The 72089-nt window shown below is 34.5% G+C and overlaps 7 protein-coding genes across 7 annotated transcripts in view; 2 read left to right on the top strand and 5 right to left on the bottom strand.

Annotated features, from left to right (window-relative positions):
* LOC122609721 (auxilin-related protein 1-like) overlaps nucleotides 1-1745 on the bottom strand; it is a 6325-nt gene extending 4580 nt beyond the window's left edge. The window contains exons 1-2 of the mRNA XM_043782671.1: nucleotides 1224-1745; nucleotides 1-161 (exon numbers count right to left, since the gene is read on the bottom strand). The exon at nucleotides 1-161 is cut by the window's left edge and continues 2615 nt beyond it. Of these exons, the coding sequence (XP_043638606.1) occupies nucleotides 1-161; nucleotides 1224-1561 (499 nt within the window). The 5' untranslated portion in view covers nucleotides 1562-1745. The remainder of the gene's footprint in view (nucleotides 162-1223) is intronic.
* Nucleotides 1746-42597: 40852 nt separating this feature from the next.
* LOC122611213 (gamma carbonic anhydrase 2, mitochondrial-like) lies at nucleotides 42598-47491 on the bottom strand. Its single transcript, XM_043784196.1, has 5 exons — nucleotides 47237-47491; nucleotides 45949-46092; nucleotides 44505-44630; nucleotides 44242-44393; nucleotides 42598-43137 (listed from the first exon to the last, which is right to left on the bottom strand). The coding sequence occupies exons 1-5, from the start codon at nucleotides 47349-47351 to the stop codon at nucleotides 42856-42858; spliced, it is 819 nt and encodes a 272-aa protein (XP_043640131.1). The 5' UTR covers nucleotides 47352-47491; the 3' UTR covers nucleotides 42598-42855.
* Nucleotides 47492-51148: 3657 nt separating this feature from the next.
* On the bottom strand, nucleotides 51149-52673 carry LOC122611246 (delta(12) fatty acid desaturase DES8.11-like). The gene has a single exon (XM_043784234.1). It carries the CDS (start codon nucleotides 52547-52549, stop codon nucleotides 51413-51415), a length of 1137 nt encoding a protein of 378 aa, XP_043640169.1. The 5' UTR covers nucleotides 52550-52673; the 3' UTR covers nucleotides 51149-51412.
* A 3114-nt stretch (nucleotides 52674-55787) lies between these two features.
* Nucleotides 55788-57232, top strand: LOC122578764 (delta(12) fatty acid desaturase DES8.11-like). The gene has a single exon (XM_043750796.1). The coding sequence runs from the start codon at nucleotides 55930-55932 to the stop codon at nucleotides 57064-57066; it is 1137 nt and encodes a 378-aa protein (XP_043606731.1). The 5' UTR covers nucleotides 55788-55929; the 3' UTR covers nucleotides 57067-57232.
* A 4019-nt stretch (nucleotides 57233-61251) lies between these two features.
* Nucleotides 61252-62411, top strand: LOC122580583 (syntaxin-112). The gene has a single exon (XM_043752853.1). The coding sequence runs from the start codon at nucleotides 61252-61254 to the stop codon at nucleotides 62146-62148; it is 897 nt and encodes a 298-aa protein (XP_043608788.1). The 3' UTR covers nucleotides 62149-62411.
* A 525-nt stretch (nucleotides 62412-62936) lies between these two features.
* LOC122578202 (putative glucose-6-phosphate 1-epimerase) lies at nucleotides 62937-67106 on the bottom strand. The gene is made up of 10 exons (XM_043750110.1): nucleotides 66960-67106; nucleotides 66626-66745; nucleotides 65591-65701; nucleotides 65286-65337; nucleotides 64980-65117; nucleotides 64512-64610; nucleotides 64334-64431; nucleotides 64046-64153; nucleotides 63714-63795; nucleotides 62937-63126 (listed from the first exon to the last, which is right to left on the bottom strand). The coding sequence occupies exons 1-10, from the start codon at nucleotides 67034-67036 to the stop codon at nucleotides 63061-63063; spliced, it is 951 nt and encodes a 316-aa protein (XP_043606045.1). The 5' UTR covers nucleotides 67037-67106; the 3' UTR covers nucleotides 62937-63060.
* Nucleotides 67107-67814: 708 nt separating this feature from the next.
* Nucleotides 67815-70723, bottom strand: LOC122578304 (laccase-11-like). Its single transcript, XM_043750237.1, has 6 exons — nucleotides 70569-70723; nucleotides 70312-70463; nucleotides 69764-70008; nucleotides 69535-69663; nucleotides 68514-69437; nucleotides 67815-68175 (listed from the first exon to the last, which is right to left on the bottom strand). The coding sequence occupies exons 1-6, from the start codon at nucleotides 70683-70685 to the stop codon at nucleotides 68045-68047; spliced, it is 1698 nt and encodes a 565-aa protein (XP_043606172.1). The 5' UTR covers nucleotides 70686-70723; the 3' UTR covers nucleotides 67815-68044.
* Between the last annotated feature and the right edge of the window lie 1366 nt (nucleotides 70724-72089).

Genomic DNA, 72089 nt, shown 5'->3' with positions numbered 1-72089 from the left:
TATTCCCACTCAACACATCTTTCTCTACTTCCATTTTAGGCTCGTTCTGAAATTTCACACCAGATCGCTCGTTGACTTCTGCAGCGGACGCTTGCTGATTAATTTCCAGAGAAACGTTAGGATCAGATTCATCTGACAGTGATTCACTTTGAGCTGGAGTCCTACAACAAACGAAACATATAGCAGTTTGCACTTTTAGGATTATTTTCAGCTTATATAAAACAAGACTGACCTCTTTATAACCTCTATAGATTCATAGAGCACCCAAAACATAAACGTAAGACAACTGAAAGGACATTAACAAACTTTTGACAAGAACTAACTGTTATTTATGGATACAACAAACTGGATATTCAACTATCCACACACATACAAACAAATTCAACTATTGTTTTACTGAGACACATCAATTATATGAATAGTTCGTTAATATGTGGATTCCGTTTCCGAATCTTCCGATCTGTTTTTTTCAAGATTAAATTCACAACAAATATAACCTTAAACATAAAACGGGTACACATACAGCCTAAACTAAAAGAACAGATACACTAAAATTGTTCATGTTTTGTGGTTAATAGCCAACTTAAGCTTGAATAAAGCTGCAAATATGACAAATCATAAAAGAGGTCTTAAATTCCAAAATGTGCATATCATTGTTAAACCATTAAAAAGCGAATCCAATGAACATCACGTTACTCGTCACTTTGTCAAACAACAGACCTTTAAAGCCAACTAGGCCCCTACCCCTGCCCCGACCACCAGAAATCAACTTGATAGCCCCTCCCCTCCCCCGCTCCTTCCCTTAATAATCTCTTTATTAGAACAAATAACTAACACTATCACCTAAAGACTATTTCCTAGCAAACATAGAATTACAAAAACCGGTCCAAAGCAACAATGCTCAACTGTCACTTTCATTTCTTTATCAAAATCTCCCTTCCTAGTGAAGCATACATTTAGATAAGTCAAATTAAGAACTTATATTACTAAGCAAATATAAATGTTAGATATGTATATATATATATATATATATATATATATATATATATATAAACACACTTTTTTTAACAGTCAAAAAATTATTTCAAAATAAGAATAACTCAAAATAAACTATTAAGCACATACACATATATATATAAAAAAATTATACATATATATACAAAAACTGAAATTGATAAATATTTATATATAAATAAATGTATATATATAAAAACTATATTTACCAAGCATCATCAGAAGAATCATCTTCTGAAACTTTCAAGCCACCAATCAACTGTTCATAAGAAAGAGCAAAATCAAAACCATTAAAACCTCCAAAAACCTCACGGTAGTCAAGCTTAGAGCTCCGAGCATCAAACCAAACGTCGCCGGAGTCATCCGCCGGCGCCGGAAGATCTAAAACCGGAATTGAAGTGCCTCGGGAAACGTGAAAGCCTTGAAATATCTCAGTGTAGTCTTCGAGGCGCGGCGGAAGCGTCGTAGCTCCAAACTTCGGCGGTCCGCCAAATACGTCGTCGTATACCGTCGTACTCCGCCCGCCATTGTCTCTATAACCTTTCATAAAACCTCACAATATATATAGATATTTATTGTATCTATATATATATATATATTATATACAACTTTCTAGGGTTTTAGTTACACAGTGTAATGTGTGTGTGTGGTCTCACGCTGTAAAAGGTGCGGTAACACTTTTTGTGCTTTTCAGTGTGAAAGAGAAAAAGCAATGTGATTTGTGTGTATTTGTTTCAGTTAGTTTAGAGGAGGGAGACAATGTTTGTTTGAGGGGTAAAATGGGAACTTTAGGAATATATGTAATTTATTTATTTTTTCTATTGTGGACAAATTTTATAGAGCTTGAGCCCCTCAAATAATTAAACAATTAATAAATTAAATTAAAAATAAAGAAATTTTCAGTAAATGAAAAATAAAAATAAAGTGTTGGAATGATGGAAAAAAGAGAATTTTTTTATAAGGTTAAGAACAGGGGGAACGGAATGGGTTGTCACCACATCATATATAAGATTCTGCATAATCTTCGTGTTTTTTGACTTTGTTTTCACTTTTATTTGCTTAGGGTCCACACTTCTGAAGATAATTAAGAATCACGTTAGTATAATAATTATAATTTTTCGGTGTAATATAAAATTTTGGGAACGGACTTCATCGATCATATATGGTAAATATCGAGAATGATAATAAACGATATGTATTAGCTAATTATATTTAGTCCTTACCATTAGCTCAATGGTTGAAATACCATTCTTTTATCCATGAGGTCTTGAGTTCAAGCCTTGGGGAGGACATTAAGAAATCCTTTTATGAGGGTTTGGCTTGGGTATTCCATGTTCAAGTCTGAGGGGCAGGATTTACCCTTATTGATCGTCGTGCCTTCGGACGGATTAGTAGAGGGGGTTTTCCCCCATCGGGTATTTGAAATAGACATTTCTACTTCAAGGGAGCTCTCTAGCGCGAACCCAGTTTAGACAACGTATGCTAGATCTTCCGATGTCGAATCGCGACACGAAGTTTCCAGCGAAATTCACCTTTCAGAAAAAAAAAAAAAAAAGCTAATTATATTTGATGGTTAAATTTTAGTTTTTTATTTATAAATTATAAGGTTCTTTGATTTATAAGTAAATTACATTTTTCATCCCTGAAGTTGGCACGTTTTTCACATTTCGTCCCTTAAGTGAAAAAATTACAATTTTGACCTTAAAGTTGACATATTTTTTCAATCATCGTCCCTTACCAAACGTCGTTAAGTTTCAGCCGTTAAGTCGGACACGTGCAACACACGTGAGGGACTGAAACTGCAAAAAATGACAAGTTCATGGGACGAAAACTGAAATTTACTTTTCTGTTGTCATCATCTTCATCTTCTCTGGCTGACTTTCGTCGAAAAATTCACCGGAAAAACTTAAAATGCCGATACCTCACTCGTTTATTCGAATTAGACCACGAAACCACCACCGAACTTCTCAAAATTAATTTCCGCACGAATCCTAACAAAACAAAATCTTAAAATGTAGATATTTCATGAAATGTAAATGAAAAGCATCGTAAATGAAATTGTAATCAAGACCCAGTTGACCAAAAAAAGCAACAAACTAGCATGGAACTTGTACGAACTGGCAACTTTAAGTGCGAGTAACTTATAATCGAAACGAGATCCATGGAACTTGTTGCTTTTTTTGGTCAACTTTGTCTTGGTTACATTTCATTTACGATGCTTTTCATTTACATTTGATAAAATATCGACATTTTAAGATTTTTTGATTAGGATTCGTGAAGGAAATTAATTTGAGAAGTTTGGTGGTGGTTTCGTGGTCTAATTCGAAGAAACGAGTGAGATATCGACATTTTAAGTTTTCTGGTAAATTTTCCGAAGTCAGCCGGAGAAGATGAAGATGATGACAACAGAAAAGTAAATTTCAGTTTTCGTTCCTGAACTTGTCATTTTTTGCAATTTCAGTCCCTCACGTGTATTGCACGTGTCCGACTTAACGGCTGAAACTTAACGACGTTTGACGAGGGACGATGATTGAAGAAATCTGTCAACTTTAAGGTCAAAATTGTAATTTTTTCACTTAAGGGACGAAAAGTGAAAAACGTACCAACTTCAGAGACGAAAAATGTAATTTACTCTTAATTTAATTTCATGTTTAGGGACAAAATAATTATCTTATTCTATTTATATTTTTCAAACTTTAAAACACTTGTACTAATGTTTTATGATGTAGCTATCTAATCTGATGCTATAGTCTGAAATATGGATTTTTACATATATTTTTATTTCAATAAATATCATCAAAAGTTGCAAAGTAGTTGAAAAAAAAAACTAAAATGATTAATCCTCATAATATAATAATCTAAATATTCTCTTAACTTTTAAACGAGAACATATAAAAAAATCAGGAAGTGAGATTAGGAAATAGAATTAATAGTATCCGCATGTCACCATTTAAAGATATTAGAAAGATTTTTACGCTAATTTTTTAAGAGGATAAATCATTTTCCTTCTTACTTTTATGATTAGTTCTACGTTTAAACTATTCTTATAATTAGATCATTAAATTGGCTCGAATATATTGTTAAAGCTTAGCCCGAAGCCAACTAGGGGTCAAACATCAAAGTTCAAACTTATTTTAACCACATTACCTTATAAAAGATCCATTTGAAATCATCAATCTTTTAAAAAAAAAAATTAGAACAGTAATACTTGAACAATTTTTCTCTCTTCTTTGAATGAGCACACGTAGAATTTATTTATATAGAATATTTCATTGAAGTAACCCTTAATTCAAAAAAAAATTATAGCTAGTGGTTTGTGCTCAGATTCAACAAAATTAAATAGCATTGGTGATCGGGAAGAAATGTCTTCAAGCAATGAAAGATGGCTAACTTGTCCTCGATCAGTAGGAGCACGGGAACTAGAGTTTGTGTAACATCTTTCTTGGACGTTGGTGATAGATGAGTTGGAGACAGTAAGCAATGCATATTTTGACGATATGAAACCATTGATCGATCCAGACTCGAAGATTGTAGTCTTATAGATTTATAGATCACCATTCCAAAGGGAAAGACTCAGACCATATTTTTTTTATATATATCTAAGTTTCAGGGGGAATTTATTAATTTATTTTCTCACTGGATAAATTTTTCTGAAAAATGTTTCTAGTACCTTGTAAATGTGTCCCTCTCATTAATACTGGACAAGTTGATGTGCATGTTTGAAGTAACTTCAGTTGCTTTGTAAATGTGTCCCTCTCATTTGTTTATATTAGTTGATGTGCGTGTTTGAGCATTACCAGAATGGTCAAATCTGGGTATTTGCTGGAGTGTCCCTTCAGTATACCATTAATGCATGTTCTACTGGCCTAATCCACCAGTGAAACTGGAGTGACTAGTCATCCTCCAGATGTATTAAATTGAGTCATGGTTCGCCAGTCATAACAATTATAATACTTGGTCTTTGTGATGCCACGTAAGCAACATTTTTTTTTTGTGGGAAACTATCTTTATCCTACGTGGCATAGATATTATTCAAATGAAATGATGGTTTGTTACCTTGGGAAGTTAAAAAGTTGAAAAATGAGTTTTATGGGCTGTCAAATGTCACTGTTGATGGATGAATTTAATGCGGATCTCAAAAGCCGATGAAAAACCGTTTTGTATAAATTCAAAATAACCTTTTGAAATCCAACGGTTATTTTTCTCTTTCATCTATAAATACCCCAATCCTCTCACTTTTTACATTTACTTCGAAAATCTTAACTCCCAAAATCTTACAATTCCTTCATTTACTTCTTCCTTCAATTCCAATCATCAATCTCTTTCTTATTTACTGCAAATTCCTATCATCAATTCTTTCATAAATTCCTCATTTTCTTCAAAACCCTAAATTCCTTTCACTTTCAATTTCAATTTCAATATCCAAATGGCTCCTAGACAAGCAAGCACAGAAAGAAACCTCTTAACTAATACATACAATCCTCCTGAACGTGTTGAATAAGCCCCTGGCATTATTATTGATACTGATAAAATGAGAATCAATATGCATAATTGGATGGCAAAGTTGGCCAGAACTCATGACCCCCAATCGCTCATTGGCCGACTTAATGTATTCTTTCTCAGTTCTCCTCTTTATGGAGCTCTAACCATAAATCCTGGCAAAATGTATCATGGTTATCTCTGTGAGTTTTTACTGGACTAGCTCCAGACTTGAAGACTGGAGTAATCCTGAAGATTTGTCCAGAAATTATGGAAGTCCAGTAAGCATCTACTTGTACAGGAAATCTGGAGTCTTTCAGATTTGCTTATTGAACTTCACTCCAGTCCAGATCTACTCTACTGAAGAACATTCTCACTGAAGACAAAGTCTGAAGTTTGAAGAAGAATACTGACATGTGGCGGAGCCCACTGGCAGACTTACCAGATCAACAACTGGAGTCCTTGTCAGTGTTCTAGACCTTACAAGTCTGAACACTGATTACGAGGAATTGACTTTATGCCTTTACACGCTTTTACCCGGATATCTCTTTTGTCCCTTGTAAAGGTTTTACACGCGTGTAAAGGTGGTTGGCTAAAAGGTGACAAGTCACTATGTAAAATGCAATATTAATGTGACCACCTTTACACGCGTAAAATGCAATATTAATGTGGTTCTTTTGTCACTATTTTATTTATCAATGTGACCATATGAGCCTTAATGAACAACCACCTAGACAAACAATAGTGGATTCAAAAGCCAATCCACCCACGAAATAGACTTCTTCTTCGACCGATTAAAGAACCACAGGTGCGAATGAGCTATGATATTATCAACGAGATAATCTTTACCATTATTAGAACCATTGAACACCTTCTCGTTACGGTAATTCCAAATGGACCACCAAGTGCAATACACAACCGCCTCAATAATATCTTTTTTTTTCCAACGTAACTTTAAGATTATCAACCAGGTCCATTAAAACTGATGGTTGAAAGGAAGAGGGGAAGTCAAGTTGTAGCCACCTGAATATTGACTGCCAAACACGACTGGCCATAGAACACGAACCAAAAACATGAAGGATATTTTCCAAGGCGTCGTCACACAACGGGCAAAGCATTGAAGGGATGTCAATACCTTTATTCACCAGATTGACCGAGTTGGTAGTCTATCCAGTTTAACACGTCACGCATGTATGTTCACTTTATGAGGCACGAGTTTATTCCATCTGGTTGCAATAATGTTATTAGGGAGAACCTTGTTATCAATCAAACATCGAACCCCTTTGACTGAAATTTCCTTCAAGAAAGGAGTAGCGAAACTCCACCGATCCTGTCCAGATCCAAAAGTAGCAGATTTAAGAAAGTTAACCATATTATTGAATTCACACTCCTGAGCGCCACCTTTAGGGTTGCATCTCTAAGAAGACCAGAAGCGGCCCACCCTCCATTTGTCACGGACTATAGCAAACCTCTGTAATTCGAGACTATAGAGACGAGGGAAATAACCAGCTAAAGGGGCGCCCCCAACCAAATGCATGAAGATCTGGTATAGCTGCTGCCATATCCAGATCACCTGATTTACATGCATTTTTCTGGGCATCAATGGTTTTAGAAAATGCATCATAGTTCTAGATCATTTTCTTTGTCATAATCGCTCACCTTTTTCAGAATGATGTCCACCCATCTACCAGAAATGCCATCATCTTTCACCACATGTTGTTGGTCTTCCAAATCCATGAAACACACATCCCTTATCTCCTCTTCATAATCAGATGAGTCATCAGAGAATTCTCATTTTTCTTCAGTCTTTGCCATCATACTCTTGCTCTTATCTTTTTCTTTTTCAAGAGATAGAAGAGCAATTTGGGCCTTAAGTTGTTTGTATTTAGCTTTATATTTATACAGGCCGATTATAATTAGGGACTGGGGGACCAGTTTGGTTGTTCATCTGACTAGATCTGCATTCCTTCATGAAATGGCCCTTCTTACCACACTTATAGCATGTAAGATTGGCCTTGTCCAGAGAGTTGGAGCTGGAAGCATTGTTGGAACCATTAAATCTATTAGATTTATGCTTAAACCTGTTAAAGGTTTTAGCAATCATGGCTACCAGATCATCATCGTTAGTTTCATCACAACCATCACCGATTTCAGTGGTTAGGCTAGAGTTCAAAAAAACTGTTTAACATCTCCTTCATAGAATGTGGCTGGACATTCTCAGCAGACATTAAGGCAGCACAAGGTTGACCAGTAAGACTAGCAATCTTGGAACTTTGGGAATGGTTCAAAGCATCCTGCTCAGCCACCAGTCTAGCAGCATTATTATCTTCAGTAAATCTGAAGGCTCCATAGAGCGACGCTAGAGTGTGACTTTGTAGGGTCTTACCTTGTCTTAGGACAAGAACCATGTTTTCCCATTTGGAAGGAAGAATATCACAAAACCTCTCAAGAAGAATATTCTTATCCTTCTCAACACCCAAGCCTCTTAATTTATTGATGAGGCTAGTAAATCTGGTGTAAGCACCAGTTAGACTTTCATTGGGTAGTGCAAAGAAGGATTCATACTTCTTGTTCTGGGCAACCTTTTTGGTGACAATGGTGTCATCACCTCCCTCAAACTGAATGACTAGCTCTTCCCACATGTATCAAGGTCAACCAGTCTGCGATCCTCATCGACAAATGTTCTTCGAGCTTTTCTCTAGAACCTCTTCTTCCAGTTGGATCAAGAAGAGGACTTACCCCAGAGGACATGGGTATATAGGGTCCATCCTTAAGGATTTTCAGCATATACCTCTCTATCCCGCCAAAATGCAAGAGCATCCTGGCCTTCCATGTACCAAAAGTTTCACCATTCTCATCAAATTTGGAAACAGGAGTATTGGAATAATGTACATGGACGTGGTTCGGGCAGTAGGAGGAAGAGGAGGGTTGGTGTTAATATTCTGAACTAAAGGAGTACCATGAGGAGTATTAGGAGGATTATTAACATTTTCAGGTTGAGGACCAGAACCATTCTCACCTTCAGTAGTAGAGATCTAAGCAGATCTAGGCAAGTATTTTAGCCTTTTACTTTGATACCACTTGTAAGTCCCAACTCAAGAGATGGTACTAACTGAAGGTACCTCTATGTCGATGGTGAGATACTTTGCAATACACACTCTGTATTTGGACGTGACCAGTTGCAGTGTGTAGTATACCAGGTAATCTGGAAGTTACTTATTAAGGTGACAATGTAAATAAGTAAATACAATGCAATAAAGTAAAGTACGTGTAAAGTAAATTGGTGAGACAATATGTAATTTTCAAGTGTATTTTATTTATTGACTTTAAATAAAATACAAGGTTGTTGCAGAACCAAGATAGTACATGAATGTAAATATCCTAACAACCTATGAAATACAATTGATCTAATACTTGGAAATTCTCTTAACAATTGAAACACTTAAAGTAGTGAAATATTCCTTTTTACGATTGAAAGAATATTGCACAAGTTCACCAAGAATATTGCAAAGTCTGAATATGCAAAGTAGTTTCTTGGTTGTGCAAAGACCTTTATTTATAGGCAAAGTTGGTATTGGGATTCCAACTTTGCCGCCTGAATATGGTTACTAGCATTTAAGGATTCAATTTGAAATCCTTTGTAAATGCTGGATAAAGTAAAGACATAGAGTCACTTTATCAACCTACTTTATGCACTTTTGTACTTTAATCGAAGACAATTGATAATGTCAGGATAAAGGTGCATAAAGTAAAAAGGTCTTCCTTGTAATCAGTGTAAAGCTTTGTTAGTACTTTACACTGATACTCTCCAATCTTGATCTGGGTAGAAAGTCAACTAGGCTTCGCTGCCATTGACATTCTCCTACTTCCACTTGATGTCTTCGACTTCAACTGGAATGTCTTCAAATGCATTGGTCAGATCTTTAACTGGAGGAAGTCGTCAGTTGCATAACCTGTACATTGCAATTGGACTTCTATATTTCTAGACAAATCTTCTGGTCTCCAGATGTAACTGAAGACTGGCCAGTTTTCACCAAAACTGGTCCTAACAGTTTTCTTTCAACCAATCTGCCAAAACTAAAACATCGTCAGCATAAATAAGATGAGACATGGACATATTACCAACCTTGAGACCGTGTATCAATCCTTCATCTTTAAGATCGTCTACAGCCACATTCAGATCTTCCATAGCAAGAATGAATAGGAAAGGGGCCATCGGATCACCCTGTCTAAGACCTTTTTCAATGGAAAACTCTTCAGTAGGACTTCCGTTAACAAGAATAGAGGTACGAGCCGAGGATAGACACCCCAAAATCCAGCTTATCCATCTTCTACCGAACCCCATGTAATGCATCACTGTACAAAGAAAGTCCCAATTGAGAGACTAGTAAGCTTTAGCTATATCTAACTTCAGAAATAAACATTTTTTCTTCTGCTTCTTGTAGTAATCGACAATCTCGTTGAAAATTAAAGGACCATCAAAAATATTATGACCTTTAATAAATGTCGATTGAGTAGGACTTACCACCGTATCCAAAACCCCAACAAGTCTCGTGGCTAAGATTTTATAAATAACTTTGTATTGCAAACTGATAAGACTAATTGGTCGAAAATCGTCAACCACAATAAGATTTGCGACTTTAGGGATAAGTGTGATGAACGAAGAATTGCAACCAGAAGGAATACATCCAGTTTGGAAAAACCAATTCACAAAGCTAAAGACATCTCCTTTCAAAACATCCTAATGCTCCTTAAGAAAGCCAAAGGTAAAACCGTCCGGCCCCAGAGATTTGTCACTGCCACAATCCCAATTAGCATTCTTAATTTCGATTTCAGTTACAGGCCTCTCATGGTTAACATTCTGCTCAAACGATAAAGCATTAAACCGATGACTTCGAGTCGCCAACTTGACATAAGGCCTTCTTTTGAACTTTCTAGAAAAGAAATTAAAAAAAAAGTCTCTTTAACAGCACGCTCGGTTAGCCAAACCCCATCCACTTTGATGCCTTGAATCGTCAAATTACGCCTAAACTTGTTGATGTAAGCGTGAAACAACTTGGAGTTGTCATCTTCCTCAATACACTACTTGAGCTTAGACTTTTGGTGAGTATCCATCGCCAACAATTTTTCAGCTTCAAGAAGATTATGCATAAGATCAATTCGTGTGGAGCCACCAACATTTAAGCCATTGTCAATTTGTTTATCCAATGAAATCAATTGCTCTTTAAGAACTAAAGATTCTGAAGACCCTTTTAAACCAACTCGCTATTCATTGATTTCGGATTTTAACTCTTTAAGTCTATTTCAAAACTTTCAATAACCAAATCTCTAAAACCAGGCAAACGCCCCCACGAGTTATATACTTTAAATGGGACTGGACCAAAATCATTACATGTTGATGAAAAAGAATGGCGTGATGATCTGACACGTTCCTGTCCAAAACAAGTGCTCTAGCGTTTGCAACGTTACTCATAATCGTCTGGGAAACGAAAAATCTATCCAGTTTTGCCCCACAAGAACACCCCAGGTCCCAACGAGTAAACTTATAATTTCCCATAGGAATATCAACCAACTCCAGGTCAATGATAAAATCATTAAAGTAACTTGCAATATTAGAATTAAAAGCCGACCCAAATCTTTCCTGTGCACTCCAGACCGCATTAAAGTCTCCAAATATGAAGACATTATCGCCTTGATTGTGAACGAAGGATTATGAAATCCCAAAGTTGTCTTTTAGCCATGTCATCCTGTGGAGCATAAACATTAAGCATAAAACAGTGAATGTCCAAGGAAAGCCAGATACCTTCCATGATGAGAACATTAGAGAATACACTGAAAGATGGACAGGTTCTAAATAGAAAGAATACCACCAGAATAGTCCCTAGTAGAGGAGAAGGCGAACTCAAATCGACCATTACCCCAAAGCTTACAATCTTAAAGAGATCAACTGATGTCATAAACGTTTCTTGAATACCACATAAATTGACACAATGCTTTGCCAATGTAGAGGAGACCTTAGAAAGTTTATTAGGGTCTCTCCCCCCTAAACCCCGAATATTTAATGAAAGGATATTCATTAAGAATATCCAACACACGTATCATTGAGATTCATTCTCACTGAATTGACCTCACTGGAAAGATGAAGACCAAAAGTATTACCCACCCCCTGTAACCTTATTAAACTAGCCGGTGGAGATTCAAGAATACTCCTACCACGATTACAACCACCTCCAAATTGAGAACCAGCATTAGACAAACTTACATTAGAACGAGACTTATAAGCGCTAATGTTGTTTGTTTTTGGTGCCCCTTTGAATCCCGGAGTAGTAGAAACTTTAGAGGACACATTTTCCTTAGCAACCAATTCATCATCCCGATTACCAATGCCATTATGAGTGTCGTGTTTACCATCCACATGATTATCCTGCTGATCATTAATGATAATATTTGGATCACCATCCTCCAAGTCATCGTCAGAAGATGCATTTGATGCTTGATTTTTCTGATCTTCAATCTCCTTGTTAGGAATAGCCGTATCACTATCCATCCCACCCGTCTCAAGGCCATCCATTAACCGAACAGTCGAGAAAGTTTCGGAGTCCGACTTATCCCATTCCCCTTATTCTTTGGAAGACTCTTCATGAACCAAACCATTCTCATCTAAACCGAAAACGTTGTCACTATGAGCATGAGAAGAGTTATCGGATTCTAAACCCATGAAAATTATATCCTTCATGTTGAAAGTTAAGAAAAATGGGACACACGAATTAACCAAAATACTCTTAATAAATTAAATCGTCACTAAGTCACCAACCCTTAATATAAAATTGCACCAACAGTCCCTTATATTATAAAATATTTATACTACCCCTATAAATCAAGCACATTTACATCAATTATCTACATCATTTGACACCGCCACCACCGCCACACCGCTGTCATCGTCGCCGCATTACACGAGTGTCGTATGAGTATTACTATATAAAAGTTAGATGTTTAGAATATGTGAAGTGACCATTTGTATCCTTAATGATTTAAATTACATCATGAGTCATTTATTTTCTAAAATATTTTTACTGACCTCTTTTGATCAATTACACCAGTTGCCGTCGACACCACCAGTCATTGTTATCACTATGTCGCCACCATCATCGCATTGCACGAGTATCCCCGCTATATATAATAATAATAAAAGATATAACAAAATTATGAAATGTTTACGCGTGATAGACGAAGCTCTCAAATATATAAATATGAAGTGTATGTAAACCATATTTAATTATATTTTGTTCGCACTAACCATGATCATAGAGGCATTTGTATTTCGATAATGAAATGATGAAACCAAATAAAACTAAATAAAATATCATTAGAACATTCCTTGATTAGCAATCTTTATTATTTGCGTAAGAATCACTCTTTGACACCTCTTAGATAATTATCGTTTGAATAGATTAATAGTAGTATGTATCTTTTCATTACAACTAAATGTAATAATGCATTATTAGATAAATATCTAAGAAATGCAAAAGAGAGGATCATAGGAATTTATAATTACAACTACAAGTATATAATTACTTCAGGAGATTTAACTTCGATCAAGTACATAACTACTCTAATAATATCCCAAAAAAAAATCCATTAGGGTGGTGTCTAGAGATCGTAAATCATGATTTAAGCTTTGTATACTAACTGTGTAAGGTCACGAAACTGGTAAAAAAAAAAAGAAAAGGAGAGAGTATATAATTACTCTAAGACTAAGAGATTTACACGCAAGAATTAACAGATTCTCTCTTTACGTTTGTTAAAAGTTTTTTTGGAAATTGAAAAGGGAAATTGGAAAACAAAAATATATTTATATGTTTTTTAGAGATAAAACCCATTCTATGTTTTAGAAAATTTAAAATTTGAAAATTAGAAAATATTCAACCTAACTAAAACGTCTCTTAACTTTTTCGATTTCTTTGAAAAAGGTTGAATATTGATGGTTGTCATTTGGAGTGATAATTTTTTCCATATATATCTTTTATTTTTGAACTTGAAAAACGTAGTTGGAAATCTTTGAATCACCTATATATCCTTGCTTTTGTATTTTTATAAAGAATCTCATTAAATTTTTTTATTCACAAATACATAAGACTAAATCAAAATGTCAAATTTGCAAGTTCCTCATTGTGATTCTACAACTCTTACTTGCAAATCTACAAAATCTTATGATGGTAGTTGGAGCTTACAAATCTATTTGAGTGGTGAGACTCTTTACTCAAGATGCGAATAGCAAGAACAAAGTTAAAAGTAACTTCATAAAAATGTAATAATAGAGGATATTTTTAACCATTTATCTTTATCTATATTTTTTTATATCATGTCAACTTCATATTTCTTATCACCATCACCAATCTCTTTTTTCCCTAATCATTCACCTTCAAATTTAATAACTCGTTATAATAATACACTCCCACAATATCTTACAGTATCCCATCAAAATAAAACAAAACAATATATAATAAAACTAGCATGGTATTCCCCCAACGCGAAGGTGGTCATGGCGGCGACGGTGTAGTGATAGGGGTGATTGTTGGTGGTTGTGGCGGCATTGTGTGGTGTAGATAATTAATATAAAAATGATTGATGTAAAGGGTTAATAAAAATATTTTAACATATAAAGTACCGATTTTGTGATATAATCATTAAGAGTATTTTAGACCATTCCTCATGTAACTTTCAAAATAAAAAGCTATGTTTTATAATATAATATAGAAGTATATAGATAAAAAGATGGATCCTACTATGACAAATAAAGAGAATTTATCATATTTTTTTTTGGGTAATGACCAATCCTCCTAAGTTATTAGCCTATAAATCCTCCTAATTAATATGATTGTGACAAATGGAAAATTAGAGGGTGAGATTAAAAAAGAGAATTAGTAGATTACATGTGTTAACAAGTAAATATATTAGGAGAATTTTTAAGATGATTAATCAGGAGAATTTATCATTTTCTTTTTCTTATTACTAACTCCTTTCATTTGCATCTTTTAACCATTCATATCCTTCGTATTAACTTCACCCGCCTTTAATGATAAGGTGAAGGCAATAGTTGACTTGGTGGGGTCAAAGAATCTCTAATAACAACAAAATTCTATGACTTTTCAAATCTCATCCCATCTTCCACGGGTCATATTACAACTACAATCTTGCACGTTAAATGGGTCATATTACAACTACAATCTTGCACGTTAAAGTTCATCCAATACACCTACCCGCTCCGTCCCAATTTAAATGTCCTATTTTGACTTTTGGAGTCTTTCTTTCAAAACGTTAACCGCAAATTATTTCATGTGTGTTATACAATAATTGATGTAAAATGTATGGGTAGATTGAGCTTTAGATGTATTTTTCAATGATATAACTTTCATTAGATTTTACCATATACAAACAAAAATACGTACAGTCAAAGTTAGAAAAGATTGACTCAACAAGTCAAACGTGGACATTTAAATTGGGACGGAGGGTACTTTTTTAGTAGGCTCTTCACTATTATTCTTTCTAAAGACCTTAAAAATGCGTTTGGTTTACTTAATAATTAGAATATTGTCCCGCATAATCCACGAGATAAACATATTAAGTTTTTATGTTAACATAATTAGTAAAAACATGATATAAATATTTAAATAATGTTTTGTACTAAAGTTGGCTATATATATCTTTGTATAATTGTTAGTTCGAAAAACGACCAAGTATAATTTGTTCAGAAATATTTGAGTTTCAGAGAAAATACTTGTACAGAAATTCTGAAGCCTTTCAGAAATAATTCTCTGAAGCTCAGCCCAAACTGAATACATTCACTCTGAAGTCGAAAACTGAAGACTGAAGAAAGAGAATCATCTCAGAAGCAGAGCTCAGAAGCAGTGCTCAGAGAAGATTCTATCTGATTGAAGACTGAAGCATCACTGTGTAAAAGTACTTACAACACTTTACACTGATTACGAGGAAGCCTTTTTTACTTTACCATGCTTTATCCAGATAATAACATTGTTTCTGAAAAGGTTTTTGGTTAAGTTAAATGGTTGGGAATAAAGTGTGAAATGTCACATCAAATGACTTAAAATCCACACTTGTACTTCTTGAAAACTCTAAATTAATGTGGGAGGAACTAATGACACAGTTTGAAGGTAAAAAGGAAACAGTTGTCACAAGAAAAGTTGCTTTGAATAAAAAATATGAATCTTTTTTTGCTTACCCAAATGAAACTTTAACTCAGACTAACATCATATTTACAAATCTGGTAAACCAATTGAAAGCTTTGGGTGTTGAAAAAGACAAAGAAATTTTGTTAGAAAAGTTCTGTGATATTTTACCTTCTAAATGGGAACATTTGATCTTAGTTTTGAGACAAGGAAAAACCTTGCACAGTCACACTCTTGCTTCCTTATATGGAGCCTTCAGATACACTGAAGAAAATAAAGCTGAGAGAGCTGTGGCTGAGCAAGATGCAAAAAATCATGCTTCTACTAATTCGGGAGTGGTTCAGTATTTTGAACCACATGGCACAGCTTTACTATCTTCTGAGACTGAGAATTCTGACTCAGCGAAGAAGTTAGTGATAGATTTGATGAAAACTAGTATATATGATTATGCAACTCATGAGTGTGATGAAGATGACAATGATGATCTGGTTGCCATGCTGGCTAAAACGTTTAATCGTTTTAAGGCTAAATCTAACAAATTTAGCAAAAATGCTTCCAGTGCTTCAATTGATAAATCCAATCTTGAATGCTTTAAATGCGGAAAGAACGAACATTTTATGAAGGAATGCATATCTAGTCAGCCCTCATAATCACACTCTATCCCTAACCATTCAATTTTTCAGAAATCTGATGATGTCTATAAGGCCAAATACAAGAAATTGAAGGCCCATATAGCTTTCATGTCACAAGAAGAATCAAACAAGAATAGCTGCATGGTGGCAGACTCAGAAAAATGGGAAGATTCTGATGTGTCTTCTGATGATGAAGAAGAAGTGAGGGACATGTGTTTCATGGCTTGTGAAGATCAAGGTCATGTTGTCAAGTCTAATGTCGAATCTGGTCGTTGGGTGGATATAATCATGAAAAAGGTTAATACTTTTGGTTTTGAAAGTAATGAGGAACCAAAACTGGATCTTTTAGTTCTGATTGAAGCCGACATTTCATATGTTGAAACTGTGCGTTCAGAAAGTTTAAAAATGTTTGAAATTAATGCTTCTAAATTGAACGCCAGTCAGGCCAGGCTAAAGGAACTAAAAGATGTTCAGTTGGCATTGAAAAGTTATCAGTCTTTAGTAACCAAACTGGAAGTTGAAAAAGAAGAATTGAAAATGATTCTTGAAGAAGAACAAAAAATAATCAAATCATGGATGAAATCTCCAAACCCAAATGCTGCAATTAAAAACACTTTTGCAAATCAAAGAGCAGCATATGAGTCTGGTGATCTTCATCTAGCATCTATAATCACTGATTTGGATGCTCTTCCAAAACAAATGCAACCAGAAATAATCTTTAAAGAAATTGGCAAAAAGAAGACTGTGACTGAACAGGCTCAGGAACAATCTGAGGGTAAATCTGAAGTACGTCAGTCCAATGCTTCAGAAAAGAAGGCTAAGTTGAAAAAGTCATCCCCTCAGTCTTCATCTAAGGTTCCAAAAGGCAAGAAGAAGAAGAAAAATGTCTCCCCCACTAAGCCATCTACCTCAGATTCTGGTAGGGCTCAGGTGTCTAAAGAAGAATCTATTTTGTTAAGGTTGGAAAGCCAATTTCAGTTGTTGGCTAGACAAGTGCAAAGCTGTAATGCACGTTTAAAAAATGTTGAAAGCACTCCCATACAACCCAAACAAAATGCTAAACCATTTTCCAAACAAATCAAGCAAAAATCTGAAAAGAAAAAGGTTGAAACTCCCATCAAACAAACTGTTTTTGTGTCATCAGAAGTGATGACTGAAATCCCTTTTGATCCTTCTGTTCCTCTTGAACCAAAGAAATCTGAGACTGCTAAGGGAGAGTCCAGTGAACCCATCAAAAGATGGCTTCCCAAAAAGAACTAATTTTTGTGTGTGTACAGGGAGACCGAAAGAAGTATATATGGTATCTGGACAGTGCTACTGGCAGAACCATGACTGGTAATAAAACCCTGCTGGAGGAATATAGGGTGCAAGAGGGGCCCTCAATAACATTTGGGAAATGATGGAAGTGGACAAACTGAGGGATATGGTGTTCTGAATAATGGTCAAGTCAAATTCACAAAAGTTGCATATGTGAATGGTTTGAAATATAACCTGATCAGTGTTAGTCAACTTTGTGATGATGGTTTCAAGGTTTTATTTGATGTTTCTCAAGGCACCATATTCAACAGAGATTGGAAGGTAGTGTTGGTTTCAAGTTCACCCAGTGAACAATGTTTCTATACAAAGGCAGATGAGGACACAAACTGGTTGTGGCACAAGAGATTATCCCATCTGAACTTCAAAAACACTAATAAGTTGTCAAGAAAACAACTTGCTGATGGAATCCCTCCATTATCTTTCAATAAAGATAAGCCATGCTCAGGTTGTGAAATGGGAAAAAAGAAGAGAGCATCTTTCAAAACCAAGCAACATTTTAGTAATACTGAACCTCTTCATATGCTTCACATGGATCTCTTTGGTCCTATGAATGTTCATACCAGAGCAGGAAAGAAGTACACCCTTGTAGTCGATGAATATTCAAGATATTGTTGGGTGATCTTCCTCAGATCCAAAAGTGAAGCTGCTGCTGAAATTATTGCCCTCATCAAACAAATTGAACTCAAACACAGGCGAAAAGTTTGTCAACTCAGAAGTGACAACGACACTGAATTCAGAAATGCCACCTTGGAGTCCTTCTGCACTGAAACCGGCATATCTCAGAACTTCTCCTCAGCTCATACACCAGAGCAGAATGGTGTTGTTGAAAAAAAGAATCGTACGCTGATAGAAGCTGCTAGAAGTATGCTTAATGAATCTGGTCTTCCCAAGAGTTTCTGGGCTGAAGCTGTGGCAACTGCTTGCTATACTCAGAACAAATCTGTGTATATTAAAAGACACAAGAAGACTGTCTATGAAGTCCTCGGAAATAGAAAGCCCAACATTGGATATTTTCATGTATTTGGATGTCCAGTGTACATTCTGAATGATTCCAGTCAGCTTGGAAAATTTGATGCAAAAGCTGATGAGGGTTACTTCTTAGGGTATTCAACCATTCGCAAGGCCTTTAGAGTCTACAACAAAAGACTTGACAAGGTTGATGAGTCAATTCATGTTACCTTTGATGAACCAAATTCTGCAATTTTCAATAAACCAATCTCTACACCACCCTCAGAAAATCTAATCAGTTTTGGTGAATCTGATCTAGCAGTTCAATCTGATCAATCAACAGAACATGTTTCTGAACATCAGAGTTCAGAACCAGTTAAAATTGCACCAAGCAACATTCCATTTTATCCTTCAGTTAGTTTTAAACTACCTTCTGAATTAACTATTGAATCAGATGTACGTGCTGCTTCTCCTCAGATATCAAACTCCACTGAAGTACCCCAGAATGAAGAATTTCATGATGCAAATCATGATTTGCAAAATGATGATAATGAGACTAAAATAGTCTTTTCTGAAGCTCCCCCTGAAGTAAATCAGAGGAATTCTTGCACTGGTATCATTGTTCATCCTGGTCATTACTCTAGATGGACACAATCACATCCAATTAAACAAATTAATGGTGATCCAAGTAAAGGGGTTCAGACCAGAAGAGCCACAAGCGATCAATGCTTAAATGTCAGCTTCCTATCACTGATAGAACTGAAGAAGATTGATGAGACCCAAGCTGGGTTGAAGCCATGCAAGATGAGCTTAACTAGTTTGAAAGGAACAATGTTTGGGAGCTTGTTCCATGTCCCAGTAATTTAAAGAAAGAACCAATTGGGACAAGATGGGTCTTCAGATATAAGATGGATGAAGATGGGCATGTAGTTCAAAACAAGGCAAGACTAGTTGCCAAGGGTTATTCTCAAGAAGAAGGTGTTGATTTTAACGAGACTTTTGCACCAGTTTCTAGACTTGAAGCTATCAGAATATTCTTAGCTTTTGCAGCTCATCATGAGTTCAAGGTCTATCAGATGGATGTCAAAAAGTGCATTTCTGAAGTGAGAATTGGAAGAAGTTGTCTATGTTTATCAACCATCAGGATTCATAAATGAAGAAAAACCTTACTGGGTGTATAGACTGAAGAAAGCTTTATATGGTCTGAGACAAGCACCTAGAGCCTCGTATGATACTCTAACTAGACATCTTTTAGATAATGGTTTTAAAAGGGGTGCAATAGATAACACTTTATTCATTCTTCATGAGATGGGTGTGAAATGAGTATGATGGGTGAACTGACATATTTCTTGGGTCTTCAAGTTAAACAAACCAAAGATGGTGTTTTTATAAATCAAGAAAAATATGTCAGAGATTTATTAATGAAATATCAATTTGATTCAGTCTCATCAAAAGATACTCCTATTTCTGCACCATTGACTTTGGACTCAGATCCCAATGGAAAACAAGTGGATCCTCCTAAATACCGTGGTATGGTGGGGTCCCTCATGTACTTAACTGCTAGTAGACCTGACATAATGTTTGCAACGTGCCTTTGTGCAAGATTTCAGTCTGATCCTAGGGAAGCACATCGGAATGCTGTGAAAAGGATCTTTAGATACCTTAAAGGTGTCCCCATACTTGGTCATTGGTATCCCAAAGGCTCAAGTCTAGATCTAATGGACTATTCAGATTTTGATCATGCAGGTTGTAAGATAGATAGGATAAGTACCACAGGTGGTTGTCATTTCCTTGGTGGCAAATTAGTTAGTTGGACGAGCAAGAAGCAGACTACAGTATCTCTTTCCATAGCTGAAGTTGAATACATTTCTGCAGCAAGTTGTTGTGCTCAGATTTTATGGATGAAGAACCACTGACTGATTATGGTGTTAAGTACACAAGAACTCCAATATTTTGTGATAACACTAGTGCCATTGCCATTTCTCACAATCCTGTGATGCACTCCAAAACCAAGCACATCGACCTCAGATATCATTTCATTCGAGATCACATTATTAAAGGTGATATTGAACTTCATTTCATTCCCACTGATAAACAACTTGCTGATGTTTTTACAAAACCTTTGGATGTCAAAACCTTTAAACATCTCATTAGTGAGTTAGGAATGCTAAATCCTGTGTAGCATTTAAGGGGGAAGTGTCAAAATTATTTTTGGACTTAAAAGAATTTTTCTCTAAGGGGGAATTTTACTTTCAGAAAAATGTTTTGGCTGAAATGTTTCAAAAACTCCGAGAGACTTCAGAATAATTTACTAAATGAGATGGTTCAGATTGCACCAACTGATCATCCACAGATTTTATTGAGTCAAATTCTGAAGTCACTCGACCTTGCAATGTCCTTTGTATACTTGGTTGCTTGTGTGGACACGTGATGTTACTGTATAACAACACTTTTTGCTGACGTGCCATACAAGTGGCGCCGTAAATGGAATAGTAATAATCATTTTTTATTGAAAAATGGAAAAAGCTTTTGAAGAAGTGGGGTCCCTAACTGTTTTACATTAAATGCGGACGTATACCACAAAATTATTTCGGATTTCAAACCCGATCAAAAACTACTTTTATTAAAATATTATTTTATTTTATTGGGTTTGAATTTCAAAATCATTTTTATTTCATTTATCGTGGAAAACCTTCTGTATTCCACCATAAATATAAATATCTTCCTTCGAAAATAATTCCATTCATTTACTTCATTTTTCATTTACTTCCCAATCATCATTCTCTCTCTTTCATTCTATCTTCACTTCTCTTCTTCATTCCATATTTCCAAAACCCTAATTTATCTTTTCATCTTCATCATCAAGTACCCACATTGCCTTCCCTAGATTTCTGAGCGTCTACTTCATCAATATACTGGGAGAGGCGTATGTAGATGAGATTGAGGAGTGTTCAGCCACAGAGTTCTGCAAGGATCTTTCCAAGGCATCTACTTTTGATGTGGAACCTGAACTGTCCGCTGCAATGCTTCGGGTACTTAACAAAACTGAAACAGCACGACCACCTTACTTAGAAAGATCACTGGGTGGATCTAGTGGCAAAATGTTGCACTTGTTCAAACCTAAAACAAGTGCTTCCACCCCGCCACCTCCCTCTTCCACTGACCAGCCTGAGGATCTCCCAAAAGACTCCTCAGGATCTCCAAAGGGCTTGCTTAAACATCAAAAGTATAGACCATCCTCACAGCCCAAGGATGATAGTACCCAAGCTCAGCATTCTGGATCTTCCCAACAAGATCCAGAAGATAGTCAAAAGGGAAACCTACAAGCAACCATCTCCAAAGTTTCTTTAGGAGGAAATGGTGAAGAAAATGTAAGTGTGCCAGCCCAACACACATTAGAGTTTGAGTCTACACGTGCACTTCCTGTAACTTCACATATCTTACACTCTTCTATTGCACAAACTGTTGATACTTCTCAGGTGACGCGTGGAAAAGTTGAAGTTTCAAACTTTGCGGCCGATGAAGAGGATCTTGATGATGGCACAAGAATCACTGAGGCAACCCAGTGTCCGCTGTCGCTAGTGAAAAAGCTCTAGCTGAGCCAATTTCTGAAGCTGGTGACGATGCATCTGCAGCTGCAGTTGTTGAATCAGTAGCAGGTTCAGGTACTAGTGATCTAAACCTGGGCATGTCTAACCAGACTGCAGTTTTAACTGACCTTTGAGAAGAAGATGAGCCAATTCAAGGGAATCTTGATTCCTTTTCTGATTTTGAGTTTGACGAGGAACTCTTGGGGGAGAATCAGTCTTCTGATTCTGAGCCAACCTTCAACCTCGCAAATGCCCCTCCTCCCCCAGAAATCCAAAATCTTGATCAACCATATCGCCCACTGCCAACATCTCATAAACATCCTTACTTTCCACCAGGCTCAACACCGGCTTATATCACTTCACCAACTTTTCAACCACAACTTCAACACCTTTATCCCCAAATTCATCAAATAACCAAGTCCATTAACTATGATGAACCACAAGAAAAGGAGTTGGACTCTTCCACTGAATCTGAGAGTCCAACTGCCATTGAAAAAGCTTTGGATGGACCTGGTAATATCTCCTTTATTGGTTCTGCTTCTACACAACCACCTACTCCTTTGAGTGTGGAAGCACAATTAAAGAAATCAAATGCCGAAGTTCAAAACCTCCTTTTCAGAGTAGAGAACTTATCTCAGTCTCTAACTGCCAACACCAAGTCCTTGACTGATTTGAAGGGTGCTCAAGTCTTTCTTGGGACTGAAATGTCTAAAGTTGCAACAAACGAGGGATTGGTAACTGGGAAGCTGAATGATTTGGTGCTGGCTTGCAATAACATCAGTAGGGCCATCAGGGAAACCTTCCATTTGGCCAAGAGGGATGTTCAAACTTCAGTGGTTGCAAATCTGACATCCTCTGTTAAGATAATTCAGGAAGATATCTTGGCAGTTGGAAAAGAGGTAAATGAATTGATTAAGAGACCCAGTGTTAATGAACAAGAACTTGGGACTTCTGTTGGTGTTGGTTTGGTTGAGAAACTAAAGGCTGAGCTCTCTCAGGATTGGATTGCTCAGATTTTTGCTTCAGTTTCTGAGATGGTTGATGAGGCTGATAAAGCTACAAACAAAAAGGTGGATAAAGTTGTTGAAGAAATTCATACATCCATCTCAGCCCTTGATACATCAGCGAAAAACCAATCAAAATAGCTAGATGAAATTCTGACCCTTCTGAAGAAGGAAAAAGATGTTGCTTCTCCTCCTTCTGCTTCATTCACTGAAGCAGATTGCAAAATGCTGCAAGACTTGAAAGATCAAGAAGCACTAAACCTTAATTCGTCTTTCAGATTAAGGGCTCAGTTTGCTACAATGGCTAAGGGAATTTCTGAAAGCCTAGAAAAGCAGAGTTGGGAACCTCTGAAGACCATGAAAAAGGCCATAGATTTATATGCAAAATTGCTTGCAGAGGTCCCCATAGGGGGAAATAATGTGCCTATTGGTTTGCTTTCAAGTACTCAGAAATTATCCAAGCAACCAGGGAAATAATGTGCCTATTGGTTTGCTTTCAAGTACTCGGAAATTATCCAAGCAACCAAGAAGAAAACTCAGGTATCTTCTGGCAATGCCTTAGTTCTGGGGGAACAAGTTCAGAAGTCTGGTGAACGACCTTAGAAATCTGAAGTTAAACAATCTGAGGTTGTGAAGAAAGATAAGGGCAAGGCCCATATGGTTGAAGAACCCAAGTCCAAAGGTTCTAAGGGTTTTGGACTTATGGTTGGTGAGAATGTGGATGAATATGGTTATCCCCTGCATGATACTGAAGCTGATAGCAAGAAATTAGAGGCTTTGTAGAAGCAAGTCTCTAATCAGTACATTATATGGAGGGAAAACAAGGAAAAAGAAAGGACCCAACACTTGTCTATGGGGTCCCTTGATCATATCGATGTTGCAACTCTTAGTCTTATACTTGAAAGATATCAGAAGATTAAAAATGATCCAAGAGTGCAGAAAGCTGTGTCAGAAATGGGTGATTATGAATATGGGGTAAATTACTCTCCTTTAGAACAAAAGCTAGACCATCTCACTTTTAAGTTGTCTGTTGAAGACTTGGTGAAAAATAGGGAAAAAGAGATGGCAATCAAAAGGAAAGAAATTCTGGCTGGAGTTCTGAAGACTGAGAAAGAATTGGCAAGGCCACCCACAAAGCCCAAAGTGACTGGACCTAGATCTTCAAGGAAACAAGCTCGTGATGCTGACCTTTCAACCTTCAAACCAATGTCTGATGCTGCTGCTCAGATCCAGAATAAACATGAAAAGGATCAATATGAGCATTACATGAAACACAGATCCAATCCTGCCAAGATTTTAGATATTGATGTTGTTAAGGAGGATGGACTGAGATTATTTGATTTGGTGGTGAAAAGAGAAGGAAGGGCAGCAGAAGAGTACAAGCAAGTTTCAGTTCACGAGTTTGGGATTTCTGAGCACAGGGAGATGATCCAAATACTAAAGTCAAAGCCCAAGTCTAATCTAATTGGTTCATGATTGTCAAGAATTCAACAGAAGATGAAGGCAAAGGTGGAGATAGAGGAAAGATTGTTTGGAAAGAAGGATCATTCTCCACTGAAGAGGAAAGCTATTGATGCACCTTCTGGTTCGATGCATGCAAAGAAGTAGTTTACTTTTCAGAATATCATGTACTTGTAAATATTTTGAAATTTATGTACTTGTAACAAACTCTCAGATTTCTATACTGTAAATATGTTACAAGTTGTACTAACCAAGTAGATGATAGGTTTAAGTTAGAAAAACACAAGTAAAATTCTGAGACATCAATGATCTATGAGATGTCTTTAGAAAACTTTTTCAACTTAAATAAACTTGCATTTTAGACTTACAAACATGTATAGATTGAAGTCTAAAAATGCATGTAATATTTCAGAACAAATAGGGAGAATTTGTTAGGTCGAAAAACGACCAAATATAATTTGTTCACATCAAATGACTTTCACACTTAACCTTAAAATACACGATTTAATGAATCTTATTGATTTCCTTAAATGTATCCCAACAAAGTATTGTACGGCCAAGTCCACGTCATCTTGGACTTTGCCTATAAATATAAGGCTTCTCACATTTTGCAAAGTGCTTGAAACTTTGGCATTGCAACTTGTGAGATATACTCTAAGTAATTCTTACGAGTATTTTCAAGTTATTAGATCACTTGTATTTCAAGGTTGTTTAGATATTTTCACAAGTGTGATTATCTTTGTTCCACAACAACCTTTGTATTTTGTTTATATAAATGAATAAAATACATTGAAAAATACACCGTGTCTCAATTGCCTAAATACTTGATTATACATATTACTTATATAGTTTCAGCACTTTGTTTCTTGCATTTACTTTCTGTTGATATCCATATCTGGACCGTATTCTGAACTAGTCATTCTTCTAGTTCAGAATTACTTGCGAGTCGGGTTTACTTGATATACATGTCTTATTTATTGTTTTATTCGACTAACATCTTGTGCAGGGACTCACATTTGATATCAGAGCCTCAAGGTTAAATTTATAAATTCTAAAACCTTTTGATCTCCCAAGATGTCTGGCACCGAAGAAACTGATCCTAATGTTAATGTTAATGCTAAGAATCCTCCACCACCTAATATCAACAACAATATACCTCTGCACGATGTCCATGTCCATTTTCCAAACAATCCTGTTCCAAAATTTGATGGGGACAGTCACACTTGACATCGAAGGCGTGCATGTTAAAATATATTGCTGGTGTTGAAAGACAGTTGACCACCATTCTTTTGGAAGGTCCTTATGTACCCATGAATATATCCACTATTGTCAGAAACCCCGATGGGACTCCTAAAATGATACCTAATGAGAAGGATCATTGGTCTGAGGAGGATCATAGGCTGGCAGATCTTGATTCTAAGCTTTTGAATATGATTCTCTTCGCTGTTCCTGAGAACTTAAAACCCACACTTGTACTTCTTGAAAACTCTAAATTAATGTGGGAGGAACTTGACACAGTTTGAAGGTAAAAAGGAAACAGTTGTCACAAGAAAAGTTGCTTTGAATAAAAAATATGAATCTTTTTTTGCTTACCCAAATGAAACTTTAACTCAGACTAACATCATATTTACAAATCTGGTAAACCAATTGAAAGCTTTGGGTGTTGAAAAAGACAGAAATTTTGTTAGAAAAGTTCTGTGATATTTACAAAGAAATTTTGTTAGAAAAGCTTTGGGTGTTGAGAGCTCAGAGAAGATTCTACCTGATCGAAGATTGAAGCATCACAGTGTAAAAGTACTTACAACACTTTACACTGATTACGAGGAAGCCTTTTTTACTTTACCATGCTTTATCCAGATAATAACATTGTTTCTGGAAAGCTTTTTGGTTAAGTCAAATGGTTGGGAATAAAGTGTGAAATGTCACATCAAATGACTTTTACACTTAACCTTAAAATACACGATTTAATGAATCTTATTAATTTCCTTAAATGTATCCCAACAAAGTATTGTACGGCCTAGTCCACGTCATCATGGACTTTGCCTATAAATACAAGGCTTCTCACATTTTGCAAAGTGCTCGAAACTTTGGCATTGCAACTTGTGAGATATACTCTAAGTAATTCCTACGAGTATTTCCAAGTTATTAGATCACTTGTATTTCAAGGTTGTTTAGATATTTTCACAAGTGTGATTATCTTTGTTCCGCAACAACCTTTGTATTTTGTTTATATAAATGAATAAAATACATTGAAAAATACACCGTGTCTCAATTGCCTAAATACTTGATTATACATATTACTTATATAGTTTCAGCACTTTGTTTCTTGCATTTACTTTCTGTTGATATCCATATCTGGACCGTATTCTGAACTAGTCATTCTTCTAGTTCAAAATTACTTTCCAGTCGGGTTTATTTGATGTACTTGTCTTATTTATTGTTGTATTAGACTAATATCTTGTGCAGGGACTCACAAGAATGATATTATATATAAAATAAAATACGAATAACTTTTATTGAAAAGTGGTTTTATTATTATTTGAAATATTCATTTTAATTGTATTTGGTTCGTAAGAGATATGGGCAGAGCCAGGTGCTCTTATTTTACGACGGTAGGGATGATTGCTTCTGATAAGCCTAAGACGAATGTAATGGACAACCCTTTGACGATCACTTTCCGTTTGCGTTAATTTGTTATATAACAACGATGTAATATTAAATCTATTTAAAGCATGTTTATGGATTGTAATAATATAATTTCAAAGAAACATTATCTTCTTATTTTATAAAAAATGATATCAAATTATTAATTTAAACTACAATAATTATCTATTCAATAAATTAACATAATATTACCATGACTAATGTCATCAAATATTACCTTATCTACTTTCTGTTCATAATAAAATCAGACACAATTATAAATATAAAATTCACATATAATTAATGACAATATAATGATACCAAATGTACCCTTTTAAATCACAATTTAGCAAAAAATTAAAATGCTCATTTATATAAATTATTTTACATGTAAGGCTTTTATATAATTTCAGCTTGTTAATTTGAAGTGACATGAAAAACAACATTGCAACAACAAAATTGTTACATTATTACCAACAGAATAGAACAAATATGAATCCTTACGTTGAAATTGTATTGTAGATTCTTATCCAAGACTTGTATCATTTGATGATGTCATGTGAATCAATTTTTTTACAGCGATTTGTTTCTTAAAATTCAATGGCAGAATCGTTCATCCCTAATGGTCCTTGAGTCCATTTTGGGATGAATGCCACCGTAGGTATTACACTGAAAACCCCATAATAGTCCGCTAAACGATACGATAACTATTTAGGGGTAAAATCTTCACCCTCTTAGTTTGAACCAAGGTTTCTCTAGACCATGCTTCACCGGGAGACTTAGGATACCGATAGGGTAAAATCTTATTGTAAATATAGACATACTAAAAAGGCCAATTATTGTAATTGTGGACGTATGCAAGTTATTATTTTATTTAAACTTCATTTAACATACTTTTTGAATCAACTATTTTCAAATTTATATGTATCTAGTAAAATGTAAATTTATTTTATTAAATAGATATTGATATATTTTATTAGTTATATAAAACAGAAGGACTAATATTGTGTGAATTTAATAATACATTTGGTATTGATATAATTATTTTGATTTAGAGGTTGTAATTAAAAGTCCAAACGCATCTATCGATCTTTGTTTTTTCATAAAAGAATTTAGAACTTAACGTTTAGATCATGGTTAAATTGATGCACGAAGATTCACGAAACATTTAATGCACGATGTTTTTCATTATGCACGGTGATTTCAGTAAACAGAGACCAATTGATTATTTGTTTTAATTTAATGTTTGTTTCATTTTATCTAAAATCTATATACATATATAGGGAAGGGAATATGAGGCTGTTAGACATCTAAGTTGGGTAAAAAAACCACTCATATATCATTTTTTAAACCATAAAAAACATAATTAGTATGTGAGGGGTTTTTTACCTAAGTTGGGTGCATAACAGCACCACCTTCACTTTTCTCATATATGTATATATAATATTGTAGATACACCTAATAATCTTGATATAGAAACAATTTATGAATAGGCCCGATTAAAACAACGTATGTTAGACCCTCCGCTGCCGAATAATCCACACCTTTCAAATAAAAGTGACGGAAGGAATGAAATTCCTTCCTCCATTCCCAAGAAATGGAGATTACATCAAATGATGAAAGTTTTACGTTCCAACGAAATGAGATTCCTTATCGTTGAACAACCAAAGATAGAAAATTTTTTTGAAACAGTGATTTGGGGAGGGTGTTTCGTCAAACAAGTTTTCGCAAAATTTTTTTTATAGAAGTGGGTAAACCGGCTTTTCAAAAGCCGGGTTCAAAAAAGTTGGGTCGAAACCGGCTTTTCAAAAGTCGGGTTCAAATAAGAGACTTTGAAACCGCCTTTTCAAAACCCGGGTTCAGATAAAGCAGGTGGTACAGTGACGAGCAACAGAAAGCAACAGTGGACGACGATGGCACTAACTTCGAAACCGGTTTTTGAAAAGCCGGTTTCGAACTTTGTATATAAATATATTTCCTCTACAAACCATATATGTGTATATATACGAGTAGAAGAAGAACAAGTCAATAAATTCAAAAAAAAAAAAATGGTAGGTCAAACATCTTCTGATAGTGGTGCATACCCAAATATCACTAGGAGTGGAGCCTGGCAATCCATTCAGTCTCACATGGTTGCCGATTTCAAGGTTCAAAAGGACGTGGAAGACATAATTGATGGTTTAAAAGAAAGAAAGTCGGCCTTCGAGGCCGAACTTGCAGAACGTAACACAGTGATCAATCCGAATAAAATAGACAGAAGGTATTTGATGTATCTGTAGTCTAAGGTCGAATGGATGAAACTAACCATTACGAATGATACACGGTCATCCCATATTAACTGAACTACAATTGGGTTGAATGATGATAAAGATGCCATTTTTTATAAATATAACTATGAAAGTGTTTGAAATGTTATCTGAAAATATTTGTTGAAATACTGATAATGATTCAAGATACATCACATATACTATATATAGATGAATAATGAATTAGGTTTACATGTGGTTGTTAGTCCCTTAGCCACCGGATCTACGAGATTAGATAACTAATGTTTGAGTGCGGAAAATCTCGAACACTAGCAATCAACAATATTCGGTAAACCGAATACACGAACAGGAACACTAGCAATCAACAATATTCGGTAAACCAAATACACGAACAGTGAACAGTACACGAATGAAATAACGAAGCCTTGTATTAATTCGGTAATAACGATTACAATTAACACACGAGCTCACAAAATACCGAAACACGAACTAGAGAGATTAACCTTAAGCATAAGGTTTAATCTCCTATTTATACTAATCTAATATGGACCGAACCTATACCTCAAGACACGAATCCATGAATATTTCGGCCCATTTAGGTCTAGCTAGACCTCCAAGGTCGACCTAGACCAATCCTAGATCATCCTAGACCATTCTAGTTACCGATTATGAAAAACTTGGTCGTTCATGACCTTATTACATATAAAATAAAACGTTTAACTAATTACATATACAAAAATAATCAAGACAACATTTCTCGGATGCGGTTGTCACAAGGCTATGCTCCAACAAACCCCCCCCCCCCCTTGACATCAGCATCTTGAAATTTCAGTTGTCTTTAGAATCTTCAGCAGCGACAATCTTCAAACATGTTTAGCATACATCTTATCTTTCAACAACTATTTCACCGTTAGTTGATACTGTTGAACTAATCTTCGACTACATCCCATGGACATCATCTTTGTATTATCTAACTTCATAAGGTCTTCCTTACATAGATTAGCCAAATGAAGAGGCTCATAGACTCTGAGAAGCTCATTTGAATTATCATCTTCAACCACAGCTTCAAAAGATTTGACGTCCATCCTCCAAAACTTCATATTTATCAAAATATTCGGCTCAAATTTCTTCATCGGAACTTCTTGTAAACATTCAATTTCATTAAAAACCATTCGTCCTTTCGGCTTCTTAGTAACCGGGTCGACTTCATTTGGTTTAATCAACAGTTGAACCTTCTGAGGACGAAAATGTCAATAATATCCTTCACTTGCCTCCCTCTTCATCAAATCAACAAAATGATTAGCAAGTGGACTATTGCCATAATTGTAAAAAGGCACTTTTGTAATATCAACAAAATCCCTTTTTGGCAACGTACTCAATGCTTTCTTACTTATAGGAAAATACATGACTCCTAAAGTTCTCTTTATAGCAAACTTTTGAATTTCTAGATCATAAAACAAGCTCAAAATACGTCCATTTGTGCTTGGTAAAGAAGAATCTTTTACTTTGCTTATGTAGAGAATCTTAGAAGCTTTCTTAATTTTGTTTTCATGACACTCTTCTTCATCAGAAATTCCTTCACGAAAAACTTTCTTTCGTACCTTTCTAATCAGAGAATCTTGATATGCCTTCACAGGCTTAGTTTTTTGATAGACAACTTCAACAACATCAGTCTCAACATCTTCAGTACCAACGATCTCATCATTAGAAATGATTTGATCTAAATCAACTTCTTGATCATTTGGAAGATTTTCATCATTGAAAATCGTTAACAGATCATCCATAGAAGTGGATACCTTATCAAATTCTTCAGCTTCAGCATTCTGCCCATTTTTAGAATCTTGAGCACTCTCAGAAGCATGAGACTCCCCCTGAAATGTTACTACACCTTGAGCTTGAGATGTTGTAGAAAATGGCATCTCACGACTGCCAGGTGCATTAGGATCATTGTCTCCATCATCACGACGAGGATTATCAGTTCTACAAGAATGAGTAGGCACATCACTCCCCCTAGATGCCTTTTTCGTATACAACTCAGCGATCAATCTCTGGACCAAATTCCTTAAGACTGTAACTTCAAGCTACAACTCGGAAACATTAGTCTCAAGCTGAGTAATACGCTGAGCATTAGTTATCTCAGTAACATTGGGTAATAAAGAAGACCTCAGCGGAGAATGCATAGAAGTTGTAGTGTCAGAATCAGAAAACGACATTGAAGAAACCACAGTAGAAGCCACAGCAGATGTAACAGGAGATAAATACACCAAAGTATTCTGACGAGCCGTAGCTTTAGACCGTTTGCGGACACGCAACTTTGCAATTACTTTCCCAGAAGATTTATCAAGTTCAGCAAGTTCGGCAGAAGTCGGTCGATACTCAGAACCATCATCATCAGAAGGTCCAGAGGTCCCACTAGAGGACGAACCATCATGTACCGGCTGAGGAGATCCAGTTCCCGAAGAATTAGATACTGAACTTGGTATGCTTGATCTTGGAACAACTCCATCATCTTCATTCTGCAAAAGACACTCTGGATCAATTCCTGAAGAACCTGCATCCACAGACATAGAAACAGTAAACAGGGTAAAAACAACATCATAATCAAATAGTGCCCCGTGTCCATCATGACCTTCAGGTTTATAACTCGAAACAACAATATCGAAAACCCATTGAACCTCACGAACTCTTTTGTTCCAGGCTCGCTTAATCGATGAATCAGACTTATAACCAATAAAGTATCCCTCGTCAACTTTCTCACCGAACTTAGGTTGATCTCTAGTCTTCAACAATGTAAACCAAACCTTCGAAATCCTTACAAATGAGTCGATTGGTTTTTATAAGACAAGGAACCAAAAGGAAGCTTACTTGATCGGCAAGAAGGTCGAGCTAGCCCTTGGTCGAGCTAGACCTTGGTCGAACTTGAGTTTGAACGAGCGGCTCACAATTGTTGAAATTCTAACCCCGAACCAATACACGATCCAAAGCTCTTGATACCAATTGTTAGTCCCTTAGTCACCGGATCTACGAGATTAGATAACTAATGTTTGAGTGCGGAATATCTCGAACACTAGCAATCAACAATATTCGGTAAACCAAATACACGAACAGGAACACTAGCAATCAACAATTTTCGGTAAACCAAATACACGAACAGTGAACAGTACACGAATGAAATAACGAAGCCTTGTATTAATTCGGTAATAACGATTACAATTAACACACGAGCTCACAAAATACCGAAACACGAACTAGAGAGATTAACCTTAAGCATAAGGTTTAATCTCCTATTTATACTAATCTAATATGGACCGAACCTATACCTCAAGACACGAATCCATGAATATTTTGGCCCATTGAGGTCTAGCTAGACCTCCAAGGTCGACCTAGACCAATCCTAGATCATCCTAGACCATTCTAGTTACCGATTATGAAAAACTTGGTCGTTCATGACCTTATTACATATAAAATAAAACGTTTAACTAATTACATATACAAAAATAATCAAGACAACATTTCTCGGATGCGGTTGTCACAAGGCTATGCTCCAACAGTGGTATTAGGGTTTCACCATCTCCTGACACGTGTTAGGGTTTTGGACGAAACCGGCTTTTCAAAAACCGGTTTCAGGCTTTAGTCACATCGCACTGTACCAGTCAAAGATGCTCTGCAAGTTTCCACTGTTCCACCTGCTTTCTTTGAACCCGGATTTTGAAAAGCCGGTTTCAAAGTCTCTTTTTTGAACCTGGTTTTTGAAAAGCCGGTTTCAACCAAACTTTTTTGAACTCGGCTTTTCAAAAGCCGGTTTACCCGCTTCTATAATTTTTTTTTGCGAAAACCTGTTTGACAAAACACCCTCTCCAAATCACTGTTTCAAAATTTTTTTCCCAAACATAATACAAAATGGAATTCAATGTCAATTTCATCAAATTCACTAGCAAACACGACCTAAACATATATGAATATTTTTTTTTATCAAAATAAACATACATATAATATCATAATTACTAAAATATGTTTAATCCAATAAAATCTTGTAAATACATTATTTATCATACTCAAATATACCAAACATATATTACTTCATATTTCATAAGTTCTGTCGTTAACCATTCAAATTTTGTTTACACCAAAATATGTATACACACTTATGTATTTACAAGATCTAAAATCTAGTAGTCTAGTAATACAATATATGAGTATATATATATGTTTAGTACGTTATTTAGATTATATCATCGTTAAAATCTATAGTAATAATGGTTTATATAAATCACAATAACACAACCATTGGTAGTGGACTATACACCAACGTGGCTATCATTGTCCATGGAACTATGGGAGTTTGACATATTTTGGAGCACGCATGCAGTTATAATCCTGCACCTATTTGCCTCTTAATTAATCATTAATTGTAACACCACAATAAAACGGAATTAGGGGTATCAAAAAGAAGCACCACATGAAAATTACATAAAGCAACCAATCTAAATGAAAATCTTAGCTCAAGTGCACCAAGAAATACGCATACATAAACCAAATATCATACAATCATATCAAACTATCCATGCATCTAGTACAATCGTTTAAACAAAAAAAACAATTATTCATCCCTCAATATAGGGAGCATTCAGGTCATCGACCTCGAGAATCAAGTTTAATTAAGAAAGCGCATATTCTTGATATAATCTAACAAAAGATGCGCCGCTTCCTCGATTCCATCCAAGCTAGCCTCCAATCAACCCTAATTCTTAGCATTTACTTGGTCACCTGAAAAGTATACTAAACCAATGAGCTCGTAGATTTAAGCATCAAAATCAAGTATCAAGTATCAAATGTGCCGATAACAAGTCGTACGATAACAAGAGAGAGCTGATCAAATCACATACCCTAAGCTCTTATAGTAAGGCACATGGAATCACTACAATAGCTTCACAAGATCATACACAACACACAAATATATTAAACACCAAGATCACTACTTATAATTACCATAGTGAATGTTCATCAAGCTTACAAGTCTCGTTGGACACACGATTGGCGACGTGTACACAATCAAGCTCACAAGTCCCCAGAGGACACTAAATCGTGCGGAATCATCAAGCATCTTCAAAATATCCAACTAACGAAAAGGAGTGTCATGGACACATACTTAAGTAATTTAATTAGTTCTTATATCCACTACAAAAAATATTGCATTTAGCCACACTTTTAGTGAGTGTGAACAAATTAAAAATTTTGTCACATTTTTTTGTGTGTAAAAATATATAGAAATAAAAGTGTGTATAAATTTCTCCACACTAAAAAGTGTGTAGAATTAAAAGTACACGCTTTTTAGTGTGAAACTTTCATAATTATTTTGTAACACCTCATTTGTCCACGCTAACTTTTTAGTTACCGTGGACAAATGAGGTGTTATAAAATAATTATGAAAGTTCATACTAAAAAGTGTGAACTTTTAGTTTTACACACTTTTATTTCTACATATTTTTACACATATAAAAACGTGACAAAATTTAATTTATTCACGCTAACTAAAAGTGTGAACAAATGCAACATTGTTTGTAGTGATCATTGTACCACAAGGAATATAGACACTAGTTTTATTAAAAAGTACATTTTTCACCCCAAAGTCATCAAGGATGGGGGCTACGAAACTCACATTAGCTTTGAAGAACGTTAAGCAAATAAACTTAAGTGAGTGAGCGATGAGCACGACGATCACAACCTACTATAATAACAATATCATCACGGAGTATCCTACATTATGTTACACGACACCCTAGGCTAAGCCAAGATACCCCACGATCGATAATCAACCGAACGACAAAAGGAGAGAAACCTGAAAAACTAAAGGATCGTAACATACATCGGGCCTGGCGTATGTTACGCTGGACTGCCGTAACTTACGTCGGACCCTGTGTACTTTAAAGTGGTCTAGAAAAAGGCATTTTGTTGTAAATGGAGGAGTAAAACAGAAACGTTGGGCATAAAGTAAAATCAAGAGCGGCATAATCAGGAAGACAACACAAGAAACTAAACCCAAAATCACCAAATCGACCATTTCGATTAGAAGGCGTCACCTTAACCGCAACGAGGGGGATGCCGAAGGCAGGGCTAGTGACTGGAGTGACTAAAGAATGGGAAGAAGGTAGCTAGCAGCTTCCATAGCTTTCTTGAAAAGCGTACTTGCTTTAACAACGGAAAGAGGTTCCTTCAGCGGTTCTTTGAATCTGGTTATCAAACTTTGACACAACCAAAAACTAGTATAACAAAGCCATAAAAACATACATTTCACAAACCTACTACCAATATCTCAATCTTTGATTCAAAACCCGTTATTAAGCTAAAACACACATTTTACACCTAAATCGGCCACCAATCATTTATATCTACAACAAGGAAGTAAGCTACTATGTAAAAGGGACATTTTGAGCTAAAAAACATTTACCAATCCGACCCACAACTTTAAATCTGGTTTTGGAGCTTCAAAAAGGATGAACACTTGATTATACCCAAAGATCTTGAAGTTTGGAAGATAAGAATTATTATTAAATACTTTCAAAAACTTTTGAAGTTAATACAAGCCTTGGATCCGAAAACTATGAAGAAATATGAAGACTGTGTTTGTGTGTGTGTTTTCTTGCACTAGAGAGAAGGAGAGGAAGGAATAAAGTAAAGAGAGATGGAAGAGCGAAAATGAATGGGTGCAGAGGGGGTTTTGGCACACAAACATACTCACCACGTACCACACACTAGCTAGTTACAACCTTACGGAGTTACGGGTATCCCGACTAAACACGTAAAAGTAACGTATCACCAATTACGCTAAGGAACATAAAATCAACTCGCCATTTATTAATCACATAACTTCTCATAGTGTTGATATTACAAATAACTAATATAGTTAACAAAAGTCAAAGAAGTCAACGAGGTCAAAACTCATGGGTGTTACATCAATCTCTCCCGAATTAGATTTAGAATAATAATGATACATTATCTACAAGAAACTATAATTTATTATTACGAATATTTTCTAAACAAGTCATTGAATATCATGCCTAAATATATGAGATTTTTTTCCTCATTTGTTTAATGTATAATAATAATTTAAGTAAGACAAATGAAGCAGTTCAACTCCTAGATGTATCTATGGCTCCTGTCACAAGTTTTGAGTTTGACTCTCTGTGACAAATCTAAGTTTTTTTTTTTAATTAATTGTAACAACTCGATTGGCTGTTCATAAAATAAAAATATAAAAGACCGAAAAGGATAAATGAGAGACTGTTTTAGCATGGAAGTAGTGTGAGCAGTTGCCCTCATTGTAATTTTGATATAACATAAAGTTTTTTAACTTAGGGGACGTCTGGAATTTTATCTTCTAAAATATATATTTTTTAAAAAACTAATGGAGAATAACTATATATATAACAAATTAATGGTAAAACTCCACATTAGGAAAACCACTAATCAGTCCGCCTGCAGGCACGATTGAAGTGAAGGTTTCAAGTCTTGAATGTCGGGATCGGACATCGAAAGGTTTCAAAGTCTATTAGGGAAGCGCCCCCCCCCCCCCCCCCCCCACCACTGGTATTGGTAGCCCTCTCTCATGGATGAAGCTCTTTAATCCAAACCTTCATTAATTGACTCCTATGTCGATCCTTCAACATTTAAAGGTATAATTTTTAAGCCTAATGGAAAAACTCCACATTATGGGAAAAACCACTAACTAGTCTGCGTGCAGGCACGACAACAAATTAATGGTAAAACCTAAGGCACCTTTAAATTTGAATTTGGATCTCCTTAATCCAAACCTTCATTAATTGACTCCTATGTTGATCTGCAACATTTAAAGGTAAATTGCATAATACTTGTTAGGGAAGATATTGAAAAACTAAACTCAACCTAAACCTAAAGACTACTCTTAGTTTTCTTTTTAATACTTTATGCTCCTTCCCAAACTGATTTATTTATACGGAATATTAGTTGATTACTTGGACTTAATAATGAGAATTTGTAATCATAACTGAAATATTTAAATCAACTAATCAGCTATCAACACACAAAGCCACAAATTTAATAATTGCTTTCTTTTTAATAACGTATAACACTATAATGCATATTGACTTTAATTTATCAAGTTGCATGATAGTTTTTAAACCGTAAAATCATTATTCATGTGGATAGTAAAAAAAAAAGGTTCGTATTATAATGTGGTTATATTGGAGAAGAATTGAAAGAAGAGATGAGTCGAGAGATAATTCTATTATTGAAGATCAATTAGAGTTACAACATAGTATTGTATTTATAGGCTTTATAAAACATTCTAGATACAATGATTCTAATATGGAAAATGAATATCCATCACAATATAAATTCATGATAGTTCGAAACTGTTTTTATAAAGATAAAAAGCACAAAAAGGAGTCAAATGATATTTTTGTCATTGGTTGGTTTCGAAATAAATGCGACAACATAAGAACATTTCATATGCTAAATGTTGTCAAATTGTGGGCCTTGTTTTGGCACACTATCACAATTACATATTTATGCTCATTTTGCAGGTCCCTCTATATACATTGATGTTCATGAGCGTGAGGTTGTAATAATGTGGGTCAACTTCGTTTCCTTTATTTTTAAGGAAAAATACATAAAAAATAACTTATTTACCTAAAATTCCTAAAAACAAGTATCTAAAATTCCTAAAAACAAGAACCTATTTTGTTTTCGTCTATTTAAAAGATCCAGTTTTCATAAATTTTTTAAAAAGAGAAACATCGTTAGTTTTCGACGCCAGGAACCCATTAAGTGACAATCTAAGATTTTTTCAGCAAACCAAAACCATCCCCACCCAAAATCCCTCCCTTCCCATCAATTAATCGATCGGAATTTGGCCCAGAAGTGGCCGGAATTGGAGTTGGTTCGGCAGGGAGAGATTTAGGGTTTTTACCTAACTTTTCAATTGAAACATCCCTTGGCTCGCGATCTGACCTTTTTCCATCAAACCAAAAACTTCCCCAGCCCTAATCGCCCCTCCCTTGCCTTCAAATGATCGGAATCTGGTTGAACAGGCCGGAATTGGTGACGACAGTACGGTGGTGGGTGTTTTTTGTGGCGGCTGCAAAGGGGGAAAACTCTCCTCAATTGAATTCGATTTTGATGATGATGATCTAAGATTGTATTTAGATTGAACATATAATTGATTGGCTTCAATATCTTACGTGTTTGATTGATCATGGAGCTTTAATTCACGCAAAACCTCATTGCATCGTCGACCTCAATGTTTATATATTTAGATAGTTTTTCAGATTTTTTTGATTTTAATTTTAGGGTTTAATTTTGGTGGAATTTTTTGGGGGGAAGAAGAATGGGGAAAAATATCCTTTAACGGGTGACATGGCACTTAACGGGTTCTTGGCGTCAAAAACTAACGATGTTCCCCTTTTTAGGAAATTTATGAAAGCTGGATCCTTTAATAGACGAAAACAAAATAGGTTTCCCTTTTTAAGAATTTTAAGTAAATTATCTTTTTATGTATTTTTTCCTTATTTTTATGATTTCACTCCTAATATGTATAAGGGTCAACTTCGATTCATTTATTATAAGATTTTACTCACTATTGATTAACAAACTTATTATCTAACAAATCTACAAATTTTTTTACCGATTAACCTTACGTTATGTCCGTCAAACCAAAATACTCTGTCAAATTCACCTAGTCATGCGTTCCATGACTCGTACCCGGGCCTCCACCAAATGACACAAAGCAAAATCCCTTCTGTAAAAATTCCTTGACCACTGGACCACAACTCAATAGCTATAAATCTAACTTTGAAATGTTTCTATGCGTCTTTCTATAACTTTCATTTTCGGAACTACACCCACATGGCGTACCGATTTATATATCGTATGAAAAATGAAAATTTTATTTTGTGTAGCCGTGAAAGCATAATCCACAACGATTCGTGAGAAGTTTTATATTTCTTGACATAGTTGGTAACTTCAGCATGCTATAAATGAAAAACAATTAGGTATTTTGCAAGATCTTTATCTTTATATATACTAAAAGACAACTGACCTAACTTCAATTGACCAATCAAAACTCTTAATTTTCTTAAATTAAGCTATTAAACATGTGACTAAATTATATTATTTAAATAATAAAAATACAAATTGATCAAATTTATGTTATAAATTACAACTTAATCGACAAGATACATATAGAATTGTTTAATTAATAGTAATTTGAGACCAAATTGGAAACATATATGGGATTAGCTACAACTCTTACGAATAATTATTATTAGAGCTTCATGCTAACTACACAACCAATAACATTTAATTAAGTTAACACATTCACACCTCATAGTTAATATGATTGTCTTAATATCCACTAACTACGTATATATGGATGAATAAATAAGTATGTTTGTCAAACACATTTTGTAATGGAATGAGACCGAATATAAAAAGTTTAGGAAAAGATGTCATTAAAACGGAAGTGATATCGGGGTACAACATTAGGTACAAAACTTATATCCCGAATACCGTAACATAAGAGATTCACATTCAAGTTTAATAGACTAAAGTTCCCAAAAGGTCGTTTCATTTGCAATAACAATAAACAAAAGTCAGGGGTAATCTTTATATATGGTTGATTTGTATCTATATTAATGTCCAGTTTTCACACACGGAAAGTTGTACCTTCAAGGGTTAAATCGAAAAAGGATCTTAAGGTGTTGATATGCGACAAAGTTCGTAAGCCAAAAAAAAAAATGTTGTCTATAAAGAAGTCTAGCAAAAGATTAACGAGGATATGTGATTTTTTTTCCCCTATGATTTAACTTACATTATTTACATTTTAATTTCTCAAATTTTTTTAAATATACTTTTACATACTGACTTAAAATAAGTTTTTTTTGTGTTGCCACGTTGCGTAAACCGCGTGTATTTGACACGGGTCAAAAATCTATATATATTATAAGACAACTGACCTATCTCAATTGACTAATCTCAACCCTCAATTCTCAACATAAATTAAATCAACACATGTCTAAGTTAATTTACACTTTTTGTTTTTACATCGTCAATTTACACTTTAACCCAATTTAAAAATAATTAATAATTTTATTGCAATGTATATCTAATAACAAAATATAGCTAAAAGTTGGAGATGTTACAACATTTAGATTAATACTAATTGATATTTATATAAATATTATATTTTATATTATTAATTGTAATCAAACTAATTTTAATATTGTTGTTATCAATAATTGTAATTAGACTATAATTAGAAAAATCATTGTTGTTAATATTAAGTGAAATCAAACTATATTTAGGATACACATTCTTCATATATAAACTGAACCCTACAAATAAACTCATAACAAACGAAATAATTGAAAATCCCACGAACCAGAGGCTACTTATATTGTTCTTGACAACCATGGTTAACGAAAATAATATAATGTTTTTGCAAGACATCAATGAAAACTCGATCAATTGTGTAATCAAAATTAAGGTATTGTTTCTCTTGAAAAGTTTGTATAGAAGAAATTCTATTATATCATCTAGCCTTTATATGATTTAGCATTCAGTATTAACATTTGAATATCTCAATTTTCCTTTTTTAGTATATTTTTACATTTAATGTATAAATATTTTGTTTGTTCCATATATTAGTTCTTATATTGATAATTTTATAAAACTCGTGTATTTGACACGGGCCTAAAATCTAGTACTAAAACATTTGCTCCAATAAGAATCCTATGACCAGGCAATCAGCTGCTATATTTACCCGAACTTAATTCGATGTGAACATGTTATCATTAGCTATAACAAAATATCAAAATAATTCAGCTTCTTATGATAGTATGATACTTTAATACGTCAATGACTAGTTTATTGAATTGACAAAACTTAATGACCACCCCCCCCCCCCCCCCCCCCCCCCCCCTCCCTCTTCATGCTAGTGGTTGATCGTGTAATACGTCTCCTTGTGGATTACTTGTCTTGGAAATGTGTTGGTAAAATACTGAATATCCTGATACCACTACCAAACCAATACCAGTCTTGAAATTCGGTTTGGTATCTGGTTCTTGGTTTTAGGTGTTTAGGTTTCGGGGTATTTCGGTATCAGTACGGTTATGTACCAAACACTATCCCTAATCATCTCCATGTAGTCGTCAAAAGCTTAATTCTTGAAGTTGTGCTGATTCTAGATTACAATACATTATGACTGCCCTTGTTGAGCCGGGTAATAAAACGTGGTTGACAGTCATTTCCATGGCACAAAATCAATTAACAGTTTAATACATCGGTGTGGTTCGTACAAAACTTTTAGTAGTTTAAGCTTACGCTTATTAAAAACTTGGGCTCATCCATATTCCTCAAATAATTCATCCTTCAAATTATTATAAGAGTTCGATTTTCTTAATCTACTGAGCAAGTAATTGTCAAACTTATAAATTGTTTAAAAATTCTTTTAACTTTTAACCGATAATGATATAAAAGGTTAAAAACCTTACAGGCGATGGAGTTAAGCTGTAATGTTCTTTTTGTGGTCAATATTTCTCGGTCTTTCTCTTATATAACATAGCCACATGGATTCTTTTTTATATACAGAACACTATACTTGATGCTAAATTACTTTCAAGTAGTAATAAAGATGTTCAAGTTCAACTACATTATGTGTTCGATGTACGGATAGTATGCAAAGAAAAACCAGTATCAGATGCTCTTTTCGTAATATCAAAAACGCAACCAACTTTCGTATTGAAAACTTGCCAAAACTACTATTTACACGAAATAACTATAGATTTTGTCTAATAGTCGTTATGATAATCTTTAACAACCCTACAAAGATCTGCAAGATTTCTCGGATTCCTTTTGCATCAGTTCTTTTTTTTTTCCTTCTTTTTTAAAAAAAAAAAAATGGTAGACAATATTTTGTTCAGTTCTTTATTTGCTATCTTTTGCATCATTTGCTTGTGTCCAATCATGGGGACAAAAGTGAAATCCTACTGTATTTGTAATATCATAGAAAGTCAATATTAGTCAAAGAAACACAAACCTGGTGGTGAACTCCAGAAATACATGGATTAATGTTCCATTAAATTCTCTCTTTTAGTCTTTGTAAATTAAAACATGATGATTACCAATGACCACTGACAACAAACATGGTGGAGAAGCAATACCCTCCGTGATTAGGGATCTTTAAACACTCTAAGAGCCTGGCCCAAAAAATTATTGATGAAAGGTGCAGCAACATAAAATATTCATGAGCCCGAAACAAAGGAAAACTAACCGACTTAAGCAGCGGTTTTTTGTGCTTTATCGGGTAGGATATTATCAGGTAAGGTAAGCTCCACAGGTGTTTCACGAACCACACCAATCATTGAATCATACTCTTCGTCTTTTCGTGCAAACTTCTTTCGCAGTGCCTTCTCTAATTCGATCTCCTCGAAGCCCTTGGCATTTTCAGCAGCATGAACCATGGCTAAGTTGGTGTAGTTGGTTGCTGATTGAGAAATGAAGGCTATTTCTTCTTCTGTGAGCTTCCTCATGAACTTGGCTGGATTGCCTCCCCATACCTATTCAACAAAGCAAATTTATTGTCCATAATGACAATTACATGGAAGCGCCTCTTATGGTTCAATCCGCAAATGAGATTGAGCTACTTAAAACTAAAAAAATGCAAGTATAGTTTCTGTCAACTTTTGTTTTAAGGAAGTCTTTCAAAAATACATGTTTAAGGGCCTACTTTATTGATAGATAAGGTGCCAGGTTACCAGATGAGTTATACCAGTACCAACCAACAGGGTCTTTAATCGGATAATAAACTTAAAGTGTAGGCTTTTAACGTTTATTTAAGAGTATATTGCATGCAGATTGCTCTTTGTTTTTTTTTAATTATTTACACTTTTGTATGCCGGCTAATCCTAAGAGCCAATTTCTCATAAAGCGATGGGTGATGGGTGCGTTTGAGAGACTCAAACTCAGATTTAGAAAAGTAGCCGAGTTAAATATTGAACTCAGACGTCATCTGAGAACCTAATTTTGCCATGGAACTAGAGAACATTAAACTTGTCTTGGGACAGGAGAGATGGTTTTAAATTTGTATAGGTAAGTTATGTGGAATTTCAAATCATTTATTTACTAATAAGTACATCTTGCGTTGTCTGATACTTTGATCTCAAACAGCCAAAATGTGTCAAATTAAATATTCACCTAAAAGAATCTAAAAGGTCAAATGAATAAAATGGAGTTAAAAACATGACCAAAGCCTATTTTTAACGCAAGCACTTAAATCATTTTATTCAAAGATAACATTATTACGTTAAGAATTATCTTCTTCTAATAATAACTAAAACATTTATTATCCTATGAATAATTTGACAAAAAGGGGCTATGTGCAAACCCACTTGGCCCGTCTCAAACAGTCAAACTAACTTAAATATGGGGCAATTTCGACTTAAAGCCACTTTGACTTATCACCGCCTGACCATCTACCCACCTCTATTTAAAGGTAATTCTATCTAGAAACATAGAGTTATCTTATTCAATGATACAAAGCAGTATCGGAAATGTCACTACCATAACAAAGTCTTTCAAGAGATGCAGTTCTAGAACATTACAAATTTATGAAATAAATGTGTGCCTGACAATATTACAGAAGTTAGTAAGAAGCTACAAACCTCTCCAAAAGGAATCCTTGTATTTTGCCTGACAAGGGCTCCAGCAGCAACCATTGCATTTTTCTCAACATGAGCTCCATCAAGCAGGGTAGCGCCCATGCCAACAAAAGCCTCATCTTCAACAGTACATCCATGTAAGACAGCACCATGACCTGTTTACAGTTTTCACTACATAATTGTGGCTCTAACTGAAAACTAATTGATGAATATGAGGAAGAAGTGAGGCACATATGGTTCACATTTTGCAGACCAACAAGACTCACCTACGGTAACATTGTTGCCTATTGTTGTTGGCATAACATTCCCGCTTATATTAGATTTGGCTACATGAACAAGAGCATTGTCTTGGATGTTTGTTCCCGATCCAACACTGATACTGTTCACATCGCCTACAGATGGAGCACATGTCAGAGGATAGAGAGAAAAAGAGGAATATGTAACCACATTCTTGCTTTCTATGTTTTCAAAATTTAATCTTTTCTATGTGTTAATGTTCTATTTATAATTTTTCCTCTTTCTATATGAAGCTGCGTAACTAAACAACCAGACATCTGAAACATGGCAATGGATTCACGATTGTTAATTTACTCACATTCCTATAATGTGTTTAATAACTACAGAGACAAAATCGAAAAGTTAAAAAAGGTTGCATGGGGCGAGCGATATTGATTTCAAACAAATTGGCCATCTACAGACAAACGATTACATCACCATCAACAAGAAAAATTTATCTCCTTGAAAATCAGATAAGGTTTTAGTTTCTTATTCCCTCCACAAAATAACGCAACACCGCACTTAAATTAACATAAAGTGTTTATAGGATTGAAAACTTAAATGCCCCTCAATAATGATAATAGAGAATTCCAGTCAAAATTTATGTTACACATCTATTTGTAACGCTTACAAACATGCAAAGATGCCATTCAGATAGTCTTCCTAGAGAGGGAAATGCTGTCTTTAGTTTAGAAGTATACAACACAAAAACTGGTGCATTTAGTGTGGACAGCCGGAGAGCTTCTGAGTTTAAAATATGCAGGCCCCTAATGCCCTATCTCTATGGTTCACATTGTACAATATAACTATGTTTCTGCTCCCTCCCCTCTCTCTCTCTCTCTCTCTCTCTCTCTCTCTCGTACACACACAAATCACCTAACATGATCAGATCAGTGTTGCAGAATTAATCAAAATATCATTAACCCATAATTTGAAGACCACATCAAACCCAAGTTTGCAGCCAACAAAGATATCAGAAGCAAGAACGTGAGTTGGCAACAACATACAAACAAAGCTACATGTCAGGACAATCCTACACTCTTTTTGAAATTTATCATGCTGTGTGCTATAAATAGCCACGTAGCCTTCATTTATAAATAATTCAGTTCCATTCTAAATTCAACATAGAACTTTAAACCTAAAGCTATAGAATATAACACAATCCAGAAATTTCTAATGAGTATATACTACGTATGACACTGCGACTAGATGACCAAAAAGAATGGAAGATATAACAATTGGCTTTTCACCTTACTCCATGAACCTGGACTCATCTACAACTTTCTGACAGATTTATATTTCTTATACATCAAGAATTACAACAGACAACAAAAGCTAAGGAGCATTGACAGTATTGACACCATGGAAGATAGAGAAAAAGTTGAGAAAACATTAAGGTTGCCACACAGGTTTGGTGATAGATTTGTTGCTTACCTCTAAGAACACATCCATACCAAATGGAGGAACCACACCCCACTTGAACATCTCCAATGACTGAAGCACCGGGAGCCACAAACGCATCTTTGTCAATCACGGGGTCTTTATCAAATAAATTCATCAGCGTCCTGTGCCTAGACACTGAAGTAAGATACAAGGTTAAGTTGCTAATACAGTTCAATTTTAAGATTTCACTATAGTATGAATAACATGTGAGATATAAAGAACAAACATAAATTACACCACAACGATAAACGAAATACACCAACAGTCAAGAATGTCAAAAGGTAGCAAAAGGTAGAAGTCACAAGACAAGGTGACTGATTTGAGATTTTCAGCCAGAAGATGCACTATCAAAAAAATCAATCATGGAAACATAGGATAAAATAAATAAAAGTTACAATGAAGATAATTTTTGAACTATTATGTACGTACTTCCAAGGTATTAGAGCATTATAAAACACACTCTAAATGCAAACGGAATTCAACCTTTAATCCAAATGCCTCAAAATTACTTTATTTGTTCATATATTATCCATAAGCAAGTTGACAAGCTCACTGGTAATATTTCCCTGAAGTACATAGCATGGGTCCATTTGCGTTCAAATTGTCACGATCATAAAATTTCTTTAACAAAATAAGTGATGAAAAAGAAACCAGATTACTTATGCGTTACAACAACCAATTAACAAAGCTTACCCTAAATATTTATCCAAGATAATTAGCTTCAGAGTTCAGTCACCATTATAGCAATCAGTATAACACCATTTATTCTTAAAGTCAATGACATGGTATGCAAACAATGCTTGCTATAAACTGCAATTGTCTCGTTTACAATAAAATAATCGGCCACGATTCAAAAACACAAAACTGTTCGACCAGATGATATAATTCAAGACCCAACCTTTCCGTATGGTAAAAAGCTAAGCATAACTTGCTACAATTCCAAATAATCGAGCGATAATAAACACACATAACTACACCTCCAAAATCACCTACTTATCCAAGAGCACCACAACTAACAGATTGAAAAAAAAATTAAAACTTCACATCCTTATCTTTATACAAATCACACACAGTACCTACACATACAGACACACAAAGCTCATAAATTTATCAACAAAATGACCCCATTCAAGTCCACAAACTTCAAATTCAAGACTATCTACAAAACCCATCATTTCAAATTCATTTCCAACCCTAAAATTATTTTGAACTTCTTTTAGGCATTTCAACAAACACATAAAAGGCAATACAAAAATGAGGGTTTGAAGGGGTTTAAAACCTTGTTCTTGAAAGAGATGACTGCCTTGAAGAGTACAGCCGACACGATCAACGGTTTGGCCGGCGACCCGGATCCAAGATCCGACTAGATAGATTGCTCTTCCTAAAGTGCCCATTTACGACAACCCACCTGTTTGTTTTTTCTTAGATTTGCTGATTGAGGTAAAAAGGGTTTCTAGTCTTGTGGCGGTCTTGAGGAGCTACAATTTAGGGGAAAGTAAAAAGAAAACTGAGTTGGTTGACTCGAGTTGTGATTTGCTAGTGTAACTTTCCAGTAAATTATTTTCTTTGTGTTGTTATCACAAATCTTCCATGTGTTTTAAAAATGATACTGACCCCATTTAAATTTTTAGTTTAACTAAGGAAGTTTTTTCTTTTTTAATTTTGACCATAAATATTTTTTTTTACCATAAATATTTTTTTTATCTATTATATAATAGTTGATTAATATTATATTATTAGGGGTGGGCTATTTTGAGAACCATCAAAAAAAAAAAGAACGCGAGAACCAATCTAGGCCATACATCTCATCTCCTTTTTTCTCTCTCATCACTTTCATCCAAATTTTTCAAAACGTTTTATCTCACAAACCGTACATCGTTAGACGAAAAAAAAACCATGGGTAGTCTTAAAATTTCGTCCTCTTTCATTAGAGATGCGACTTGATATACTTTTGACAAACTTTTAAATTTCGAAATTTTTTTTTTTTTTCGAATTTTCTTTTTACCTGCACATGTGTAGGACATACCATACCTACACATGTGTAGGATATGTATGATGTATACCCTACACATGTCATGCACATGTGTAGGATTATCGCTAAAAAAAAAATTAAAAAAAAATTAAAATTTAAAAGTTTGTCAAAAGTATATCAAGTCGCATCTCTAATGAAAGAGCACGAAATTTTAAGACTACCCATGCTTTTTTTTTCGTTTAACGATGTACAGTTTGTGAGATAAAACCATTTGAATGAATTGGGTGAAAATGAGGAGAGAGAAAAATAAATATCATCAAGATCAAAATCAATGGCCAGGATTGGTTCTCGCGTTCTTTTTTTTTTAAGGGTTCTCAAACTAACTTTCCTCTATATCATTAAAAAGTATATATTATTAACTTAATCCGTTCATATATTTTATATCAAATATTATATAACATAACTAAAAATAACTATGTTCAAAGTTCAGAAGATAAAAATTTAAAAGTTAAACTAGGACATATAAAATGAAATGGACCGTTACTCATTTTTATTGTAGGTAAATATCTATAAGCTCTCATTTTGCATCAAAGTTCATCATTTCGTTTATTTTTCATTACTTATCCAATTATCTCCGTGAAATCCGTCACGTTTTCACTAGTTCCCTAATATCGTAAATTATGTGATTTGTAGATTTTTTAACAAAAATATTTTTTTCAGCTTTTTATTAATATTTTTCTTCTATATTCAGTATATATTATATTAAAAATTTTCTCTATAAAAGCATTTTAGTTTGTCATATTGGTTTTTCTTTTAAAAAAATTTGAAGCAAATTTGTTATATTTATACTCTGGTGAGAACCATCGTCACATTTTCATTAGTTCTTCTTAAATCCTACATCTTATTATCTAAGAATATTTGACACAGCTTTTAAGGCAGATATAGGATCTTTGAAGCAAAAACTGCCTCAAGAATTTTCATGGGACAATTGATCAACAATTTGTAAGAAAATGACTAATCACATAAACGATTTATAATTAGAAACTAATGTTGATTTGGGATTAGCCCATTTGGTATAGACTATGGTGGTGTTTATTTAACCTCTTAATAAAAAAACTCATCATTTAATCAAAAATACTTAATTCATTAAGTCATCAAAAATATTTGTTTTTTTGACTTAATAGACAAAAAATAACTGTATTGACTTAATTTATACATATACTCCGTATTATTTATTCATTCAGTAATTTCATCAATTCAGTCACTTAATGGTTAAAATAACAAACACGTCCATATCTCTTAAGGAGATCAAAGGTTAAATCTTAGCATGATATTAATATTTGAGGCAGTTTAGTATACGTATAACTAGGGGTGAGCAAAAACCGAAAAAACCATAAAAACCGAAAATCATTGGTTTTGGTTTTCTAAAAACCGAAAATCATTGGTTTTGGTTTTCTAAAAACCGAAAGTTATGGTTCGGTTTTGGTTTCTAATGAACAACCGAACTATAAAAACCGAACCGAACCAAAAATATATATTGTTTACTTTATTTTATATTTATATCATTTTATTATTAATTTTTGGTAAATATGTTAATATATTTACATTTTTAGGTGCATATAATATTATCATTTATATGTTTAAGTGAAAATACACAACAAGATTGATTTGCTTTGATAAATGTATAATTAAACAACGCGTAAAAGATATAAATAGTTATATATATTTATAATAATTCGTTTGAAGTTTGTATAACTAACTTTTATGGATTTGTTGTCATTGTTGTAGTGTTATTATTGCTATTATTGTTTTGAAAACTTGTTGAAATTAATTAGGGTGTAATTATAGGGTATAAACTTATAAACTTTTCAATCTCAATTTGACCCAAACCACAAGTGGTTAAAAACCGACTAAAACCGAACCGAAATAAACTCAAACTGAAAAAACCGAAACCGAAAAAACCAAAAACCAATGGTTTTAGTTTTTAAAAACCGAATTATAACAGTTCGGTTTCGGTTTTAGTCAAAAACCGACCCAAACCGAACCGTACTCACCCCTACGTATAACAATAGGGTTAACAAGCCCATTGATTTGTTATACTTATACTCTCGTCTTTCTAAGTTCTTTGAAAAACAATAGGGTTAACAAGCCCACACATTTGGCCAGAACCATGGCTTGTCCTTGCTACCCTTTTGATCCTTTAATACCGAGGCCTTCAAAGTTAGCAATCTTGCGATCATAAGGAACTTTGATCACTACCGCCTCCCTTGTTTCCTACTCCGCTCGTTTTTCATGCACCTATGGTTAGTCTCTTTCAATCCAAACACAGCGTAAAAACTGCTCCCCTTTGTTCATCACTTGAATCAACCACACTGTACGTCTTCACCCACTTCTAACATGCTCTTGTTAAACTTTCTATTGATACCGGTAATTATTTGGTCTTGCTTCTTGATCATTTCTTGCGACACTTGCTTCAATTCTTGCTCTTTCTTCTTGTAAGTAAACATGCGGAGAAATATAAAGAGAAAAAAAATGAGAAACCTTTATGTTACTTTCAAAAGGGGAACTTGCATTACTAATAGAAAGACTTGGCTATATATTCCAGAATCGGGTTTTTGAACCCAACTCTTCCAATTCGCAAACGTCTTAGGCGTGGCAATTCTTGATCGAGCCTATATGAAATAGGGATAATTGTTGGATCGATGGAAATATATCTTCTTTCGATCTTTGATCTTGACTTTGTCTTGATCATATTCCAACCCTTGATCTTGACTTTGTTTTGATCATATATAAATGAACTTATGGATCATTTCATCTCTATATGACTCTCAAGCTATGGTGTAATATAGCATTGTTCAAGACTTTTCCCACCTTGTTTACCGTTCGTGTTGCAAGGTTACATGTTATGTTACCAATTAGGGGTGATCAAAATGCAAGTCGACCCGTGTAACCCACTACACCAGACTGGAAAAAGCCCGATCGCGCTATAAACTGATAAAACTTGGGCTGGACCACAGATTACCCAAAAAATATCCGGGAACAATGAAAAAAAAAATATATCTAATGTATCCCATACCCATACTCATCCAATCCAAGGTGAATTTCACTATCAACTTTTCGTACAAAACGCTACCTCCGCGCAGACCCATCCCCAAAAGGACTAAAAGCATGCAGTTATCTTTGAAGGGGCTTACAAGAATTTTCAAGTTGCCGTAATTATTTCCAGAATATAACTACATTTTATTGTAATAAAAGTTTCCTAGCATAATAACTGAAGTACACTTCATGTTGATGTACTTCATAATTTGCCACCACATATTATAGATATTACTCCGTACATAGTACATAACATAAGAAATGGCAGGACTACTAAGATTACAAGTAAGGAAGTTCACACATGTCTCATTACGACATTTTATGTTGATTGATACAAAGTTGACTAATTAATTAAGCCATAGAATCACATTGAGGTCATTGGCTTGATCACATTTTATGATACCAGTAGGTACCCTTGTGCTCGCTATCTTCATCTGGCTCGATATAGATGCATTCCTTGGCTTCTCTGTACATTGCTTTAAAGATTGGAGTCCTGTCGATCTTATAAAACTCGCCCAATATTGGCTTGATTGCATCTCTTGCCTCCTTTGCATGATAATGTGGAATGTACGAGATCAAATGATGCAATACGTGAGTGTGTGTAACGTCGTGAAACACCCTATTTAGGAACCCAAAGTCCCTATCGATTGTTGACAAAGCCCCTCGGATCCAGTTCCATTCGGTTGAATCATAATGAGGTAATGAAAGATGGGTGTGGTGCAAATATGTAATCAAAACGAAAAAAATGTGCACCCCTAACACCGGAATTAAATACATAGACGTTACCCAAGCAACTCCTTTTGCCGCGACAAGAAGCTTGATCACGTAGAAAACACCAAGGAGACCAATATCGGATAAAACAACCTGAATCCTTTCACGGTCTGTGAAAATGGGACTCAATGGATCAAAGTGGTTGGCAAACCTTCCGTATTTCTTGCCAGAAATATTAGTTAAGAGGTATAAAGGAAATCCTAGGGTCAACCTAAAAACCAAAGTGAACACACGACCCGGTGGGTTGTTAAGAAGTTTTGAGTAAATTCTGACTTTGGACTTGCGTTTAGGAATGTAAACTTCGTCGTTATCAAGTGAATTTGTGTTGGCATGGTGATTTCGATGGCTGTACTTCCAAGAGAAGTAAGGGGTAAAAAGGAAAGAATGGAGGACGAATCCAACAAGGTCATCAATCCATTGGTGTTCGCTAAAGGCATGGTGACCACATTCGTGACCAATGACCCATAACCCGGTTAGGATGCTAGCTTGGCAAAACCAGTAAACCGGCCATGCCAAGTAAGATAGAGGGGCATCTAGAAGAGGAATATAGGTGTTGGCAAGGTAGTAAAACACATAGGCAATAATGAGATCATGAACAACATAGTAAGATGATCGAATAACAGAACGCTCAAAGCAATGGGCCGGGATTGCTTTCTTTAGATCACTTAACGTGAAAGGCGGATCAACTGGCACACGTTCAAGGATGTTTTTGCCCTCATTCGATTGGTCCGACATTCGACCACCTGCACCCATGGTGTTTGATATCTAGTTAACTAACCTAGCTCCCTCTAAATATATATCAAAATAAAATTTGAGGTATACAAGAACTTAAAGAAGAAAGAAATACTTCAGCTATAGAGAAGTAGTTTTAGTTCTCTTGAGCTGGTGATTGCTTCTAAAGTTCCTTATGCTATATATATACATGCATTTAATCATTGAGTTTCCAACAATCTTGAATAATTTAATCCCCAACTACCATTATTCTGTTTTGTTACAAAGTTTATTTATTTATTTCATATAGTAAGTCCAAGTGGCTAAGAGAATTTCTAGCTTCCACCTTAAAAGATATGAAGAAAAAAATAAACGTGTAAAAATATAAACTTGGGGCTTTTAAAGTTTTGGAGACTAAAGTCTAGCTTGCTTCATTTGTACTACTAATCAATGAGTTGTGGGGGTGTTCTCTAGGATGAACAAGTTGATAAGATCATCTAAACTTAGTTCCAACTTTACTAGTAAAATTGTAGACATTTTATCGTTGGATTAAAATTAAAGGTTAAGATTAAGAACTTATATTTTAATTTTGACTGTTGATTTTAATCTAATGGTCAAGATTTCCAACTTTGTGAATAATATGCATAGATATATATGAATGCTATTCTAAATAATAAAAACTATAGCTGTCAAAGAGGGAAGTAGTTCAACATAATCTTTACATATTTGTCAACAATAAACAAATGATCAGATTTTATCTATTCAAAGTTATCTAGGGAAAACAATTTTGATTAAAATGTAAACGGTCTAACAGGGCTATCTCCCGGCTGTTTCCAAACCCTTTCATCGTTATCCCTATAACAATACCTAGCGGGCTAGTGGGTTCATATTAATTTGAGCTAAACTTCTTGTTAAAATCTTATTATCTTAGTATGTTAGTATGTTAACCACTAGGAGTCCACCTCGTAGGTGATTTAATCTTTTAGATTTATGTAGTTTTTGGGTAAATTTTAGGATTGGAAAAGATACCCTAAGCTCAATTAACACACTTGATGTTGTAACTGACTGTATTGTCATCGGATATTTACTTTGCTTATAATTTACTTTGAGAGAAGAAATAAATTATTGAAGTTAAGTTCAAGTGTTCAACCACGAGTTGAAGAATGTGGAATGCACAATAGTTTGAGCATGTATGTGCAATGGCGCAATCCTATTGAATATCTAGATCTTAACGCCGCTAGTTCGGATCATTTTCTGTTGAAACTTGAAGAAAGTGCTCGCTCTAGACAAATAATATATGTTTTACCTGTCAAAAACCTTATCTATAACGGAATTTCTTGTTCAAAATGAAGCATTGTGTATGTTAAATGTTGGCTAGGGATGGAAAAAAAACCCAACCCGACGGGACACGATACTCGATGAGAATACCCGATATCCGAATCCGTTTGTGACAGGGACTGGGGTATGTCTACTCCGACACGACCCGATATCAATACCTATATCTATATACTTATAAGTGATTAGTTTTGAATGTATATATATTTAATCTCTATATATTCAAAGTTCCACAATAACATCAACTAATTTTGTATCTATATTCCACAACTCGCACATCCATTCCTCAAAGGATCAAGAGCAAGTAGTATTCTTAATTAAATCATACAAATGTTGGTTATATTCTTGAAAAATAAAAATCCTTATCGGGTCGGGTTTCAGGTTTTGGGCATAGTTTTATCCCTGATGGGATCCCGATAAGATTCCCCAATGGGTATTGGGTCGCATATTCCTTAACATGTTCAGGTTTGACACTACTCTTCCCGAACTTGACCCATTGTCATTTCTAATGGTGGCCTATAACTTTCCACCCTTGTTTCTCTATTTTTGTGACGTTTATGATTCACATATTACAAAAGGAAGAAAAGTGATGAATATGAGGTTGTTTTTTATCTAAACTTATATGAAGAACCCCTCATATTCATATATTTTAATATTTTTTTAATTTTAAATGAGCTTCATGAATTTTATAATTAAAAAAAAACTGTGACGTGTTTCCTATTGTTTCCCATTTTAACTTGGAGGACATCTCATGTTGACTCCGGTCTTCCCCCATTACAAAATACGGAGCATATAATAGATTTTATGACTTTTTCCTTGTGTATTTATTACAGAAAACCTTCATTTTCATCAACAAAACAAAATCAACAAAACTAATAGTGTAACTCTTTTCACCAATAATTATATATATGTTGTATAGGCTTTTAGTTTAGATTAAAAAGAAACGTGACAAACATGTATAATGCAGGGTAATATATCGAAGGAACATACTTGATAACAAATTGAAATAATGCAATAACAGATTAAAAAATTCCATCTTGATGGCTAGCTAGATTCTGGTCCAACGTACATAATGCATGCAAATTTTTTTCTTAACCAACAAGAGTTTGTTTTTTTTTTTTTCCTTTTTAGATAAATTAAATAATGTATAATCAACTCCTTACCTTTTTATTATTTATTCATTTATCAATAATATCAAATACATTCAAAAATGAAGGAACTACCATTTTTTTGTTTCTTTACACAGAACTAACGAGTTTTTGTTACTTACTCTATGTTTTTAAAACTAGTGATAATTTATTTTAATACAATCTTTTTAGCCAATGATGATTAGTCTAACTGGTCAGAGTTATCTCAGGTTTTACCCAAAGTCTTGAGTTCGATCCTTAGGGATGGCAAATCTTGGGGTTTTTTCCTCCGAATACCTGTAACGGCCCATGGTCAACATCTCGTTATCTTGGGTACGTGCAAAGCTTCACCATTATACGGTGAGGTTTTCCCGAAGTCACATTTAGACTGAATGTTCGAAAAAAATTACAATCTTTTTAGCTTACGAATATCTATTATCAGAGACCATTCATTCATATATATCTATGAGTATATATTACTCCATATAACTTGTTCATCCTAGACTACACCCCAAAACTCATTGATCAGTAGTACAAGTGGACAAAAAAGTTTAGTCTCCAAAGATTTAAAATCCCCAAGTTTATATATCTACACCTTTGTTCTTTTCTTCATATCTTTTAATGTGGAAGCTAGAAATTCTCTTAGCCACTTAGGCTTACAGCTTAGTATAATAAATAAATAAATAAACTTTGTAACAAAACAGAACAATAGTAGTTGGAGATTAAATTAGTCAAGCTTGTTGAAAACTGATCAATGATTAAGTGTATGTATATATATAGCATAAGGAACTTTAGAAACAATCACCAGCTCAAGAGAATTCAAACTACTTCTCTATAGCTGAAGTCTTTTTTAGTAGCTTCTTTGAGCTTTAAGTTCTTAATTGTATACTTTAATTAACATTAATATATATATATATTTGAAGGGAGCTAGCTAGCTAGGTTAATCAGATATCAAACACCATGGGTGCAGGTGGTCGAATGTCGGACCAATCGAATGAGGGCAAAAACATCCTTGAACGTGTGCCAATTGATCCGCCTTTCACGTTAAGTGATCTAAAGAAAGCAATCCCGGCCCATTGCTTTGAGCGTTCTGTTATTCGATCATCTTACTATGTTGTTCATGATCTCATTATTGCCTATGTGTTTTACTACCTTGCCAACACCTATATTCCTCTTCTAGATGCCCCTCTATCTTACTTGGCATGGCCGGTTTACTGGTTTTGCCAAGCTAGCATCCTAACCGGGTTATGGGTCATTGGTCACGAATGTGGTCACCATGCCTTTAGCGAACACCAATGGATTGATGACCTTGTTGGATTCGTCCTCCATTCTTTCCTTTTCACCCCTTACTTCTCTTGGAAGTACAGCCATCGAAATCACCATGCCAACACAAATTCACTTGATAACGACGAAGTTTACATTCCTAAACGCAAGTCCAAAGTCAGAATTTACTCAAAACTTCTTAACAACCCACCGGGTCGTGTGTTCACTTTGGTTTTTAGGTTGACCCTAGGATTTCCTTTATACCTCTTAACTAATATTTCTGGCAAGAAATACGGAAGGTTTGCCAACCACTTTGATCCATTGAGTCCCATTTTCACAGACCGTGAAAGGATTCAGGTTGTTTTATCCGATATTGGTCTCCTTGGTGTTTTCTACGTGATCAAGCTTCTTGTCGCGGCAAAAGGAGTTGCTTGGGTAACGTCTATGTATTTAATTCCGGTGTTAGGGGTGCACATTTTTTTCGTTTTGATTACATATTTGCACCACACCCATCTTTCATTACCTCATTATGATTCAACCGAATGGAACTGGATCCGAGGGGCTTTGTCAACAATCGATAGGGACTTTGGGTTCCTAAATAGGGTGTTTCACGACGTTACACACACTCACGTATTGCATCATTTGATCTCGTACATTCCACATTATCATGCAAAGGAGGCAAGAGATGCAATCAAGCCAATATTGGGTGAGTTTTATAAGATCGATAGGACTCCAATCTTTAAAGCAATGTATAGAGAGGCCAAGGAATGTATCTATATCGAGCCAGATGAAGATAGCGAGCACAAGGGTACCTACTGGTACCATAAAATGTGATTGATCAAGTGACCTCACAATGCGATTTTAATTATATATGACTTAATTGGTCAACTTTGTATTATCAGCATAAAATGTCGCAATGAGACATATGTGTGTGAACTTCCTTCCTTGTAACCTTTGTATTTCTGCCATTTCTTATGTAATGTATTATGTATTATGAGTATTATATATGTACTACGGGTTGAATATTGTAAAACAAGTATTAAAGCAAAACAAATAAGACAACATCTTAACCCTTAAATAATGGTTAAATTGATGCACAGAGATTCACAAAACAATTGATGTACGATGATTTTTATGATGCACGGTGGTGATCTATGTAGAAAAACCTATTATTTTATTTGTTTTACATTATTACTTGTTTTTATAAATACTTTACATATCACGGTGTACGATGATTTTTATAAATACTTGTTTTAAATAAATACTTGTTTTACATTAATACTTGATGTACGATGATTTTTATGATGCATAGTGGTTAACCCTTATTTTATTTAAAACCACTATATATAATAACTGGTGGCAAATTTTATAAATACTCTACATATCAATTGCATCAATTGCTACGGAAGCAGTAAAATGGCTTGTTGTGATTTGTGAAAGGGATTATTGTAGATTTATACTCGTAGTAAATAGTTTTGATGTTATTGTGGTTTTGGACGACTATTCATTCAATTGCATGAATTGCTACGGAAGTAGTAAGTTCTTTTTCCTAGGCATATGCGATTAATTAACTACGAGCATGGTACCCACGTAATGCGACAGCAGTAATAGGGAAGATGGTTTGTTTTATTAGGGATTTTGGGTAGTTACGTAAAGAGAAAAAAAACAAAAATGTCTAAGGGCAAATAAGGTATTTCAAAGACAGAAATATTTAGGGGGGGGGGGTTGCTTTATTAGGGAGGGAGTTGAGATAAGAACGGTCGCCGTTTCCGAATTCTTTCCTACCCACCCTCGAAAGACTAGTGAGAAGTAGTACTTCAAATCACTTGTAGCCATCTTAGTGATGCATATTTTGAAAAGGAATACTATCCAATATCAAAACGAGATTAGTTGGAGAAAATACTCTTTTTCTTTTTCATTTTTGATTTATAAGAAAACAAAAAATAATGCAGAAAACGTAATTAGTTTTTAAATTTTTTTTAAAAAAAGAAAATAACATGAAATATTGTTTTTTCATTTTTCAATATCAATTAGAAGTCAGTTTTTTAAAATTTTAATTTTTCAAATTTTGAATTTTAGAAATTAACTTTTTTCCTACGTCTTATCCCACCTTGCCTCCCGTCACCCTCGCCCCCGCCCCCTTTACCTCCTACCCTCATCCCTAGCCCCAACCCACTTATAAAAAATAAAAATATAATTTTTAACTTTTGAATGTGTTTTAAAAAATTTTATTTGTTTCCCTCTAAATGAAAAACTCTTTTTATTTTCTTGAAATTTTAAATGAAAAATTAAAATATATTTTTTACAACTAAACACACTATTATTATTTTATTAAAATAATTGGTTCCAAGGAGACAAGGAAAATAAAAACAAAAATTTTGGATCGACAATTTTTTAAAGGTTATTTACATTTAGTTTAATTAGAAAAAAAAATGCTCACAGTTTAAAGTGAACCTTTAAATTTTAATAGCTTATTGTGTATGGTATAACTATCATCAAATTCATCATCAATACATATCATATATTCACTTTTGAAAAATTAAAAATTGAGGGAAGAAAAGTCTTCCAAAAAAAAGTAAACCTCAAAATCACATTTTTGCAAACACTCAAATAAAAAATCTTAATCTAAAATTACATAATACTCCTATTTAGTTCAGAAAACTCCTAACTAATTCCATTATAAATTATCAATAAGTATCTTGCCCGCACTTTGCTGCGGGTCTTCACATGCTAGCAAATAATGAACATCGTATAAGTAAACTTGGTGTGTAAATAGCAAATAAACAAATCAGAATTATCATCCGCCACAACTAACTCTTTGTCGTTGACTGCCGTTGTATAATATGTTTTGGATTTCGAAAAAGGTGGATGTGTGTTGTTGACGGCGACAATCGATTTTTTTAGCCTGAAAACATTTGTGATAGAGTTAAGTAATCATTGTAGTATCGGACAAAAATTAAAGAAAATTAAAGTGTATGGTAAAGCTAAAAAATTGAAAGGTAAATGGTAAAAAACTAAAAATTAAAAAGTCAAAAGTAAAAGTAAATATCAAATATGATGAAGGTAAGTGATATTCGTACCTCATAATTTGATAAATTTACCATTGTTGAGCATTGCATACTTGTACAATATGTTATAAAATATATACAATGTGGTAAATGAATTAAAATATGTGGTATGATTATCACTTCCCCTAAAATGAGTGTAACAAAAGTAAAAAATTTAAAAAGTTATAGGTTAAAATAAAAAATATCAAAAAAACTACTGTAATTATGCAAAACTTAAATTGTTACATGTATAATTTTTATCCATTCATGTCATTTTAAGCTTATTATTTATATTACTTTCAGCTATCTACCAAATATATATGCATCAAAAAGAAAACTTTACCCAAATTACCCCGTTATTAACCCAGCGTTTTGCCAAACATTTATTTATGAATATCATTATTTTGAATTGGGGGTTTTTCGTAACCGACTCCGCGCAAAAATAAATTTAATTAAATCCAACGGCTAACATACTTCCAATTTCAATTTCAAATATCTATATAATAATAATAATCACCTGAATCAAAAGAAACTCAAAATTCCACCAACAACAAATTACTCCCAACTTATTTACTGAAGCAAAAAAACACCCCCAATTTTCTTCAAGATTTTTCTTGATTTCATACTCTGTTTCTTTCTTTAAAGAATTTCATCAAAGAAATCAATCTCTGATTTCATCTCATATTCCTACATACACAAAGGTATCAACTTTTTTATCCTACTTTTTTCTGAATTTTGTTGATAATTGTATCTATACATTTATATATCTATATGTGTTCTGTATTTGTAATTAAAGATTTTGCAAGTGGGTTTTCAAAATTCAAGTACTTTCTGTAAATTTTGTTTGATTCTTGTATATATTTGTCATATATTATGTGGGTTTTCAAGAATTACACCACTTTTTCTCTGATTTTTGTTTTATAGTTGTATATATATATATATATATAAAGATTACATGTATAGCTGTTATGTATCTATGGCTAAACATTTTGAAAGTGGGTTTTCAAAATTTTACATACTTACTTTGAATTATGTTTGATTATTGTATATATGTGTTATATATATATGTGGGTTTTTGATAATTGTATCTATGCATTCAAATATCATATCTATATATGTGTTATATATTTGCGGCTAAAGATTTTGAAAGTGAGTTTTCAAAAAAATTTACATATTTTGGTTGAATTTTGTTTGATTATATGTATACGTGTCATATTTTTGTGGGTTTTCAAGAATTGAACTACTTTTTCTCTGATTTTTTTTATTTTTATAATTGTATCTATACATTCAAATATTATATGTATATGTGTTTTGTGTTAGTAGCTAAAGATTTTGCAACTGGATTTTCAAAATTTACATACTTCCTTTGAATTTTGTTTGATTATTGTATATATATATATGTGTGTTATATATTTGTGGGTTTTCAAGAATTACACTACTTTCTCTTTGAATTTTGTTTGATAATTGTATCTATACATTCAAATATTATATGTACATGTGTTACGCATTTGTGGCTAAAGATTTTGCAAGAGCTAGGTTTTTCAAGAATTGCGTAATTTCTTTGAATTTTGTTTGATAGCTTATTTCACATTTTGCAGGCAGCTGGGGTTTTTTAAAAGTTACACTACTTTTTCTCTGATCTTTAGTTAATATTTGTATTGTATCTATATATGTTATGTATTGGTATGAGTTTGGGTTTTGGGTTTTGCAGGTGGATTTTTCGAAAATTTACACACCTTTTTATCTTCTTCTGAGTTTTTTTTAATGTTTGTTATTCAAATATTAATATGTATATGTATATATGTTATGTCTTTGTGGTTTTTCGAAGTATTTCAAGGAATGAATGGTCTGCTTTACTTTATCTTTAATTTCGTTTAGTATCTGCATCTTTATACTTGAATGATATATAATTTGTGTGACATATTGTGTGTGTCGGATTTGCAGGTGAGTTTTGTCAGAATCTACAAACAAAATGAATGATCTAATGACAAAATCGTTTCTAACTTATGTGGATTTGAAGAAACAAACCCAACTCGACATCAAATCAGAAGAAAGAGATCTCGAGATGGGGATTCAAGAACCTGAGATTAATCCATCAGATGAAACTCATCTTTCTAAATTCTTCCAAGAAGTTGAATCGATCAAATCCACCATGGAAGAGATTACTAGTCTGTTTTCTGATTTGCAAACTTTAAATGAAGAGACGAAATCTGCTCACAGTGCCAAAGTTATTCGTGGGTTAAGAGACAGAATGGAATCTGATATGGTTGCAGTACTGAGAAAGGCAAGTTTTGTTCGTGTGCGTCTTGAATATCTAGAATCTTCTGCAACACACAAACAAAACACTGCTGTGGGGAGAACTCAGGTTTCAGTCACAAATGGGCTTAAAGTTAAACTCAAAGAAATGATGAATAATTTTCAAGAGTTAAGAGATAAGATAGTTTCAGATCACAAAGAGTATCTTAAAAGAAGGTATTACAATGAAACAGGGGAATATCCGAGTGAGGAAATGATGGAAACAATGGCTTCGGGAGATGGAAAAATGTTTGAAGTGTCTGATGGGAAGACAGATGTGGTTATGGAGAATAAAGAAAGGCATCAAGCTGTGTTGGATATAAAGAGAAGTTTGAATAAACTTCATCAAGTGTTTCTTGATATGGCTGTTTTGGTGGAAACACAAGGGGAGAAATTGGATGATATTGAAGATAATGTGGCAAAAGCCGGAAGCTTTGTAAGTGGTGGAACAGACAGTTTGTTTTATGCTAAGCAGTTAAAGGATAAGCAGAGATGTCATTGTTGGATGTGTTTGATTTGGGCGTTGGTGATAATTATATTGTTGGTATGCTTCATTGCTATGATGTCTTCTTGAAACAGAGTATCAAATCTTTTGAATACGTAAACGGGAATGGATTTTGAAATTGGTATTACCTAATTCTGTGTTAGGATATGGGCTACTAGTTAGGTTCTTTAGGATGTTTCATACTTTCGTTCTTTTTTGGTGGAGACACATTGAAGCTGATGGCAAGAGCTGTGAGTTTTTTTACTAGTGGAACATATACTCTATTATGTGTTGAAGAGATGAAGTATTAGCTGAGAAGTCAAGGTTTCAGGTTTTGGTGATAATAATGTCGTTGGTATGCTTTGTTATACAAAGCTGTCTTCTTTCTGAAATAGAGTGCCAAATCTTTTGAAACAGGCTTTGATTTTAGATTTTGTCTGTCCTAATGTTGTGTTAGGTTATGCTTTGTCTTTCAGGTCTTTTTAGGATGTTTCGTTCTTTTGTTTAAATTTTGGATTGAGTTTTCATATGGAACAAGTGTTAATAAAAGTTTTTTGGATGGATGAAAATCATGGTACTTGGATTGAATGATCTGGATTTGTAAGACTCTATTTGCTTGTGTGACCAAGGTGATATAATTCAATTTACTGCTGAATTTATAACTATCTAATATAGTTGTCATAGTCCAAGTATATAATGCTCATGGAGCTGAGATTATGAATATATCATCTGTAGTAACGACACTGTAAGACTGAAAATGGCTTTTTAGGTTTTAAAAGGAACCAGCAGTTCTTGTTTATTAGGCAATGCAGGTTACATTTGCTAAGTAAACCCTTTTTATGATGATTTTTGGAATGTCGTATAACAAAAATTACAAATGATTGACAAACTATGCATCAGTTTTATATGCTTTTATTCTGATCAAAAGTGTATTTCTATAGTACATTAGCCACAAGTATCTCTTTAAGATAACATACGCCTGCTGTCGGTAATTCCTCCTATTCAGCTGACACTAAGTTGTTGAGTAGCCACCCACGATTTCTCTGGCTCTAGAGCAACATTTCCAATCTGAAATTATGTAAAAAGATAAGCTTTCACTTCATTTGTTTTGCGCCAACTAAAAGCAATTTACTATAATTAGGTACTCATTGCTAGCATATCAAATAAATGAGACACAGAAGGCTGGAACGTTAATACCAACCCATTTGGCCATTCCCATGGGAATGGATGCATTTGGGTTGTTCTTTTTGGAGCAGGTGACACAGGTTAAAGAGAAAAGCTAAAAATGTATCGTGTCAAAAGTTGCAGTGTGTTTTATTAAAATGCTTACAATGTCCTAATCATTGATTATCTATAGAAATATAGCTTTTAAGTAAGGTGGAGAAAAGACTATTGACAGGTCAACTCAACCCAACCGGACCAGTTTCAATCGGCAAGCAAAATTTATGCCTTTGAGAAGCATCCATTACCAGACCCACCCATGTTATTCTCTGTATGTTCAATGGGTAGTAGTTTATACTAGTTCTATAACTATCATAGTGATGTCCGTGACTAGTCAAATTTTCATTATAAGTATGCAAGTTATACGAAATGAAGAAATTTCTTCTGATAACCAGAATCTGTTTTACATCAGACGAGGTGACATATTCCAGTACCTGAGCGTTCTCGACACAGACAAAATCTTTGTAGCATGCTTCCATAGTCAGATGTGGATTCCATAGAACTGCATCTGGCCAACTGCAAGAGAAAGAAGGATACAGAATCAAATGAGAATTTTATTCAAAAAAGAAAAAATAATAACTATATTCTATCTAAAGTCAAAATCTATTTGCAAGGAAAAGTCAAAATTTTAAGATAAAAAGTCTATAGAATCAACTGCCGGTCCCATTTTGAACCCAGTATTAACTATACAACCCACCAGGCCACCAGCTCGTCCATTCTACCAACTCTAGAAAGCATATACCGATATACATGATCATTAACTTACTTTGTATTCTTGATGGATATGGTATCCCCCAGACCGTTATCCAGGTATAACTCATTAGCAGCACCAAGATAAACGCAGTCAACAAATCCAGGATAACTCACTACGTCTCTGGATCATGCAAAATTATAAGTTAAGATGAGAACTCATGCACATTAAATCAAGAGTAAGAACCAATAATTATCTAAAGAAAATAAATAAAATAAAATGATTATCTAATTAATTAAATGTAGAAATCTAGAACACATAAATGTCTATTTTATTTATTATAAGGAGAAATGTCTATGATACCTTTCCTCCGTGCCTTCTATTGGGTTTTTCGGATCTGGATCCTTGTTGAGTGTCTTGCACCCTTTTAGACCTCTAACTGATGCACCCGATACAGAGGCCTGCATTACAAAAACAACTACATCTTTTAGATAATTGCACCAGAATGTAACATTTGCAGACTGGGAATAACTACACTTACACTAAAATACGTATGAAGCGCAGTGGTAAACGAAAATGGTTTTTTGTCGGTATTTGTGATTTTTAATTCAGTAGAAAGGCTTTTCTCGTCTAGGGTGATCTGCAAACAGAAGAAAATTTAGCTGAGGCGCAATAATGGACAAAATGCAATATGGAAAGAAAAACACATGAAATCGTTATTATTTTTAATATTTTTTGGATAACCTAAGCATCCAACCACTTTGATAGCCTACTAATCCTAGGTGACCAACCACTTTGTGCGTAGCTTGGAGTCGTTGCGGGTGAACCTCCAATCCTCCATGGCCAATTGGCCACAAGGGGGTATTTTTTTTCCTGCTCCTAGGATTTAAACTTGGGATCTTTAGTGTTTTCACCCTTGGAGACCAAGCCTTTACCACTAGGCCAATGCCCCTTGTGGTTAGACAATTCAAAAAAAACATGAATGTTTGTCACAAAAGAATACACTAACCTTGTATAATGCTTGAAAACTGTAATCCCACATAGCCCGACTGTAAGGGCTATCCTTAAGTTCTAAAGTGATAACGGGAGATCCATCAACATTTTCAGAATCAACAATGGACCAGTCTGAATTCCTTGCAAATCCATGCTTTTAGCAATATAAGCATTTTCAAAAGTTAAAACTCGACACTAAGCAAGCATTAAATAACTTGCACATACTATGGATCCAAATGGAACCATCAATTTCCACAAATATACAAAAGGAAAACCATATAGAGACTGCTGCAGTTTTAAATACGATGAAGAGTAATCATACCTGTTGCATCGGGCCTGGTCCAAATTGTGGGAAACAATGCGGGATCCCTCCACTGTTCCAAAATGAAAAGATAAAGTGAGTAAATCAATGAGTAATTCAGTCGGTATGACGGTAGAAAAACCAAGAAATTTATACATTCAAAATTTATTCGCATAAATATTTGAAGTTCAGACCATTTACTTTGGTAGTAAGCACAAACATCTATACTACAGAAATGCTATTAAGACTACTTCCAGTAGGCACGTTATATTTCATACAAAGCTTTATAGTTATAAGATTTGCATTTAAAGTAAAAGAAAGATGACCTTATTGGCTTCTGACCATTGAATACTGCATCTGGCCGAACAAAAAGGAGATCCTTGGTCCCAACTTTCCAAGATGTAACACACCCTCCATACAAGTAAAGCTCAGCTTCACTGGAAAAGAAGATGGTAATTCAGCCTCATATAGTGTATAACATTACCGTTCAACATCCTTATGTTAATCGAGTGATCTACACAGAAATATTAAAAGTAAACAAATTCCAGCATACATATACCCAATGATGGATTATCTTTGTTAGAGAACTTCTGTATAGTACGCTCAACTGCTCAAGTGTTCACAAAATGTATGTAAATTTAAACCAAACAGTACATACGCATCATACTTAAATCAAAATTACTTTTGTATATACCCACTTTCAATTATAACTTGTTGCTGTATTTGACCTCTTATTGGTTGTAAACACGCGACATGGACCCACCCAGTTTTGATGACCAGGCAATGTATTTGTGGCTAACACGTCAGATAGATACATACGGGGTTACGTCATGAAGGGGTCACCACCATTCACCAGATGCATCAATAGCTATGAATTATAAAAGTTTGATACATATATACAACAATATGTGTTAAAGCATGATACATACTAAAGTATTTTATCATTTTGATGTCACATTGGCCCCCGTTTCAAGAATGACCCCTTATGGCTCGGGCTTTCAAGCTCAAACCATTTGAAACGGAATCTTTAACCACTCTTTTAACACACACACACACTAGCATAGTACCCGCAGAATGTAGCTAAAATAAATTCTTTTCTTTGACAATTTATGATAGTAAAATTAGTAATTGTTACATGTAGTTTAGTAGTTAGAGAAATAATACGATTATTTACATTGTACCATTTGTTTGTTACTAAGTTATTAAAATTAATTCTTGACATTTGGTTGTTAATAAGTTAGATAAATGACTTAAGCTAACTAAATTTCAAGGATTAGTCGTGTAACACGACATGTACACCGACCCCATTGTATTGCGCGGATATCGTGCTAGTAAAATTAAAAAATGTGTGTAAATAGTACCTTCCAGTGGAAGTTGTTAACACAACCTTAGACAATTCCCCCAAACCTTTAGTAACTTTAACTCCCAAAGTAGAAGTAGTAGTACTATTAGAAGCTGCAAATGCCATACCTCCTCTATACCTGTATGTAATATAATATATATATATATATATATATATATATATATATATATATATCGATATTTAATTGGATAGAAGCAATCAATCAGGATATGGACGGACGGATGGATGGATGGAATGTGATATTTTGAGATGTTGATATTCAGATTTAGATTATTGATTGATAGAAGTAAAAAAAAAAAAAAAAAAAGAAAAGAAAAGGAGATTGAGTTTACCGGTTGAATCGGGGAAGTTTTGAAGATGGTAAGGTTGTTGGAAGCGACCACGTCATTGACATTGATATCGCCACCATTGTCGATACACCTCCACTAATATATATCGACACTGTCACTGAGAGAGACTTTGTGATATTTTTACTTTTGTGATATTTATAATTCTATGTAAAGTGTCGTTATTAGTCGTTATGTCCGTAAATCGATTTCGCATATTCCGTAGCCAACCAAACACACACATGAACACCACACAACTCCCAATTTTATTTTACTTTTTATTATGGAAAATGGCAAAAATAATTATAAAAATAAAATAAAATTAAAAGTTTAAATACTAACTTCATATTATTCGGTATCAAGTCAGCTAACGGGGTGTTTTGATGAGGGTCAACGAACTTTTAATGACATGGCATTCCGTGACCAGGTCACTCCGGAAACCAAACTTTCTTAATTCTTATCCTCCAATTTTTCTAGCCAGACCACAAATTTAGAGTTTTTATTGATTTTTTCAACTTTTGTGCGGCAGAAAGCCAATTGGCCAAGATTATGATATGTGAATAAGCAGCATGGTTTGGATCAACAGTAATCTCTGGCTTGTAGAAACAGAGATCATGAGTTCGATACTTATTACATGCAAAAGTCGGAGGTCTTTTAATGACCATTTAGGTAGATACTGAAAGCAGCCTCTCTACTTAGGTAGAAGTACGGTCTACCTACATTATAACCTCCCCCATAGGCCCATATATCATCGAGGTATTGAGGCTCAGAACCAACAAAAAGCGACAGTGAGGGGCATCTTTCTTTTGTGATATGTGAATAAAATGTTAGTTTCATATAAACGGTATGAACTGTACAAACTTCAGATCAACTGTATATTGTGACATTCCAATATATATAACAAACTCAATTACAAATCAAACCAAACTGCACACCATGAAGTATGAAACACAACATTTGTTTTTTGGTTTCATTCCTTCTCAACTCTCAAATGAAATGCAACCTCCTCGATTTTTGATGGAGGTATAATCGATATAAAAGAATTATATTGGTTTCATCGCGTGTTGCACACTTTGTTTCCATAGAACCCATCAGCACCGCGGAAGATCTTTCGGTGGAGGACGAACCACTTGATCTTTTCCTGGCCCATCTTCAACTAAAAATGCCGTTTTTAATCCCCATCCGGTATGCAACTCCAAATGACAATGAAAGAACCAAACACCTAAACGAGAATTAATTAGTTGCAAGTTCTTAAAAACATATGATGATCTTCATCTATATAATTACTATACAAGTCTTTGGAACCCATATCCATAGCCACGACACTCATTGCGCACGTAAATGGGTTGGCCGGTCACGAGACAAAACAAGTTCTGGAGCTTGGGTTCGCCCATATACATTTTGTCTAGTTTTTCAAAATTTCATAGATAACTAATGTGTTATACTGTGACAAAATTTTACAAAACATGTTCTGTAGGTTGGGTTGACCCATATATATCACAGGTGAAATTGTTTTTTTTTTTTTTTGGTTTCGCAATTTGGTTTTGTAGTAAAATTTACCTGGATTATCTGCTCTAAACCGAATGGCAGCCCAACCACCGGTTGGAACACCAACCGTGTTCCTCTCTGGAGGATCAACCAAGTTATACTTGGCCGGATCCTTGGCAGGATCAAAGTTACCAATGCCTGTTCCAACAACAAAAAAGTTGAACCCGTGAAGATGAAAAGGGTGCGATTCAACGCTCAACAAATTGGTATCTTGTATAACCAACTCAACCGTCGAATTGAAGGCTATTTTACTCAATCGTGTTCCCTTAACTGTAAAAAGATTAGCAGTTAATGGAGCACCAGTGTAGTTAAAAGCCTTTGGAGGCTTATCAGGAAAATCGGTTTTAAATACTCCTTTCACATCATTGTAATGAGCCTGCAGAAGCGCGGTTTGTGGCATTACAAATGTTATGTTGTTTAAGGATGCTGAAAGGCGAGTACCATTAACACATGTTGGACAAACACTCTTTCCTAACCCGATTGTGAAAAACAAATTTCGGTCAACTTTTAATGGTACATTTGCAGGGAAGTTCGCCGTGTTTAGGCTAAGAAGTTTTTTGTTATAGCTTAACGCGAATTCAGTATCATTTGGTGAAGGAAGATTTGGGAGTTTGGGGACAACAGTGTTTGGAATGTATTTATATTGGAGAATAGCCGTGGCGGTTTTGTTGTCTACAGGAATGGGAACGTCTTGGAAGGGCCGGACCGCCATGAAGTATCGCCCTGGAGCTTGGTTAGCTGAAACTATAACATTAGTTGTTTGTCCCGGGGCAATTAGTAACGCGTTTGTGGTGAAAGGTTTTGTGTAAACCGCGTCAATCTCTACTACTGTCATGTTATGCCCTGCAATAGCAAAAAAGAGCTCGTCGTTGAGTGCAGCGTTCACGATCCTTAGAAGATATTTCTTTCCTTGCTCGACTTCCATTGCAAAAGTATCTGTAACGAGTGAAAAATGTACAAATGAGGTCACTTGGTCAAGTGATTGATCTGGAAAATATGAATGACTTGTAAAACAAAACAACAAGTGATATACGTTTCTCGGAACATGGGAACAACGGGCCTGGTTTCCCGTTAATCGTGTGGGCATCAGACATATTGGGAGGCAAGCCTAAAGCATTTCCTTGCTTCACAACCTCTTCAACATCAGCATGCCACCATTCACCTGCATATAACATATAGTTTTATCTCATAAGCGCGACTTAAGTTAACTTTTATTAAAAAAAAAAAAAACTTAGTTAGGAAGTTTTGGATGGTTTTCTTACCAAACACAATAACTTGTTCTCCATCGGGCCGTGGGAAGGGAAATGGAGTTGCTGGTTTGGGTAAAATAACGATAGCCCCGTATACAGTTGCTCTGAGCCATAGGATATGAGCATGCCACCACAACGTCCCTCTTTGACCCGTGATATTGAAGTCATAAACATAATTATTCTTAGGCATGATCGGGCATTGTGTGATATAAGCCGGTCCATCAGCCCACCCGTTTGCATACTGTTTCAACCCATGCCTAAAAAACACAAGAACCATAAATATGTTCACAAAAACGATACTAAAACAAATATGAAACGGCGTCAGAAGTCGCCTAATGCCCCAATATTGTGTGACCTCATGAATTATCTATACAGAAATTAACTAGGATATTAATAAAACATAAGTTTTTGATTATGTTTAACACATTAGTTAATTAACTAAACATGTCAAAGAAATACATTTTATGGTACTAACTTGTTAAACATCAGGGCCCTATTGTCGTGCATCTATGTATATAACAATGTAAAAATAGACATGGACAACTACTAATAAATCGTACCAGTGAATGGACATGTTGTATTGGGCATGATTCGTGACATTGATAAGAACTCTATCGCCTTCTCGAGCATAGACAGTTGGACCTGGAAACCTACCATTCACGGTGACAATCGGTTTTGAATGGCACAATCTGCTAACATTCTTCACTTGAATCTTTTTTACATAAAAACACATATAACACAGTCATTTTCCGAAATATGCTGAAAATACTCGACACCAAACAAAATTAGTACTCGAAATATTAACCTACAAACTCACGTCGAATTGGTATTTCTTGGTAGCTGCGTCAACCTCAAGAGAAAGCAACGGAACAAGCATGAAAATACAAAGTGCCAAAAGGGATTTCCCCAAAACGAGAGTACGATCAGTTGACATTGTCCCTGACCCTCGTTAACCGATGTTCTTTGCAATGAATGATCAAAAGAGAGAGATATTGATATAATTTCATGAATGTGTATGTATATATACATGTATTAGGTAGAATGGAGAAGTAAGCAGGGTGTCAACCAAAGCTTTTAAGTTAAACTTGCACCTAGCTAGTAAGAGACTTGAAGACTTCAAAAGCAATTACTTCATCAAATAACTAAATCAAAAGATAATGTTTTAGTATTGTTTGTGTTGTGAAAATTACATTTCAAAAAGTTGTTAACAATAACTACAAGGTATGTGGGAGATTGATTATGGTTTATATATTTTCTGATGAGCATGAGACCGCGTAATGCGGCGGCGATGGTGGAGAAGGCGGTCTAGTTGTGTCGGTGGTGGTACTATTGGTGGTGGTGGCAGTGTTAAGTGGTGTAAGTTGATGTAATTGTGATAGTGGAAATTTTTTGGAAGATAAAGGTTTAAAATGTTAATTATTAAAATAAAGATTTAGAGTGTAAGTTAATTCATTAAGGACAAATTTAGTATTTTATAAAAAACTCTTTCCATAGTGGGTGTTTATTAAGGGTAATTTAGTAATTTTGTACGTAACTATTATGTAACTATTTCTAAAAATGGGGGGTGTGATAATTTTTATAAAAGAGTATAGAAGTATATATATACATATACAAACAAATTATTACAGTCAATTGTTAATTAGAAGATGTATCAAGTTTATTAATTTGTGTATGTATTTCAAATCATTTTTATTACAAATAAGAAAAAAACGAGAAATAATACATGCAAAATACTATAAATTTCTACTTTGGGAAACTTATGTGCATCTTGTAAATTTGAAGATACGTATATGAGAGGTACACAATGCCAACTTTTGTTTGGGTACCCTCCTGAGCTTTACCGTTAAGGAAAAGGAATAATACAGTCAAATTAAGAACTTTTAGTATACACTTCCAATACTTATTTGTAGTCTAACTTTATATAGTTGTTGACTTTTGCTCAATAAATAATCAAATGTAGATGATAAATGGGTCATTATGCTATTTTTTTTGGGCTGAGCACCATATTTTTAAGTCATGGAAAGTCCTCAACTTAGTGGACCTGTTCTTTGTATTACAAAGCCCATAACTATAGGCTCACAAAGTTATAACCTTATAGAAGTCCATCACTTCACTTTAAATTAAAATGATAAATAAAAATCGGCGCATCCACAATATACTATTGAAAATTTGAAATAGAGGACTATACTAAAATAGCAATGATAACTAAATAGTGGATTCCATCGTCGTTTTTCTATACACCGGAAGCTCTTACTTCATTTAATTAATGTTATTGTTAACTTGTATAGTTCATATTTTTCGGCTCTACCCATAAAATATCTAATAATAGGTCTTTCAC

This window comes from Erigeron canadensis, chromosome 8 (genome assembly GCF_010389155.1).
Source record: "Erigeron canadensis isolate Cc75 chromosome 8, C_canadensis_v1, whole genome shotgun sequence".
In the NCBI taxonomy this organism is placed as follows: domain Eukaryota; kingdom Viridiplantae; phylum Streptophyta; class Magnoliopsida; order Asterales; family Asteraceae; genus Erigeron; species Erigeron canadensis.
Note: the sequence above shows the minus strand (reverse complement) of the source record. Positions and strands in the feature narration are given on the sequence as shown.

Excerpts from the sequence above, each read along its gene's own strand:
- LOC122611213 (XM_043784196.1), bottom strand. The coding sequence starts at position 47,351 with ATGGGCACTTTAGGAAGAGCAATCTATCTAGTCGGATCTTGGATCCGG. Across the intron at positions 46,093-47,236 it reads TCATCTCTTTCAAGAACAAG|TGTCTAGGCACAGGACGCTG; the intron begins GTTTTAAACCCC and ends ATCTTACTTCAG. Across the intron at positions 44,631-45,948 it reads GTATGGATGTGTTCTTAGAG|GCGATGTGAACAGTATCAGT; the intron begins GTAAGCAACAAA and ends CTCCATCTGTAG.
- LOC122611246 (XM_043784234.1), bottom strand. The coding sequence starts at position 52,549 with ATGGGTGCAGGTGGTCGAATGTCGGACCAATCGAATGAGGGCAAAAAC.
- LOC122578764 (XM_043750796.1), top strand. The coding sequence starts at position 55,930 with ATGGGTGCAGGTGGTCGAATGTCGGACCAATCGAATGAGGGCAAAAAC.
- LOC122580583 (XM_043752853.1), top strand. The coding sequence starts at position 61,252 with ATGAATGATCTAATGACAAAATCGTTTCTAACTTATGTGGATTTGAAG.
- LOC122578202 (XM_043750110.1), bottom strand. The coding sequence starts at position 67,036 with ATGGTGGCGATATCAATGTCAATGACGTGGTCGCTTCCAACAACCTTA. Across the intron at positions 65,338-65,590 it reads AATGGTCAGAAGCCAATAAG|TGGAGGGATCCCGCATTGTT; the intron begins GTCATCTTTCTT and ends ATTTTGGAACAG. Across the intron at positions 64,611-64,979 it reads GTTTTCAAGCATTATACAAG|ATCACCCTAGACGAGAAAAG; the intron begins GTTAGTGTATTC and ends TTCTGTTTGCAG.
- LOC122578304 (XM_043750237.1), bottom strand. The coding sequence starts at position 70,685 with ATGTCAACTGATCGTACTCTCGTTTTGGGGAAATCCCTTTTGGCACTT. Across the intron at positions 69,664-69,763 it reads AGAACAAGTTATTGTGTTTG|GTGAATGGTGGCATGCTGAT; the intron begins GTAAGAAAACCA and ends TGTTATATGCAG. Across the intron at positions 68,176-68,513 it reads GTTTAGAGCAGATAATCCAG|GTGTTTGGTTCTTTCATTGT; the intron begins GTAAATTTTACT and ends ATTCTCGTTTAG.